The sequence below is a fragment of the Oncorhynchus nerka genome, linkage group LG15 (assembly GCF_034236695.1).
Source record: "Oncorhynchus nerka isolate Pitt River linkage group LG15, Oner_Uvic_2.0, whole genome shotgun sequence".
Lineage (NCBI taxonomy): Eukaryota > Metazoa > Chordata > Actinopteri > Salmoniformes > Salmonidae > Oncorhynchus > Oncorhynchus nerka.
In genome coordinates, this window is record NC_088410.1 from 103,109,120 (window position 1) to 103,173,724 (window position 64,605).

Sequence of the window (64,605 nt, forward strand, 5' to 3'; positions counted from 1 at the left end):
ACTGATGACTGCAGGAGCAGGACAAGACCCCCTCTATGTGACTGATGACTGCAGGAGCAGGACAAGACCCCTCTATGTGACTGATGACTGGGATGAATGCTGGGATGAATGCAGGAACAGGACAAGACCCCCTCTATGTGACTGATGACTGCAGGAACAGGACAAGACCCCCTCTATGTGACTGATGACTGGGATGAATGCAGGAGCAGGACAAGACCCCCTCTATGTGACTGATGACTGGGATGAATGCAGAAACAGGACAAGACCCCCTCTATGTGACTGATGACTGGGATGAATGCAGGAACAGGACAAGACCCCCTCTATGTGACTGATGACTGGGATGAATGCAGGAACAGGACAAGACCCCCTCTATGTGACTGATGACTGCAGGAACAGGACAAGACCCCCTCTATGTGACTGATGACTGCAGGAGCAGGACAAGACCCCCTCTATGTGACTGATGACTGGGATGAATGCAGGAACAGGACAAGACCCCCAAGACCCCTATGTGACTGATGACTGCAGGAACAGGACAAGACCCCCCTCTATGTGACTGATGACTGCAGGAGGACAGGACAAGACCAAGACCCTATGTGACTGATGACTGCAGGAACAGGACAAGACCCCTCTATGTGACTGATGACTGGGATGAATGCTATGTGACTGATGACTGCAGGAACAGGACAAGACCCCCTCTATGTGACTGATGACTGGGAGGAATGCAGGACAAGACCCCCTCTATGTGACTGATGACTGCAGGAGCAGGACCAGACCCCCTCTATGTGACTGATGACTGGGATGAATGCAGGAACAGGACAAGACCCCCTCTATGTGACTGATGACTGGGATGAATGCAGGAGCAGGACAAGACCCCCTCTATGTGACTGATGACTGCAGGAACAGGACAAGACCCCCTCTATGTGACTGATGACTGCAGGAACAGGACAAGACCCCCTCTATGTGACTGATGACTGCAGGAGCAGGACAAGACCCCCTCTATGTGACTGATGACTGCAGGAGCAGGACAAGACCCCCTCTATGTGACTGATGACTGCAGGAGCAGGACAAGACCCCTCTATGTGACTGATGACTGCAGGAGCAGGACAAGACCCCCTCTATGTGACTGATGACTGCAGGAGCAGGACAAGACCCCCTCTATGTGACTGATGACTGACATAAGGTCATGTGAGCTGGGATAGGAACAGGACCCCCTCTGTGACTGATGACTGATGATGGAGGAACAGGACAAGACCCCCTTGATGACATGATAGTGTCATAAACAGGACATAGATACTTCATGATAGGAACAGGAGACCCCTGTATGTGATGACTGGGATGATGATAGTGACTGGGATATAGACATAATACTTCATGATAGTGTTATAGACAAATACTTGTGACTGATGATAGTGTCATAGAACATAAGACCCCCTTCATGATGACTGTGACTGCAGACATAATACTTCATGATAGTGTCTGATAAAGAGACATAATACTTCATGATAGTGTCATAGACATAATACTATGTGACTGATACTGGGATGAATAGAACAGGACAAGACCCCTAGTGTTATAGACATAATACTTCATGATGTGACTAGACAAGACCCCCTCTATGTGACTGATACTGCATGATAGTGACTCAGGACATAATACTTCATGATAGTGTCACTGAGACATAATACTGCAGGAGCATGATAGTGATCACTAAATGAGACATAATACCCCCTCACTGATAGTGGGATGAATGCAGGAACAGGAATACCCCTCACTGATGACTGATAGTGTTATGCAGAACAGGACATACCCCCTTATGTGACTGATGACTAGTGTCATAGACAGGACAAGACCCCCTCATGACTGATGACTGGGATGAATGCATAGACTGACAGGACAAGACATACTGATGACTGATGAATGCAGAACAGGACATACTTCATGATGAGACTGTCAATGCAGACAGGACAAGACCCCATGATGAGTGTGAATGCAGAACAGGACAAGACCCCCTCATGACTGAGTGGGATGAATGCAGGAACAGGACAAGACCCCTCTATGTGACTGATGACTGGGATATAGACAGGACAAGACCCCTCTATAGTGATGATAGACATAGGAACAGGACAAGACCCCCTAGTGACTGATGACTGGGATGATGCAGAACAGGAAAGACCTTCATGATAGATGACTGGGATGAATGCAGACATAATACTGATGACTAGGATGAATAGAACATAATAAGACCCCCTCATGATAGACTGTTGACTGCAGGAGCATAATAAGACCCCCTCATGATATGACTGGGATGAATGCAGGACATAATACTTCTGATGACTGGGTGAATAAAGAGGACAAGACCCTTCTATGATGAGACTGGGATGAATGCAGGAACAGGACAAGACCCCCTCATGATAGTGATGACTGCAGAACAGGACAAGACATAATACTTCATGATAGTGTTATAGAACATAATACTTCATGATAGTGTCAATGCAGGACATAAAGACCCCCTCATGATAGTGTGATAGACATGAATACTTCATGATAGTGTCATAAAGAGACATAATACTTCATGATAGTGTTATAGACAGGACAAGACCCCTATGTGACTGATAGTGTTATAGACATAATACTTCTATGATAGTGTCATAAAGAGGACAAGAATACTTCATGATAGTGTCATAATGCAGAGACATAATACTTCTATGACTGAGTGTCATAAAGAGACATAATACCCCTCATGACTAGTGGGATCATGCAGGAGCAGGACAAGACCCCCTCTATACTGATGATAGTGATAGAAACAGGAAAGACCCCTCATGACTGATGACTTAATGCAGGAACAGGACAAGATCCCCTCTATGTGACTGATGACTGGGATGAATGCAGGAACAGGACAAGACCCCCTCATGTAGTGATGACTGGGATGAATGCAGGAACAGGACAAGACCCCCTCTATGTGACTGATGAATGCAGGAGCAGGACAAGACCCCCTGTGACTGATGACTGAGGAGCAGGACAAGACCCCCTCTATGTGATAGTGTGATGGGATGAATGCAGGAACATAATACTTCTATGATAGTGACTGCAGGAACAAAGAGACATAATGACTGCAGGATAGGACAAGACCCCTCATACTGATGACTGAGGAGCAGGACAAGACTTCATGATGACTGTGAATGCATAACAGGACAAGATACCCCTCTATGTGACTGATGACTGCAGGAACAGGACAAGACTCCTCTATACTGATGACTGGATGGACAAGACCCCCTCTTACTGAGACTGCAGGAGCAGGACCAGACCCCCTCATGTGACTGAGACTGGGATGATGCAGACAGGACAAGACTTCATGATAGTGTTAGACAGGAAAGACCCCTCTATGTGACTGTGACTGCATAGGAAAGACCCCCTAATACTTCATGATAGGACAAGACCCTCTGTGTGACTGATGAAAGAGAGCAGGACAAGACCCTCTATGTGACTGTGACTATAGACATACTGATGACTGACATGAGGTCATGTGCTGATAGACATAATGATGATGGACTACTTCATGATAGTGTCATAAAGATACATAATACTTCATGATAGTGTCATAGACATAATACTTCATGATAGTGTTATAGACATAATACTTCATGATAGTGTTATAGACATAATACTTCATGATAGTGTCATAGACATAATACTTCATGATAGTGTCATAAAGAGACATAATACTTCATGATAGTGTTATAGACATAATACTTCATGATAGTGTTATAGACATAATACTTCATGATAGTGTTATAGACATAATACTTCATGATAGTGTCATAGACATAATACTTCATGATAGTGTCATAAAGAGACATAATACTTCATGATAGTGTTATAGACATAATACTTCATGATAGTGTCATAGACATAATACTTCATGATAGTGTTATAGACATAATACTTCATGATAGTGTCATAGACATAATACTTCATGATAGTGTCATAGACATAATACTTCATGATAGTGTCATAGACATAATACTTCATGATAGTGTCATAGACATAATACTTCATGATAGTGTCATAGACATAATACTTCATGATAGTGTCATAGACATAATACTTCATGATAGTGTTATAGACATAATACTTCATGATAGTGTTATAGACATAATACTTCATGATAGTGTTAGACATAATACTTCATGATAGTGTTATAGACATAATACTTCATGATAGTGTCATAGACATAATACTTCATGATAGTGTCATAGACATAATACTTCATGATAGTGTCATAAAGAGACATAATACTTCATGATAGTGTTATAGACATAATACTTCATGATAGTGTTATAGACATAATACTTCATGATAGTGTCATAAAGAGACATAATACTTCATGATAGTGTCATAAAGAGACATAATACTTCATGATAGTGTCATAGACATAATACTTCATGATAGTGTCATAAAGAGACATAATACTTCATGATAGTGTTATAGACATAATACTTCATGATAGTGTTATAGACATAATACTTCATGATAGTGTCATAAAGAGACATAATACTTCATGATAGTGTCATAAAGAGACATAATACTTCATGATAGTGTCATAGACATAATACTTCATGATAGTGTCATAAAGAGACATAATACTTCATGATAGTGTTATAGACATAATACTTCATGATAGTGTTATAGACATAATACTTCATGATAGTGTCATAGACATAATACTTCATGATAGTGTCATAGACATAATACTTCATGATAGTGTCATAAAGAGACATAATACTTCATGATAGTGTCATAAAGAGACATAATACTTCATGATAGTGTTATAGACATAATACTTCATGATAGTGTTAGACATAATACTTCATGATAGTGTTATAGACATAATACTTCATGATAGTGTTATAGACATAATACTTCATGATAGTGTTAGACATAATACTTCATGATAGTGTCATAAAGAGACATAATACTTCATGATAGTGTCATAAAGAGACATAATACTTCATGAGTGTTATAGACATAATACTTCATGATAGTGTCATAGACATAATACTTCATGATAGTGTTATAGACATAATACTTCATGATAGTGTCATAAAGAGACATAATACTTCATGATAGTGTTATAGACATAATACTTCATGATAGTGTCATAAAGAGACATAATACTTCATGATAGTGTTATAGACATAATACTTCATGATAGTGTTATAGACATAATACTTCATGATAGTGTCATAGACATAATACTTCATGATAGTGTTATAGACATAATACTTCGTGATAGTGTTATAGACATAATACTTCATGATAGTGTCATAAAGAGACATAATACTTCATGATAGTGTCATAAAGAGACATAATACTTCATGATAGTGTCATAGACATAATACTTCATGATAGTGTCATAGACATAATACTTCATGATAGTGTCATAGACATAATACTTCATGATAGTGTCATAGACATAATACTTCATGATAGTGTCATAGACATAATACTTCATGATAGTGTCATAGACATAATACTTCATGATAGTGTCATAGACATAATACTTCATGATAGTGTTATAGACATAATACTTCATGATAGTGTTAGACATAATACTTCATGATAGTGTTATAGACATAATACTTCATGATAGTGTTAGACATAATACTTCATGATAGTGTTATAGACATAATACTTCATGATAGTGTTATAAAGAGACATAATACTTAATGATAGTGTTAGACATAATACTTCATGATAGTGTTATAGACATAATACTTCATGATAGTGTTATAGACATAATACTTCATGATAGTGTTATAGACATAATACTTCATGATAGTGTTATAGACATAATACTTCATGATAGTGTCATAAAGAGACATAATACTTCATGATAGTGTTAGACATAATACTTCATGATAGTGTTATAGACATAATACTTCATGATAGTGTTATAAAGATACATAATACTTCATGATAGTGTCATAAAGAGACATAATACTTCATGATAGTGTTATAGACATAATACTTCATGATAGTGTCATAGACATAATACTTCATGATAGTGTTAGACATAATACTTCATGATAGTGTTATAGACATAATACTTCATGATAGTGTTATAGACATAATACTTCATGATAGTGTTATAGACATAATACTTCATGATAGTGTCATAAAGAGACATAATACTTCATGATAGTGTCATAAAGAGACATAATACTTCATGATAGTGTTATAGACATAATACTTCATGATAGTGTCATAGACATAATACTTCATGATAGTGTCATAAAGAGACATAATACTTCATGATAGTGTCATAAAGAGACATAATACTTCATGATAGTGTCATAAAGAGACATAATACTTCATGATAGTGTCATAGACATAATACTTCATGATAGTGTTATAGACATAATACTTCATGATAGTGTCATAGACATAATACTTCATGATAGTGTCATAAAGATACATAATACTTCATGATAGTGTCATAAAGAGACATAATACTTCATGATAGTGTTATAGACATAATACTTCATGATAGTGTCATAAAGAGACATAATACTTCATGATAGTGTTATAGACATAATACTTCATGACAGTGTTATAAAGTATATTTTCTACAAGTTATTTAACATAAAAATAAATGACTAAAAAGACTTCATTAAAACAAAGGACTTAAGAAACAAAACGTCGAAACGAAAGGAAACTTCTCGGCAGGGTAAACACGTTTTAATAAATGTTGGTTTGGACACTTCTGGCAGGTGTCATAACCAGCCATAAACTAACCAAAATGTCACATGTGTAAATATACATTTGAGAGTTGTGACAACAGATACGACAGTGTCATAACATGCTATGACGCTGGGTGTCGAGTGTTACCGAAATATCTGTTAATGCCACATGTGCGCACCTATATATGCATGTCAATATAGCATTAGTACGATATCTAAAAAAATATATAATTTAAATAGAAAATGCTTAACAGCAATGTCCTATCTATTTTAAAATAGTTCTCTTTCTTTGTATTTATACTGTACACACACACACAACACAACTGTTATATCTTAGGGTTCAAAGCATCAGAAATGGCACCCTATTCCCTAGATAAAGGCACTACAGCGTCAAAAAGCAGAGCACTATATAGGGAATAGGGTTCCATTTCAGAGCCACATGTTGGCGAATCCAGTCATTCTGACAAAGTTACTAATCAGATCAGTGGTTTGCTTCTCCATCCGCCTGTTCCAATGTTCCTGGATCTGTCCTGAAACGGTCCGTCTAGTGCTCTACGGGCCCTGGCCACTAGTGTCCTGTAGTGAATAGGGGGCCATTGAAGTAGTGCCTTGTAGTGAATAGTGGGCCATTGAAGTAGTGCCTTGTAGTGAATAGGGGCCATTGAAGTAGTGCCTTGTAGTGAATAGTGGGCCATTGAAGTAGTGCCTTGTAGTGAATAGTGGGCCATTGAAGTAGTGCCTTGTAGTGAATAGGGGGCCATTGAAGTAGTGCCTTGTAGTGAATAGGGGGCCATTGAAGTAGTGCCTTGTAGTGAATAGGGGGCCATTGAAGTAGTGCCTTGTAGTGAATAGGGGGCCATTGAAGTAGTGCCTTGTAGTGAATAGGGGGCCATTGAAGTAGTGCCCTGTAGTGAATAGGGGGCCATTGAAGTAGTGTCCTGTAGTGAATAGGGGGCCATTGAAGTAGTGCCTTGTAGTGAATAGGGGGCCATTGAAGTAGTGCCTTGTAGTGAATAGGGGCCATTGAAGTAGTGCCTTGTAGTGAATAGGGGGCCATTGAAGTAGTGCCTTGTAGTGAATAGTGGGCCATTGAAGTAGTGCCTTGTAGTGAATAGGGGGCCATTGAAGTAGTGCCTTGTAGTGAATAGGGGCCATTGAAGTAGTGTCCTGTAGTGAATAGGGGGCCATTGAAGTAGTGCCTTGTAGTGAATAGGGGGCCATTGAAGTAGTGCCTTGTAGTGAATAGGGGGCCATTGAAGTAGTGCCTTGTAGTGAATAGGGGGCCATTGAAGTAGTGCCTTGTAGTGAATAGGGGGCCATTAAAGTAGTGTCCTGTAGTGAATAGTGGGCCATTGAAGTAGTGCCTTGTAGTGAATAGGGGGCCATTAAAGTAGTGCCCTGTAGTGAATAGGGGGCCATTGAAGTAGTGCCTTGTAGTGAATAGGGGGCCATTGAAGTAGTGCCTTGTAGTGAATAGGGGGCCATTGAAGTAGTGCCTTGTAGTGAATAGGGGGCCATTGAAGTAGTGCCTTGTAGTGAATAGGGGGCCATTGAAGTAGTGCCTTGTAGTGAATAGGGGCCATTGAAGTAGTGCCTTGTAGTGAATAGGGGCCATTGAAGTAGTGCCTTGTAGTGAATAGGGGGCCATTGAAGTAGTGCCTTGTAGTGAATAGTGAATAGGCCATTGAAGTAGTGCCTTGTAGTGAATAGTGGGCCATTGAAGTAGTGCCTTGTAGTGAATAGGGGGCCATTGAAGTAGTGCCTTGTAGTGAATAGGGGGCCATTGAAGTAGTGCCTTGTAGTGAATAGTGGGCCATTGAAGTAGTGCCTTGTAGTGAATAGGGGGCCATTGAAGTAGTGCCTTGTAGTGAATAGGGGCCATTGAAGTAGTGCCTTGTAGTGAATAGGGGGCCATTGAAGTAGTGCCTTGTAGTGAATAGTGGGCCATTGAAGTAGTGCCTTGTAGTGAATAGGGGCCATTGAAGTAGTGCCTTGTAGTGAATAGGGGGCCATTGAAGTAGTGCCTTGTAGTGAATAGTGGGCCATTGAAGTAGTGCCTTGTAGTGAATAGGGGGCCATTGAAGTAGTGCCTTGTAGTGAATAGTGGGCCATTGAAGTAGTGCCTTGTAGTGAATAGGGGGCCATTGAAGTAGTGCCTTGTAGTGAATAGGGGGCCATTGAAGTAGTGCCTTGTAGTGAATAGGGGGCCATTGAAGTAGTGCCTTGTAGTGAATAGTGGGCCATTGAAGTAGTGCCTTGTAGTGAATAGGGGGCCATTGAAGTAGTGCCTTGTAGTGAATAGGGGGCCATTGAAGTAGTGCCTTGTAGTGAATAGGGGGCCATTGAAGTAGTGCCTTGTAGTGAATAATGGGCCATTGAAGACAGTTCTGCTCTTACAGCCCCCGCAAACCCAGAGACCCCCTCCATCCAGGCAAGCCCATGACCCAGAGACCCCCACCTCCATCCAGGCAAGCCCATGACCCAGAGACCCCCACCTCCATCCAGGCAAGCCCATGAATGGGCAAACCATGACCCAGAGACCCCCACCTCCATCCAGGCAAGCCCATGATAGGGCAAACCCATGACCCAGAGACCCCCACCTCCATCCAGGCAAGCCCATGATATGGGCAAACCCATGACCCAGGGACCCCCTCCATCCAGGCAAGCCCATGATATGGGCAAACCCATGACCCAGGGACCCCCCTCCATCCAGGCAAACCCATGATATGGGCAAACCCATGACCCAGAGACCCCACCTCCATCCAGGCAAGCCCATGATATGGGCAAACCCATGACCCAGAGACCCCACCTCCATCCAGGCAAGCCCATGATATGGGCAAACCCATGACCCAGGGACCCCCCTCCATCCAGGCAAGCCCATGATATGGGCAAACCCATGACCCAGGGACCCCCTCCATCCAGGCAAGCCCATGATATGGGCAAACCCATGACCCAGAGACCCCGCCCGGGCAAACCCATGACCCAGAGACCCCGCCCTCCATCCAGGCAAGCCCATGATATGGGCAAACCCATGACCCAGAGATCCCCGACCCAGGGACCCCCACCTGGGCAAACCCATGACCCAGGGACCCCCGCCCGGGCAAACCCATGACCCAGGGACCCCGCCCGGGCAAACCCATGACCCAGGGACCCCCGCCCGGGCAAACCCATGACCCAGAGACCCCCTCCATCCAGGCAAGCCCATGATATGGGCAAACCCATGACCCAGAGACCCCCACCTCCATCCAGGCAAGCCCATGATATGGGCAAACCCATGACCCAGGGACCCCCTCCATCCAGGCAAGCCCATGATATGGGCAAACCCATGACCCAGAGACCCCCTCCATCCAGGCAAGCCCATGATATGGGCAAACCCATGACCCAGGGACCCCCCTCCATCCAGGCAAACCCATGATATGGGCAAACCCAGACCCAGGGACCCCCATCCAGGCAAGCCCATGATATGGGCAAACCCATGACCCAGAGACCCCGCCCGGGCAAACCCATGACCCAGAGACCCCGCCCCATCCAGGCAAGCCCATGATATGGGCAAACCCATGACCCAGAGATCCCCGCCCGGGCAAACCCATGACCCAGGGACCCCCACCTGGGCAAACCCATGACCCAGGGACCCCGCCCGGGCAAACCCATGACCCAGGGACCCCCGCCCGGGCAAACCCATGACCCAGGGACCCCCGCCCGGGCAAACCCATGACCCAGGGACCCCGCCCGGGCAAACCCATGACCCAGGGACCCCGCCCGCAAACCCATGACCCAGGGACCCCGCCCGGGCAAACCCATGACCCAGAGATCCCCGCTCAGGCAAACCCATGACCCAGGGACCCCCGCCCGGGCAAACCCATGACCCAGGGACCCCCGCCCGGGCAAACCCATGACCCAGGGACCCCGCCCGGGCAAACCCAGAGACCCCCTCCATCCAGGCAAGCCCATGACCCAGAGACCCCCGCCCGGGCAAACCCATGACCCAGGGACCCCGCCCGGGCAAACCCATGACCCAGGGACCCCGCCCGGGCAAACCCATGACCCAGGGACCCCCGCCCGGGCAAACCCATGACCCAGGGACCCCGCCCGGGCAAACCCATGACCCAGGGACCCCGCCCGGGCAAACCCATGACCCAGGGACCCCGCCCGGGCAAACCCATGACCCAGAGATCCCCGCTCGGGCAAACCCATGACCCAGGGACCCCGCCCGGGCAAACCCATGACCCAGGGACCCCGCCCGGGCAAACCCATGACCCAGGGACCCCCGCCCGGGCAAACCCATGACCCAGGGACCCCCGCCCAGGCAAACCCATGACCCAGGGACCCCCCACCCAGGCAAACCCATGACCCAGAGATCCCCGCCCAGGCAAACCCATGACCCAGGGACCCCGCCCAGGCAAACCCATGACCTAGGGACCCCCGCCCAGGCAAACCCATGACCCAGGGACCCCGCCCAGGCAAACCCATGACCCAGAGATCCCCGCTCAGGCAAACCCATGACCCAGGGACCACTACCCAGGCAAACCCATGACCTAGGGACCCCGCCCAGGCAAACCCATGACCTAAGGACCCCGCCCAGGCAAACCCATGACCCAGGGACCCCCGCCCAGGCAAACCCATGACCCAGAGATCCCCGCTCAGGCAAACCCATGACCTAGGGACCCCCACCCAGGCAAACCGGCAACAAAAAGGGACCCCCATCATATGTTAGCAAAAACATTGAAAAGTCACGTCTTGTAAATAATAAATAGCAAGCAGAAGTAAAAATCAACATTTTAAAATTAATAGATTTGGTTCAAAATAATGAAACTATCTACGTTTAATTGCAAGAGGACGTGTAAACTAACAATCTATTGACTTTAGTCGTCAGATTAACAGGAACAGCTAGCATACCAGCTGTTCCTGTCACGCTAGTTAGCATTGACTTGTGAAACGACCTCTGACCTCCATACTGGCAGCAGAGACAAACATGGTATTCTGTTGCAGCTAGTGGTAGTCATAAAATCATTTTTTACCAGGTCTAGAAAACCAAAAACATATGCCATACTATGTTTCGTTTTTTAAAGAGAAAACACAAATCTAAAATAAGGATAAGTTTCTCAGTTCATTCAAATCATTATTTCAGTTCCACAGCAGCGGTTGGTCTGGGAGTACGAGGTGGGGGTTAGGGTCCGGGTACAGAGGAGGGGGTAACAGCCAGACGGCACAAGGCCAGGCAGCGGAGGGAGTTGCTATACAGGATGGAACACCAGAGTACAATCCTCTCCGTCTCTGTCCCGGCCCAGGAACAGGCTCTGATTGGCCAGTTCCTCCAGGTTGTCTAGTTCCTGGTTGTTGGGCTGTGTCCTCCTCAGGTAGTGGTTGACTATCTTTGAGTCCAGTCTGCTCTGGTGAGAGATGCTCTCGTAGGGTTTAGGGTCCAGGTCTAGGATGGACACGGAGCATGTGAAACGAGGCTTCGTAGTCTGGATCTCCAGGCTCTGGTCCAACCTACACGGACGAAACATACCGGAAAAGCTTGAATTTGTAAAGTATCATTTTAACTTTTAAAAAGTAGACAGACACTAGCAACAAGCATAAGATCAGCTAGAGAGCATTTATACACTTTAGAAAGCATGGTTGGACAATACTAGGTACAGTGCCTTGCGAAAGTATTCGGCCCCCTTGAACTTTGCGACCTTTTGCCACATTTCAGGCTTCAAACATAAAGATATAAAATTGTATTTTTTTGTGAAGAATCAACAACAAGTGGGACACAATCATGAAGTGGAACGACATTTATTGGATATTTCAAACTTTTTTAACAAATCAAAAACTGAAAAATTGGGCGTGCAAAATTATTCAGCCCCCTTAAGTTAATACTTTGTAGCGCCACCTTTTGCTGCGATTACAGCTGTAAGTCGCTTGGGGTATATGTCTCTATCAGTTTTGCACATCGAGAGACTGAATTTTTTCCCCATTCCTCCTTGCAAAACAGCTCGAGCTCAGTGAGGTTGGATGGAGAGCATTTGTGAACAGCAGTTTTCAGTTCTTTCCACAGATTCTCGATTGGATTCAGGTCTGGACTTTGACTTGGCCATTCTAACACCTGGATATGTTTATTTTTGAACCATTCCATTGTAGATTTTGCTTTATGTTTTGGATCATTGTCTTGTTGGAAGACAAATCTCCGTCCCAGTCTCAGGTCTTTTGCAGACTCCATCAGGTTTTCTTCCAGAATGGTCCTGTATTTGGCTCCATCCATCTTCCCATCAATTTTAACCATCTTCCCTGTCCCTGCTGAAGAAAAGCAGGCCCAAACCATGATGCTGCCACCACGTTTGACAGTGGGGATGGTGTGTTCAGGGTGATGAGCTGTGTTGCTTTTACGCCAAACATAAGGTTTTGCATTGTTGCCAAAAAGTTCCATTTTGGTTTCATCTGACCAGAGCACCTTCTTCCACATGTTTAGTGTGTCTCCCAGGTGGCTTGTGGCAAACTTTAAACGACACTTTTTATGGATATCTTTAAGAAATGGCTTTCTTCTTGTCACTCTTCCATAAAGGCCAGATTTGTGCAATATACGACTGATTGTTGTCCTATGGACAGAGTCTCCCACCTCAGCTGTAGATCTCTGCAGTTCATCCAGAGTGATCATGGGCCTCTTGGCTGCATCTCTGATCAGTCTTCTCCTTGTATGAGCTGAAATTTAGAGGGACGGCCAGGTCTTGGTAGATTTGCAGTGGTCTGATACTCCTTCCATTTCAATATTATCGCTTGCACAGTGCTCCTTGGGATGTTTAAAGCTTGGGAAGTCTTTTTGTATCCAAATCCGGCTTTAAACTTCTTCACAACAGTATCTCGGACCTGGCTGGTGTGTTCCTTGTTCTTCATGATGCTCTCTGCGCTTTTAACGGACCTCTGAGACTATCACAGTGCAGGTGCATTCATACCATTGATCATTGATTACACACAGGTGGATTGTATTTATCATCATTAGTCATTTAGGTCAACATTGGATCATTCAGAGATCCTCACTGAACTTCTGGAGAGAGTTTGCTGCACTGAAAGTAAAGGGGCTGAATAATTTTGCACGCCCAATTTTTCAGTTTTTGATTTGTTAAAAAAGTTTGAAATATCGCAAGGCACTGTATATATATATCTATATCTATCTATATATATATATAAAAGGTGTCTGGGTGTGCGTGCAGGGTGTTGTTCCAGCCCAGCAGTAAGAGTTCTCTCACCCGTCGTCTTCCCCGCAGGTTGCTATGGCGACCATGATGGAGCAGTCCTTGGCTGTCATGGCAACTCTGTACTGGTGGACCTGATGGGAAGCAGCCATATTATACAATGTGATATTACATTAAACTGCATGTATCATATGGTTGGAAGGTTGCAAGTTCAAACCCCCGAGCTGATTGAACATTAACCCACTCAGGCCGTCAGAAAATAAGAAAACTGACTTGCCTAGTTAAATAAAGGTAAAATAAAAAATAAAATAAAATATACAACGTGATATTACATTAAACTGCATGTATCATATTGTACACATTGACATTTCATAGGAAAAATGTATTAAAATATAATTGCATCTAAATGGAAAACACTAAATCACAAAAGGGCCCTCATCAATTCGACTGATATTTAAACAGTCTTCTGTAAAGAACCTGTTTGTTTCAATACTGTCGGTTTACATCGGTACGTCACATTGGACAGGAAGAAGAGATTCTCACCTTCCCGACAGCGTACTCCAGGGAGCCGTCGTCTTCAACGGGACAGTTCTGGACCTTCTCCAGGAAGCTGGCATTGTACGGCCCGTCCATCTGTAGCCTGCATCTGGAGGAGAGAGGGTCAGTCACCATCTGTAAAGGTCCACTCTGTGATATTCAGAGAGCCACCGTCTGTAAAGGTCCACTCTGTGATATTCAGAGTCACCGTCTGTAAAGGTCCACTCTGTGATATTCAGAGAGCCACCGTCTGTAAAGGTCCACTCTGTGATATTCAGAGAGCCACCGTCTGTAAAGGTCCACTCTGTGATATTCGGAGAGCCACCGTCTGTCCAATATTCAGGAGCCCACTCTGTGATATTCAGAGAGCCACCGTCTGTAAAGGCCCACTCTGTGATATTCAGAGAGCCACCGTCTGTAAAGGTCCACTCTGTGATATTCAGAGAGCCACCGTCTGTAAAGGTCCACTCTGTGATATTCAGAGAGCCACCGTCTGTAAAGGTCCACTCTGTGATATTCAGAGAGCCACCGTCTGTACAGGTCCACTCTGTGATATTCAGAGAGCCACCGTCTGTAAAGGTCCACTCTGTGATATTGTGATATTCAGAGAGCCACCGTCTGTAAAGGTCCACTCTGTGATATTCAGAGAGCCACCGTCTGTAAAGGTCCACTCTGTGATATTCAGAGAGCCACCGTCTGTAAAGGTCCACTCTGTGATATTCAGAGAGCCACCGTCTGTAAAGGTCCACTCTGTGATATTCAGAGAGCCACCGTCTGTAAAGGTCCACTCTGTGATATTCAGAGAGCCACCGTCTGTAAAGGTCCACTCTGTGATATTCAGAGAGCCACCGTCTGTAAAGGTCCACTCTGTGATATTCAGAGAGCCACCGTCTGTAAAGGTCCACTCTGTGATATTCAGAGAGCCACCGTCTGTAAAGGTCCACTCTGTGATATTCAGAATATGTTCCACTCTGTGATATTCAGAGAGCCACCGTGTCCACTCTGTCAGAGAGCCACCGCCATCCACTCTGTGATATTCAGAGAGCTGGAAGAAGTCATGATTCCAGTATTGATATTCAGAGAGCCAGAACCACCAATCAGGATATGAATATGTTGGACATGATTCTGGAAGAAGTCATGATTCCAGTATAGACGACCAGTAGCACCAATCAGATCATGATTCCAGTATAGACGACCAGTAGCACCAATCAGATCATGATTCCAGTATAGACGACCAGAAACACCAATCAGATCATGATTCCAGTATTGACGACCAGTAGCACCAATCAGATCATGATTCCAGTATAGACGACCAGTAGCACCAATCAGATCATGATTCCAGTATAGACGACCAGAACCACCAATCAGATCATGATTCCAGTATAGACGACTAGAAACACCAATCAGATCATGATTCCAGTATAGACGACCAGAAACACCAATCAGATCATGATTCCAGTACAATAACCATCCAACGCTATAGTTATGGTACACTCAATATGGCCGCCGGTCCATGATGGAACAGTGAGTTGAATGGGAGGGTCCCATTCAAGTCATTCATCTGGTTCAGGTTCTCACCTTTCTTTGGGGAACATTTGTAGATGCTGTTCCACTCGTTTAAGAAGGGGGCTCAAACCCTCAATATCTAAATTATCCAACATCTGAGTCCCCAGGATTTTGTCCAAGACACAATCTTTGGGTAGGCAGTGGTTACCTGGGGGGAAAAAATGGATTAGACTCAAAACAATACTCAGTGAACAGTTAATTTATTATTATCTAGTACTGAGTCAGACCCCTTTATGCTTCCACAACAGCCTGAATTCTTCTGCGCATGGAAACATTGCTCAATTGGTATCAAGGGACCTAACTTGCCAGGAAAACATTCCCTGCGCCATTACACCACCAGCCTGTACCGTTGACACCAGGCGGGACGGGGCCATGGACGGACGCCGTTTACGCCAAATCCTGACTCTGCAATCAAGAATGACGTAACAGGAAGCGAGATTCGTTGGACCAGGCAATGTTTTTCCACTGCTCATTTGTCCAGTGTTGGTGATCGTGTGCCCACTGGATCACACATAACTCTAGGCTTAGGGGCTCTATTTTCACATCCGGATGAAAAGTGTGCCCAGAGTAAATTGCCTGCTACTCAGGCCCAGAAGCTAGGATATGTATATAATTAGTAGACTTGGATAGAAAACACTCTAAAGTTTCTAAAACTGTTTGAATGATGTCTGTGAGTATAACAGAACTGATTTGGCAGGCGAAACCCCAAGCACAAGCCATCCATGGAATTTTTTTTTTTTAGGTCCATCTGTTTTCCATTGGTTTCTATGGTAAGCCCGTTTTAAAAGAAATATGCTTGCAGTTCCTATAGCTTCCACTAGATGTCAACAGTCTTCAGAAATTGGTTGATGTTTTTCTTTAGAGAAATGAAGAAGTATGGCTGTCCAGAACCAGGGTCCTGCTTAGGGCTCTCTAATGTTTTGATGAGCACAACCTGGAACGCGCTTTCTTTGTTTTCCTCCGAACACAGTTTATCCCGTCATAAATTGTATCGATAATTTACGTTAAAAAAAATACCTAAAGTTGTATTAGGAAAGTTGTTTGAAATGTTTGGCTCAAGATTACAGGTAACTTATTAGATATTTTGTAGTCATGTTGCGCGAGTTGGAACCAGTGTAAAAAAAAAAAAAAAAAATCAAATGCCCCAAATAAAGTGACATTTTGGAGATATGACGACGGAATTAATCGAACAAAAAGGACCGTTTGTGACGTTTATGGGACATATTGAAGAACTCCAAAGGTAAGGCATGAAATATATCTTTATTTCTGAGTTTTGTGTCGCGCCTGGCGGGTTGAATTATGATTGTCATGTGTTTGTATGACGGGGTGCTGTCCTCAGATAACAGCATGGTTTGCTTTCACCGTAAAGCCTTTTTGAAATCTGACACCGTGGCTGGAAGTTGAGCTTCAATTTGGTGTGGTTTGGTGTGGGGGTGTGGTTTGGTGTGGGGGTGTGGTTTGGTGTGGGGGTGTGGTTTGCACTTGTGAATGTATGAAAGTCAAATATTTGTTACATTTCTTTTTGAACTTGGCGCTCTGCCATTTCCCGGATGTTGTCAAATCGATCAACGGGATTTGAGCCACTTAAGAGTTAAAACGGGCCATTCACGCCCTGATGAAGGCATAACAGACGAACCACATCTGGGACGTCATTAGAAACACTGCAGTGAAGCAGGTCCTGTGCCCCAGAGCAGCCTAGAGCCAAGTCTCCCTGTCAAGTCTCACCGTTGTGTAGCAGGTCCTGTGCTCCAGAGCAGCCTAGAGCCAAGTCTCCCTGCCAAGTCTCACCGTTGCGTAGCAGGTCCTGTGCCCCAGAGCAGCCTAGAGCCAAGTCTCACCGTTGCGTAGCAGGTCCTGTGCCCCAGAGCAGCCTAGAGCCAAGTCTCACTGTTGCGTAGCAGGTCATGTGCCCCAGAGCAGCCTAGAGCCAAGTCTCACCGTTGTGTAGCAGGTCCTGTGCCCCAGAGCAGCCTAGAGCCAAGTCTCACCGTTGTGTAGCAGGTCCTGTGCCCCAGAGCAGCCTAGAGCCAAGTCTCCCTGCCAAGTCTCACCGTTGCGTAGCAGGTCCTGTGCCCCAGAGCAGCCTAGAGCCAAGTCTCCCTGCCAAGTCTCACCGTTGTGTAAACCTGGTCCTGTGCCCCAGAGCAGCCTAGAGCCAAGTCTCCCTGCCAAGTCTCACCGTTGCGTAGCAGGTCCTGTGCCCCAGAGCAGCCTAGAGCCAAGTCTCCCTGTCAAGTCTCACCGTTGTGTAAACTTGGTCCTGTGCCCCAGAGCAGCCTAGAGCCAAGTCTCCCTGTCAAGTCTCACCGTTGCGTAGCAGGTCCCGTGCCCCAGAGCAGCCTTGAGCCAAGTCTCCCTGTCAAGTCTCACCGTTGTGTAAACCTGGTCCCGTGCCCCAGAGCAGCCTAGAGCCAAGTCTCCCTGTCAAGTCTCACCGTTGCGTAGCAGGTCCCGTGCCCCAGAGCAGCCTAGAGCCAAGTCTCCCTGTCAAGTCTCACCGTTGCATAGCAGGTCCTGTGCCCCAGAGCAGCCTAGAGCCAAGTCTCCCTGCCAAGTCTCACCGTTGCGTAGCAGGTCCCGGTGCAGCAGGCTGGCCTCACACGTCACTCTGCCCTCAGACAGGTGTGTCTTCCTGAGCTGCCCGGAGCGAGGACAGTCCCAGGAGCTCAACAGGGCGCTCACAATCACCTGAATCAACTCATGCAGAACCACCTGGGGTAGAAACAAACGTTACAGGTTAAGAGGACATAGACATATTACTCAAATACCGTGTATTGTGTTGACAGAGTAAATATAAATATACAGTATAACCAGAAACCCACAAACAACCAACATTAAAAAGGAAAGTGAAACACTAATATGCGGATGTCTAGTTTGGATACCAACTTTACTAGACTGCTGCCTGTTGAGAAGGCTGCCACTAGGGAGGAAATATGGTCGTAGATGCTGAGCCAATTCATCCAGGTCCTGCAACACGTCGGCATCATCATTACAGCTGTAGATACACTCTCCACCCTGGATAGACAGAGTAAGGAAAGATGTAAGAAATAAATGAAAAAGGCGCTGTAACCGATTTGTCAAGCCAAAAGGGCTGGGAATCGACCAGGGACCAAAATATATCTAATAATATATCTAATTTATATATAATATAAAGATATCACAAGATGCAGATTCTATATGTATTGGGATTTTGTGGATTCGATTTTCCAAACATATTGCTCACCATGTGTCTGCTGCAGAGTGATAAGCGAGAGCCATGAGAAAACACATTTTGATCAGTCATGGAAATGGAAATAAGTGCTGAAAACATGTTGGCTCACTACTTAAAAAAGACAGAGAACAAGCTATGATGGAAAAATACTGGAGTTTTGGTAGAACAAACTACGGCAAAAATATTATAAGTGTGATATATCGTCAACAATAATATCCCGATATGCAACTATCGATTTCTCCACCCTCACTACAAGCCAATCAGTGCCCCCCCCTCACTACAAGCCAATCAGTGCCCCCCCCCTCACTACAAGCCAATCAGTGCCCCCTCCTACAAGCCAATCAGTGCCCCCTCACTACAAGCCAATCAGTGCCCCCTCTACAAGCCAACCAGTGCCCCCCTCACTACAAGCCAATCAGTGCCCCCTCCTACAAGCCAACCAGTGCCCCCCTCACTACAAGCCAACCAGTGCCCCCCCCCCTCACTACAAGCCAATCAGTGCCCCCTACCTCACTACAAGCCAATCAGTGTCCCCCTCACTACAAGCCAATCAGTGCCCCCTCCTACAAGCCAATCAGTGTCCCCCCCTCACTACAAGCCAATCAGTGCCCCCTCCTACAAGCCAACCAGTGCCCCCCTCACTACAAGCCAATCAGTGCCCCCTCCTACAAGCCAACCAGTGCCCCCCCTCACTACAAGCCAATCAGTGCCCCCTCCTACAAGCCAATCAGTGTCCCCCTCACTACAAGCCAATCAGTGCCCCTCCTACAAGCCAACCAGTGCCCCCTCACTACAAGCCAATCAGTGCCCCCCTCCTACAAGCCAACCAGTGCCCCCCTCACTACAAGCCAATCAGTGCCCCTCCTACAAGCCAACCAGTTCCCCCCTCACTACAAGCCAATCAGTGCCCCCTCCTACAAGCCAACCAGTGCCCCCCACTCACTACAAGCCAATCAGTGCCCCCTCCTACAAGCCAATCAGTGTCCCCCTCACTACAAGCCAATCAGTGCCCCCTCCTACAAGCCAACCAGTGCCCCCTCACTACAAGCCAATCAGTGCCCCCTCCTACAAGCCAATCAGTGTCCCCCCTCACTACAAGCCAATCAGTGCCCCCTCCTACAAGCCAATCAGTGTCCCCCCTCACTACAAGCCAATCAGTGCCCCCTCCCCCCCCCTCACTACAAGCCAATCAGTGCCCCCTCTACAAGCCAATCACTGCCCCCCTACAGGTCTGCAGGGTCTATACTATATAACAGAAATGAAACATCATGGTTACCGGGGCACCGGATAAATCACATTTCACTGGTCACGGTTAGCAGATAATATTGCGAAATGCTTGTTGCCATTCGGATAACAGCAGACCTGGTGAAAAGCTCTGCCATACCTTGAAAATGTTGAAGTTATTCTGTGGTTCCTCTATCAAGTTCTTGATGGCGAGGGACATTCTCTGTTTGTTCCTGGGCAGAGAGATTCAGGGTGAGTATTCATGTATCTTTATTGCTGTGGAATCAAAACACCAACCCGGATGGATTGATGAGGACCAGGCTCTACTCTGAACAGGGCTTGATATTGGTCGACATAAACGAGGCAAGTCAAAAAGAACAAAGGTCAGACAACCAGAATATAGAATACAGTTGTCCGATTGGACATGTACAAAACCATTATTATTTCTTTACATAATCAAACCGTTATATTTACACAAAGCAAGAGAACAATGTAGACAAGAGCCAACAGTCTCAGTAAAGCGGTGAAAAATATCAGAAAATATAGTTTCTCGAATGTCTGGGTCAATAGCTGAAAGGTATTTTCTATTTTCACTCCAGGATCTGTCTGATTGTTGTATCAAACCCCTCAGTGGATATGACCTGGTCTATTAAACCCCTCAGTGAATATGACCTGGTCTATTAAACCACTCAGTGAATATGACCTGGTCTATTAAACCCCTCAGTGAATATGACCTGGTCTATTAAACCCCTCAGTGAATATGAATATGACCTGGTCTATTAAACCACTCAGTGGATATGACCTGGTCTATTAAACCCCTCAGTGAATATGACCTGGTCTATTAAACCACTCAGTGAATATGACCTGGTCTATTAAACCCCTCAGTGAATATGACCTGGTCTATTAAACCCCTCAGTGGATATGACCTGGTCTATTAAACCACTCAGTGAATATGACCTGGTCTATTAAACCCCCTCAGTGGATATGACCTGGTCTATTAAACCCCTCAGTGAATATGACCTGGTCTATTAAACCCCTCAGTGAATATGACCTGGTCTATTAAACCCCTCAGTGAATATGACCTGGTCTATTAAACCCCTCAGTGGATATGACCTGGTCTATTAAACCCCTCAGTGAATATGACCTGGTCTATTAAACCACTCAGTGGATATGACCTGGTCTATTAAACCCCTCAGTGAATATGACCTGGTCTATTAAACCCCTCAGTGAATATGAATATGACCTGGTCTATTAAACCCCTCAGTGAATATGACCTGGTCTATTAAACCACTCAGTGAATATGACCTGGTCTATTAAACCACTCAGTGAATATGACCTGGTCTATTAAACCCCTCAGTGGATATGAATATAACCTGGTCTATTAAACCCCTCAGTGGATATGACCTGGTCTATTAAACCCCTCAGTGAATATGAATATGACCTGGTCTATTAAACCCCTCAGTGAATATGACCTGGTCTATTAAACCACTCAGTGGATATGACCTGGTCTATTAAACCCCTCAGTGGATATGACCTGGTCTATTAAACCCCTCAGTGGATATGACCTGGTCTATTAAACCCCTCAGTGGATATGACCTGGTCTATTAAACCCCTCAGTGGATATGACCTGGTCTATTAAACCCCTCAGTGAATATGACCTGGTCTATTAAACCCCTCAGTGGATATGACCTGGTCTATTAAACCCCTCAGTGAATATGACCTGGTCTATTAAACCCCTCAGTGGATATGACCTGGTCTATTAAACCCCTCAGTGAATATGACCTGGTCTATTAAACCCCTCAGTGAATATGACCTGGTCTATTAAACCCCTCAGTGAATATGAATATGACCTGGTCTATTAAACCCCTCAGTGAATATGACCTGGTCTATTAAACCCCTCAGTGAATATGACCTGGTCTATTAAACCCCTCAGTGAATATGACCTGGTCTATTAAACCCCTCAGTGAATATGACCTGGTCTATTAAACCCCTCAGTGAATATGACCTGGTCTATTAAACCTCTCAGTGAATATGACCTGGTCTATTAAACCCCTCAGTGAATATGAATATGACCTGGTCTATTAAACCCCTCAGTGGATATGACCTGGTCTATTAAACCCCTCAGTGAATATGACCTGGTCTATTAAACCCCTCAGTGAATATGAATATGACCTGGTCTATTAAACCCCTCAGTGAATATGACCTGGTCTATTAAACCCCTCAGTGAATATGAATATGACCTGGTCTATTAAACCCCTCAGTGAATATGACCTGGTCTATTAAACCCCTCAGTGGATATGACCTGGTCTATTAAACCCCTCAGTGAATATGACCTGGTCTATTAAACCACTCAGTGGATATGACCTGGTCTATTAAACCCCTCAGTGAATATGACCTGGTCTATTAAACCCCTCAGTGAATATGACCTGGTCTATTAAACCACTCAGTGAATATGACCTGGTCTATTAAACCCCTCAGTGAATATGAATATGACCTGGTCTATTAAACCCCTCAGTGGATATGAATATAACCTGGTCTATTAAACCCCTCAGTGGATATGACCTGGTCTATTAAACCCCTCAGTGAATATGACCTGGTCTATTAAACCCCTCAGTGAATATGAATATGACCTGGTCTATTAAACCCCTCAGTGGATATGACCTGGTCTATTAAACCCCTCAGTGAATATGACCTGGTCTATTAAACCCCTCAGTGAATATGACCTGGTCTATTAAACCCCTCAGTGAATATGACCTGGTCTATTAAACCCCTCAGTGAATATGACCTGGTCTATTAAACCCCTCAGTGAATATGACCTGGTCTATTAAACCCCTCAGTGAATATGACCTGGTCTATTAAACCCCTCAGTGAATATGAATATGACCTGGTCTATTAAACCCCTCAGTGAATATGACCAGTGAATATACATCTGTGATACTATAGAGGTGTGTAGTAGTCTAGGTCTATCTGTGATACTATAGAGGTGTGTAGTAGTCTAGGTCTATCTGTGATACTATAGAGGTGTGTAGTTGTCTAGGTCTATCTGGTACTATAGAGATGTGTAGTAGTCTAGGTCTATCTGGTACTATAGAGATGTGTAGTAGTCTAGGTCTATCTGGTACTATAGAGGTGTGTAGTAGTCTAGGTCTATCTGTGATACTATAGAGGTGTGTAGTAGTCTAGGTATATCTGTGATACTATAGAGGTGTGTAGTAGTCTAGGTCTCTCTATAGTACCACAGCACCACCAGAGAGGAATACCCTACTAGAAAACATTTGGCTCCACTAAATATATTTTGTCAATGACTCGATAGTCTGTGGACAGTCTGTGGACAGTCTGTGGACAGTCTGTGGACAGTCTGTGGACAGTCTGTGGACAGTCTGTGGAAAGGCGTAGACTGTTACTTTCATACTTCACTCATTTCAGTCTAATTTTTCACCGACGGGGTTACAGACCCTTTTGTTGTTGTCGGGACAAGTGAAAAAATCTGTCCTGTTATCTGAAGGACAAGTGGCTAAAAAGTTAAACATCAAGCCTTCCAAGTGTGCCATAAGGGACAGTGATAATTTGGGGGGTGACTGTTACCTACCCTGAGAACACAGGTCTAAGGGACAGTGATAACGGGGGAACCTGTTACCTACCCTGAGAACAGGTCCAAGGGACATGATAACTGGGGGGGTGAAGGGTACCTGTTACCTACCCTGAGAACAGGTCCAAGGGACAGTGATAATGGGGAGGGGGGTGAAGGGTACCTGTTACCTACCCTGAGAACAGGTCAAGGGACAGTGATAACTGGGGGTGGGGGTGAAGGGTACCTGTTACCTACCCTGAGAACAGGTCAAGGGTCAGTGATAACTGGGGGGTGAAGGGTACCTGTTACCTACCCTGAGAACAGGTCAAGGGACAGTGATAACTGGGGGGGTGAAGGGTACCTGTTACCTTACCCTGAGAACAGGTCCAAGGGTCAGTGATAACTGGGGGGGGTGAAGGGTACCTGTTACTTACCCTGAGAACAGGTCCAAGGGACAGTGATAACTGGGGGGTGAAGGGTACCTGTTACCTACCCTGAGAACAGGTCCAAGGGTCAGTGATAACTGGGGGGGGGGGTGAAGGGTACCTGTTACTTACCCTGAGAACAGGTCCAAGGGACAGTGATAACTGGGGGTGAAGGGTACCTGTTACTTACCCTGAGAACAGGTCCAAGGGACAGTGATAACTGGGGGTGAAGGGTACCTGTTACTTACCCTGAGAACAGGTCCAAGGGACAGTGATAACTGGGGGGGGGTGAAGGGTACATCTGAGAACAGGTCAAGGGACAGTGATAACTGGGGGGGTGAAGGGTACCTGTTACTTACCCTGAGAACAGGTCCAAGGGTCAGTGATAACTGGGGGGGGTGAAGGGTACCTGTTACTTACCCTGAGAATAGGTCCAAGGGTCAGTGATAACTGCGGGGGTGAAGGGTACCTGTTACTTACCCTGAGAACAGGTCAAGGGTCAGTGATAACTGGGGGGTGAAGGGTACCTGTTACTTACCCTGAGAACAGGTCCAAGGGTCAGTGATAACTGGGGGGGTGAAGGGTACCTGTTACTTACCCTGAGAACAGGTCCAAGGGACAGTGATAACTGGGGGGTGAAGGGTACCTGTTACTTACCCTGAGAACAGGTCAAGGGACAGTGATAACTGGGGGGTGAAGGGTACCTGTTACTTACCCTGAGAACAGGACCAAGGGACAGTGATAACTGGGGGGTGAAGGGTACCTGTTACTTACCCTGAGAACAGGTCCAAGGGACAGTGATAACTGGGGGTGAAGGGTACCTGTTACTTACCCTGAGAACAGGTCCAAGGGACAGTGATAACTGGGGGGGGCGTGAAGGGTACCTGTTACTTACCCTGAGAACAGGTCAAGGGACAGTGATAACTGGGGGTGAAGGGTACCTGTTACTTACCCTGAGAACAGGTCCAAGGGACAGTGATAACTGGGGGGTGGGGGTTACTTACCCTGAAGGTCAAGGGACAGTGATAACTGGGGGTGAAGGGTACCTGTTACTTACCCTGAGAACAGGTCCAAGGGACAGTGATAACTGGGGGTGAAGGGTACCTGTTACTTACCCTGAGAACAGGTCCAAGGGACAGTGATAACTGGGGGGGGGGTGAAGGGTACCTGTTACCTACCCTGAGAACAGGTCCAAGGGTCAGTGATAACTGGGGGGGGGGTGAAGGGTACCTGTTACTTACCCTGAGAACAGGTCCAAGGGACAGTGATAACTGGGGGGGGGTGAAGGGTACCTGTTACCTACCCTGAGAACAGGTCCAAGGGTCAGTGATAACTGGGGGTGAAGGGTACCTGTTACTTACCCTGAGAACAGGTCCAAGGGACAGTGATAACTGGGGGGTGAAGGGTACCTGTTACTTACCCTGAGAACAGGTCCAAGGGACAGTGATAACTGGGGGGTGAAGGGTACCTGTTACTTACCCTGAGAACAGGTCCAAGGGACAGTGATAACTGGGGGGGTGAAGGGTACTGTTACTTACCCTGAGAACAGGTCCAAGGGACAGTGATAACTGGGGGGTGAAGGGTACCTGTTACTTACCCTGAGAACAGGTCCAAGGGTCAGTGATAACTGGGGGGTGAAGGGTACCTGTTACTTACCCTGAGAACAGGTCCAAGGGTCAGTGATAACTGGGGGGGTGAAGGGTACCTGTTACTTACCCTGAGAACAGGTCCAAGGGACAGTGATAACTGGGGGGGGTGAAGGGTACCTGTTACTTACCCTGAGAACAGGTCCAAGGGACAGTGATAACTGGGGGTGAAGGGTACCTGTTACTTACCCTGAGAACAGGACCAAGGGACAGTGATAACTGGGGGTGAAGGGTACCTGTTACTTACCCTGAGAACAGGTCCAAGGGACAGTGATAACTGGGGGTGAAGGGTACCTGTTACTTACCCTGAGAACAGGTCCAAGGGACAGTGATAACTGGGGGGGTGAAGGGTACCTGTTACTTACCCTGAGAACAGGTCCAAGGGACAGTGATAACTGGGGGTGAAGGGTACCTGTTACTTACCCTGAGAACAGGTCCAAGGGACAGTGATAACTGGGGGTGAAGGGTACCTGTTACTTACCCTGAGAACAGGTCCAAGGGACAGTGATAACTGGGGGGTGAAGGGTACCTGTTACTTACCCTGAGAACAGGTCCAAGGGACAGTGATAACTGGGGGTGAAGGGTACCTGTTACTTACCCTGAGAACAGGTCCAAGGGACAGTGATAACTGGGGGTGAAGGGTACCTGTTACTTACCCTGAGAACAGGTCCAAGGGACAGTGATAACTGGGGGTGAAGGGTACCTGTTACCTTACCCTGAGAACAGGTCCAAGGGACAGTGATAACTGGGGGGGGTGAAGGGTACCTGTTACTTACCCTGAGAACAGGTCCAAGGGACAGTGATAACTGGGGGGGGTGAAGGGTACCTGTTACTTACCCTGAGAACAGGTCCAAGGGACAGTACCGACTCAGCCGTTTCCACTTTCCATTGGCTAACTGTTTATTTAGAGAGAAGACCACAACAGTCAGTCTCCATCAGGTGCATCTACAATCCCACCACCAGGGGGGCAGATACCTATTACACCAGAACAGTCAACTTTCACAACAAATGCCTACTAGAATATTTCAAACCCATTTCTATTGTTTGGTGTCGTCAAAACAAGTGGTAACATTAATACATTTTATTTGTTACAGACATGTTTAGCAGATGTTATTGTGGGTGTAGAGAAATGCTTGTGTTCCTAGCTCCAACAGTGCAGTAGTATCTAACTAAATGCTTGTGTTCCTAGCTCCAACAGTGCAGTAATATCTAACTAAATGCTTGTGTTCCTAGCTCCAACAGTGCAGTAATATCTAACTAAATGCTTGTGTTCCTAGCTCCAACAGTGCAGTAGTATCTAACTAAATGCTTGTGTTCCTAGCTCCAAGTAATATCTAACTAAATGCTTGTGTTCCTAGCTCCAACAGTGCAGTAATATCTAACTAAATGCTTGTGTTCCTAGCTCCAACAGTGCAGTAGTATCTAACAAATGCTTGTGTTCCTAGTCCAACAGCAGTAATATCTAACTAAATGCTTGTGTTCCTAGCTCCAACAGTGCAGTAATATCTAACTAAATGCTTGTGTTTCTAGCTCCAACAGTGCAGTAGTATCTAACTAAATGCTTGTGTTTCTAGCTCCAACAGTGCAGTAATATCTAACTAAATGCTTGTGTTCCTAGCTCCAACAGTGCAGTAATATCTAACTAAATGCTTGTGTTCCTAGCTCCAACAGTGCAGTAATATCTAACTAAATGCTTGTGTTCCTAGCTCCAACAGTGCAGTAATATCTAACTAAATGCTTGTGTTCCTAGCTCCAACAGTGCAGTAATATCTAACTAAATGCTTGTGTTCCTAGCTCCAACAGTGCAGTAAACTAAATGCTTGTGTTCCTAGCTCCAACAGTGCAAATATGCTTGTGTTCCTAGCTCCAACAGTGCAGTAGTATCTAACTAAATGCTTGTGTTCCTAGCTCCAACAGTGCAGTAGTATCTAACTAAATGCTTGTGTTCCTAGCTCCAACAGCTTGCAGCTCCAACAGTAGTCTAACTAAATGCTTGTGTTCCTAGCTCCAACAGTGCAGTAATATCTAACTAAATGCTTGTGTTCCTAGCTCCAACAGTGCAGTAATATCTAACTAAATGCTTGTGTTCCTAGCTCCAACAGTGCAGTAGTATCTAACTAAATGCTTGTGTTCCTAGCTCCAACAGTGCAGTAGTATCTAACTAAATGCTTGTGTTCCTAGCTCCAACAGTGCAGTAGTATCTAACTAAATGTAGCTCTAACTAAATGCTTGTGTTCCTAGCTCCAACAGTGCAGTAATATCTAACTAAATGCTTGTGTTCCTAGCTCCAACAGTGCAGTAATATCTAACTAAATGCTTGTGTTCCTAGCTCCAACAGTGCAGTAGTATCTAACTAAATGCTTGTGTTCCTAACAGTGCAAATGCTTGTGTTCCTAGCTCCAACAGTGCAGTAGTATCTAAATAAATGCTTGTGTTCCTAAACAGTGCAAATGCTTGTGTTCCTAGCTCCAACAGTACAGTAGTATCTAACTAAATGCTTGTGTTCCTAGCTCCAACAGTGCAGTAGTATCTAACTAAATGCTTGTGTTCAGTAACAGTACAGTAACTAACTAAATGCTTGTGTTCCTAGTAATATCTAACTAAATGCTTGTGTTTCTAGCTCCAACAGTAGTAATATCTAACTAAATGCTTGTGTTCCTAGCTCCAACAGTACAGTAATATCTAACTAAATGCTTGTCTTCCTAGCTCCAACAGTGCAGTAATATCTAACTAAATGCTTGTGTTCCTAGCTCCAACAGTGCAGTAATATCTAACTAAATGCTTGTGTTCCTAGCTCCAACAGTACAGTAGTATCTAACTAAATGCTTGTGTTCCTAGCTCCAACAGTATAATATCTAACTAAATGCTTGTGTTCCTAGCTCCAACAGTGCAGTAATATCTAACTAAATGCTTGTGTTTCTAGCTCCAACAGTGCAGTAATATCTAACAATACACAACATATACACACACACCTAAATGTATAAATATTAGGATGAGCTATGTCTGAGTGGCATTGACTAGAATACAGTAGAATATAATATATATACACATGAGATGAGTAAAGCAGTATGTAAACACTATTAAAGGGACTAGTAAGTAAATACAGTAGAATAGAATACAGTATATACATATGAGATGAGTAAAGCAGTATGTAAACACTAAAGTGACTAGTTAGTAAATACAGTAGAATGTAGTATATACACAGATGAAATTAGTAAAGCAGTATGTAAACACTAAAGTGACCAGTGATTCAATGTCGTTCTATATAGATTCTCTTGTTCTATTCATTATTTAAATGTACATGTCATTTCTACTGATGAAGATCCCCCAACCAGTAGTACAACAGGTTTTTCCAGTGTCATTTCCAAAACAATATCAACTCACCTTGAAATGTTGATGCATACAAAACCGGCACACCTTCCTCTTGATGTCTTTCGTAATGTGTCTAGAGGCTGGTAGAAATCCACATTTGGGCTGTAAAACACAAGACAAGAATGAATAAACAAAAGTGAGTCGACGGTGGCTGGTGGATGAGTCGATTTGATTAATCGTTATCCAAACCAAAACGTCTCTTTTCAAGCTCAACACAATCATCCATTTCTTATAATGACTTCCAAAACCCTACGCTCCCAGACTCACTCTTCCCTTATAGCCTGTTCTCAGTAACCTAGGGCCTTACCTATTCATTATACTAGGAGTATCATCAGGTATTTGTCTTTGAAATACTCTGTCAAGTTCGTTTATCCAGGAAATGTCAATTGATTTGAGAACCAGTTCTGTGTTTTGACTCGCTGATCAGTAAAATCCTACTTTTAAAATGACTGTTGTTAATGACATTTTCCGTCGGCCATTGTGTGGCTATCAGGTGAGGACAGCTGGTCATTCATAACAGAAACAAAATAGAGATGTTCCTCTGATCATTCTCATGTTAACAAACCACCTCATCTATAGACCTTATTATCCCTATACAGAGGAGAGACACCTCACCTATAGACATTAATCTATCAGAGGACAGACACCTCACCTATAGACATTAATATATCAGAGGACAGACACCTCACCTATAGACATTAATATATCAGAGGACAGACACCTCACCTGTAGACCTTATTATCCCTATACAGAGAGGAGAGACACCTCACCTATAGACATTAATCTATCAGAGGACAGACACCTCACCTATAGACATTAATCTATCAGAGGACAGACACCTCATCTATAGACCTTATTATCCCTATACAGAGGAGAGACACCTCACCTATAGACATTAATCTATCAGAGGACAGACACCTCACCTGTAGACATTAATCTATCAGAGGACAGACACCTCACCTGTAGACATTAATCTATCAGAGGACAGACACCTCACCTGTAGACATTAATCTATCAGAGGACAGACACCTCACCTGTAGACATTAATCTATCAGAGGACAGACACCTCACCTGTAGACATTAATCTATCAGAGGACAGACACCTCACCTGTAGACATTAATCTATCAGAGGACAGACACCTCACCTGTAGACATTAATCTATCAGAGGACAGACACCTCACCTGTAGACATTAATCTATCAGAGGACAGACACCTCACCTATAGACATTAATATATCAGAGGACAGACACCTCACCCAAAAGACAATATACCGTGCCTTATACCTTAAAGTAAATCAGACCGCTTGACGTTTCACATTTTGTTAAGTTACATAGGGTCGTTGTCCTGTTGGAAGGTGAACCTTCACCCCAGTCGGAGGTCCTGAGTGCTCTGGAGCAGGTTTTCATCAAGGATCTCTGTACTTGGCTCCGTTCTTTCCCTCGATCCTGACTAGTCGCTGAACAACATCCACACAGCGTGATGCTGCCAACACCGTAAGGATGGTGCCAGGTTTCCTCCAGACGTGATGCTGCCAACACCGTAAGGATGGTGCCAGGTTTCCTCCAGACGTGATGCTGCCAACACCGTAAGGATGGTGCCAGGTTTCCTCCAGACGTGATGCTGCCAACACCGTGAGGATGGTGCCAGGTTTCCTCCAGACGTGATGCTGCCAACACCGTGAGGATGGTGCCAGGTTTCCTCCAGACGTGATGCTGCCAACACCGTGAGGATGGTGCCAGGTTTCCTCCAGACGTGATGCTGCCAACACCGTAAGGATGGTGCCAGGTTTCCTCCAGACGTGATGCTGCCAACACCGTAAGGATGGTGCCAGGTTTCCTCCAGACGTGATGCTGCCAACACCGTAAGGATGGTGCCAGGTTTCCTCCAGACGTGATGCTGCCAACACCGTAAGGATGGTGCCAGGTTTCCTCCAGACGTGATGCTGCCAACACCGTAAGGATGGTGCCAGGTTTCCTCCAGACGTGATGCTGCCAACACCGTAAGGATGGTGCCAGGTTTCCTCCAGACGTGATGCTGCCAACACCGTAAGGATGGTGCCAGGTTTCCTCCAGACGTGATGCTGCCAACACCGTAAGGATGGTGCCAGGTTTCCTCCAGACGTGATGCTGCCAACACCGTAAGGATGGTGCCAGGTTTCCTCCAGACGTGATGCTGCCAACACCGTGAGGATGGTGCCAGGTTTCCTCCAGACGTGATGCTGCCAACACCGTGAGGATGGTGCCAGGTTTCCTCCAGACGTGATGCTGCCAACACCGTAAGGATGGTGCCAGGTTTCCTCCAGACGTGATGCTGCCAACACCGTAAGGATGGTGCCAGGTTTCTCCAGACGTGATGCTGCCAACACCGTAAGGATGGTGCCAGGTTTCCTCCAGACGTGATGCTGCCAACACCGTAAGGATGGTGCCAGGTTTCCTCCAGATGTGACGCTTGGCATTCAGGAAAAAGAGTTCAATCTTTGGCCTTCACATGCCATATGGCAAACTCCAAGCGGGCGTTCATGCGCATTTTACTTAAGAGTTGCTTGTGTCTGGCCACTCTAGCAAAAATGCCAAATTGCTCATTAAAATGAATAATTGTCTTGCCTACTAAAAAGGTTCAATTGTAATGTTAAAACGTTGGTGGTGTTGCAGAGATGGTTGTCCTTCTGGAAGGTTCTCCCATCTCCACAGAGGAACTCTGGAGCTCTGTCAGAGTGACCATAAAGGCCTGATTGGTGGAGTGTTGCAGAGATGGTTGTCCTTCTGAAGAACTCTGGTCTGTCAGAGTCCATAAAGGCATTGGTGGAGATGGTTGTCCTCTGGAAGGTTCTCCCATCTCCAGAGGAACTCTGGAGCTCTGTCAGAGTGACCATAAAGGCCTGATTGGTGGAGTGCTGCAGAGATGGTTGTGCCTGGAAGGTTCTCCCATCTCCACAGAGGAACTCTGGTTGTCTCCCCTGATTGGTGGAGATGGTTGTCCTCTGGAAGGTTCTCCCATCTCCACAGAGGAACTCTGGAGCTCTGTCAGAGTGACCATAAAGTGATTGGTGGAGTGCAGAGATGGTTGTGCTTCTGGAAGGTTCTCCCATCTCCACAGAGGAACTCACCTCTGTCAGAGTGACCATGATTGGTGGAGATGGTTGTCAAGATCTCCACAGAGGAACTTGGAGCTCTGTCAGAGTGAACATCGATTCTTGGTCACCTCATCAAGACTTTGGCCAGTTTGGGTGGCCAGCTCTAGGAAGAGTCTTGGTGGTTTTAAACTTCTTCCATTGAAGAATGATGGAGATCACTATGTTCTTGGGGACCTTCAATGCTGTAGAAATGTTTTGTACCCTTCCCCAGATCTGTGCCTCGACACAATCCTGTCTGAGCACTACGGACAATTCCTTCGACCTCGTGGCTTGTTTTTTTGCTCTGACATGCACTGTCAACTGTGGGGCCTTATATAGACATGGGTTTTCCTTTCCAAATCATATCCAATCAATTGAATTTACCACAAGTGGACTCCAATCAAGTTGTGTAAACATCTCAAGGATGATCAATAGGAACAGGATGCACCTGAGCTCAATTTCAAGTCTCATAGCAAAGGGTCTGAATACTTATGTAAATAAGGTAATTCTGTTTTTAATCAATTTGCAAAAATGTCCCAATGTCATTATTATTTTTACATTTTATTTAACCAGGTAAGTCAGTTAAGAACAAATTCTTATTTTCAATGATGGCCTAGGAACAGTGGGTTGCCTGTTCAAGGGCAGAACGACAGATTTGTACCTTGTCAGCTCGGGGGTTTGAACTTGCAACATTCCGGTTACTAGTCCAACGCTCTAACCACTAGGCTACCCTGCCGCCCCATTGTGTTAAGGGGCACTAAATAAGCCAGAGGACAAACAAAAGAAATGGAGGGACTTATTCAAAAAAAAGGTTAAAATAAAGTGAACTGGATGGAAGATGTGAAAAAAAAATGCACCAAATTATTTTTCAATCGTCAACAGAAAGTCTACTAAAGAAAAAGTGTATTGAAACTTGTTACAAATGGAGTCACGCATGATTCACCCAACGATAGTTTGAACGAGGGAGTACTGTAAGCATTTGTTTTCATTTCAGTCGCCAACTCCACTAACAGAAGCAAATTGTATGGATTTCATTTTGTCAGAACAAGAATAGACTGACGAGTTACAGAAGAAAGTGCTTTGTTTCTGGCCATTTTGAGTCTGTAATCGAACCCACAAATGCTGATGCTCCAGATACTCAACTAGTCTAAAGAAGGCCCGTTTTATTGCTTCTTTAATCAGAACAACAGTTTTCAGATGTGCTAACATAATTGCAAAAGGGTTTTCTAATGATCAATTAGCCTTTTAAAATGATAAACTTGGATTAGCTAACACATCGTGCCATTGGAACACAGGAGTGATGGTTGCTGGCCTCTGGGTCTCTGTACACCTATGTAGATATTCCATTGGAACACAGGAGTGATTGTTGCTGATAATGCCTCTGTACGCGTCTATGTAGATATTCCATTGGAACACAGGAGTGATGGTTGCTGATAATGGGCCTCTGTACTCCTATGTAGATATTCCATTGGAACACAGGAGTGATTGTTACTGATAATGGGTCTCTGTACGCCTATGTAGATATTCCATTGGAACACAGGAGTGATGGTTGCTGATAATGGGTCTCTGTACTCCTATGTAGATATTCCATTGGAACACAGGAGTGATGGTTACTGATAATGGGCCTCTGTACGTCTATGTAGATATTCCATTGGAACACAGGAGTGATGGTTGCTGATAATGGGTCTCTGTACTCCTATGTAGATATTCCATTGGAACACAGGAGTGATGGTTACTGATAATGGGCCTCTGTACGCCTATGTAGATATTCCATTGGAACACAGGAGTGATTGTTGCTGGCCTCTGTACGCCTATGTAGATATTCCATTGGAACACAGGAGTGATGGTTGCTGATAATGGGCCTCTGTACGTCTATGTAGATATTCCATTGGAACACAGGAGTGATGGTTACTGATAATGGGTCTCTGTACTCCTATGTAGATATTCCATTGGAACACAGGAGTGATTGTTACTGATAATGGGTCTCTGTACTCCTATGTAGATATTCCATTGGAACACAGGAGTGATGGTTGCTGATAATGGGCCTCTGTACTCCTATGTAGATATTCCATTGGAACACAGGAGTGATGGTTGCTGATAATGGGTCTCTGTACTCCTATGTAGATATTCCATTGGAACACAGGAGTGATGGTTGCTGATAATGGGCCTCTGTACTCCTATGTAGATATTCCATTGGAACACAGGAGTGATGGTTGCTGATAATGGGTCTCTGTACTCCTATGTAGATATTCCATTGGAACACAGGAGTGATGGTTACTGATAATGGGCCTCTGTACGCCTATGTAGATATTCCATTGGAACACAGGAGTGATGGTTACTGATAATGGGCCTCTGTACGCCTATGTAGATATTCCATTGGAACACAGGAGTGATTGTTGCTGGCCTCTGTACGCCTATGTAGATATTCCATTGGAACACAGGAGTGATGGTTGCTGATAATGGGCCTCTGTACGTCTATGTAGATATTCCATTGGAACACAGGAGTGATGGTTACTGATAATGGGTCTCTGTACTCCTATGTAGATATTCCATTGGAACACAGGAGTGATGGTTACTGATAATGGGCCTCTGTACTCCTATGTAGATATTCCATTGGAACACAGGAGTGATGGTTGCTGATAATGGGTCTCTGTACTCCTATGTAGATATTCCATTGTAACACAGGAGTGATGGTTACTGATAATGGGTCTCTGTACTCCTATGTAGATATTCCATTGTAACACAGGAGTGATGGTTACTGATAATGGGCCTCTGTACTCCTATGTAGATATTCCATTGGAACACAGGAGTGATGGTTACTGATAATGGGTCTCTGTACTCCTATGTAGATATTCCATTGGAACACAGGAGTGATGGTTGCTGATAATGGGCCTCTGTACTCCTATGTAGATATTCCATTGGAACACAGGAGTGATGGTTGCTGATAATGGGTCTCTGTACGCCTATGTAGATATTCCATTGGAACACAGGAGTGATGGTTACTGATAATGGGCCTCTGTACTCCTATGTAGATATTCCATTGGAACACAGGAGTGATGGTTACTGATAATGGGCCTCTGTACGCCTATGTAGATATTCCATTGGAACACAGGAGTGATGGTTACTGATAATGGGCCTCTGTACGCCTATGTAGATATTCCATTGGAACACAGGAGTGATGGTTACTGATAATGGGCCTCTGTACGTCTATGTAGATATTCCATTGGAACACAGGAGTGATGGTTACTGATAATGGGCCTCTGTACTCCTATGTAGATATTCCATTGGAACACAGGAGTGATGGTTACTGATAATGGGCCTCTGTACTCCTATGTAGATATTCCATTGGAACACAGGAGTGATGGTTGCTGATAATGGGTCTCTGTACTCCTATGTAGATATTCCATTGGAACACAGGAGTGATGGTTACTGATAATGGGCCTCTGTACTCCTATGTAGATATTCCATTGGAACACAGGAGTGATGGTTACTGATAATGGGTCTCTGTACTCCTATGTAGATATTCCATTGGAACACAGGAGTGATGGTTGCTGATAATGGGCCTCTGTACTCCTATGTAGATATTCCATTGGAACACAGGAGTGATGGTTGCTGATAATGGGCCTCTGTACTCCTATGTAGATATTCCATTGGAACACAGGAGTGATGGTTACTGATAATGGGCCTCTGTACACCTATGTAGATATTCCATTGGAACACAGGAGTGATGGTTACTGATAATGGGCCTCTGTACTCCTATGTAGATATTCCATTGGAACACAGGAGTGATGGTTGCTGATAATGGGCCTCTGTACGTCTATGTAGATATTCCATTGGAACACAGGAGTGATGGTTGCTGATAATGGGTCTCTGTACTCCTATGTAGATATTCCATTGGAACACAGGAGTGATGGTTACTGATAATGGGCCTCTGTACTCCTATGTAGATATTCCATTGGAACACAGGAGTGATGGTTACTGATAATGGGCCTCTGTACTCCTATGTAGATATTCCATTGGAACACAGGAGTGATTGTTGCTGATAATGCCTCTGTACTCCTATGTAGATATTCCATTGGAACACAGGAGTGATGGTTACTGATAATGGGCCTCTGTACTCCTATGTAGATATTCCATTGGAACACAGGAGTGATGGTTACTGATAATGGGCCTCTGTACGCCTATGTAGATATTCCATTGGAACACAGGAGTGATGGTTACTGATAATGGCCTCTGTACTCCTATGTAGATATTCCATTGGAACACAGGAGTGATGGTTACTGATAATGGGTCTCTGTACTCCTATGTAGATATTCCATTGGAACACAGGAGTGATGGTTGCTGATAATGGGCCTCTGTACTCCTATGTAGATATTCCATTGGAACACAGGAGTGATGGTTGCTGATAATGGGTCTCTGTACTCCAATGTCATATTCCATTTAACAATTAATGTGATGGTTACTGAAATGGGTCAAATAAATGTAGATATTTATTGGAACAAGGACATTTACTGATACCCCCAAACCTTGAACGCCTGGTAGATATTCCATTGGAACACAGGAGTGATTGTTGCAAAAAAATGCCTCTGTACGCCTATGTAGAATTCCATTGGAACACAGGAGTGAAGAGACTGATAATGGGCCTCTGTATTCCATGTAGATATTCCATTGGAACACAGGAGTGATGGTTGCTGATAATGGGTCTCTGTACACCTACTATAGATATTCCATTGGAACACAATATGGTTATATAAATGGGCCTCTGTCCCAGCTCTGTAGATATTCCATTGGAACACAGGAGTGATGGTTGCTGATAATGGGCTGTCCATTTGTAGATATTCCATTGGAACACAGGTCCAGGATGGTTACTGATAATGGGCCTCTGTACCCTGGAATATTCCATTGGAACACAGGAGTATTGCTACTGATATTAGGGTCTCTATAGTCAATGTAGATATTCCATTATAAAAAAATCTATTTTAGCAAAAATAGTATTTAATTTATAATTAATGTTATTTTAAATGGACAAATAAAGTGATTATTTATTGAAACAAGGACATTTAAAATATATGGCCCCAAACCTTTGAACGGTGGTGTACCAATTTCATCTAAGGACCAACAAAAAAATGACAGGGACTGTGCCATATAAAATGACAAAGTAGTTGGGAAGAGACTGATGGACCGATTCCATGGGTTTATGGTGCCACGCAAAACCACAGATTCAAAACGTTTTATTTAAATGGAGCTATAAAAATTCTTGACTGGTATGTTGATATAAATGGTGGACACAATGGAGCTCTGCAGATTTTGCTGTTGAAGAGACAGTCATTAGATCATTTATTATGGTGCTGTCCATTTGAGCTGGTTTATGGTCACAGATCCAGGAATGGCTGAAGAATTGCAACATTTACCTGGAACTAACGGAAGATAGTATTGCTATGTGATTAGAAAAGTTATAGAATGGGATAATATAAAAATTATTTTAGCAAAAAACTATTATTTAATTTATAATCTGGAGAAGTTGAGAATGAAAGGTTCTGGTACATTTTGAGAAGCATCAGATGGGAGGGTTAAAATGGATGGCCAATAGAAATCCAAAATGGTGTTAAGAGATAGATGGGAGGGGTTGAATGGAGCTGAAGGGCCTGGATGGTGTTAAGAGATAGATGGGAGGGGTTGAATGGAGCTGAAGGGACTGGATGGTGTTGAGAGATAGATGGGAGGGGCTGAATGGAGCTGAAGGGACTGGATGGTGTTGAGAGATAGATGGGAGGGGTTGAATGGAGCTGAAGGGCCTGGATGGTGTTGAGAGATAGATGGGAGGGGCTGAATGGAGCTGAAGGGACTGGATGGTGTTGAGAGATAGATGGGAGGGGTTGAATGGAGCTGAAGGGACTGGATGGTGTTGAGAGACAGATGGGAGGGGTTGAATGGAGCTGAAGGGTGTTGAGAGACAGATGAGAGGGGCTGAATGGAGCTGAAGGGCTGGAAGGGACTGGATGGTGTTGAGATAGATGGGAGGGGTTGAGGGGAGCTGAAGGGACTGGATGGTGTTGAGAGACAGATGGGAGGGGTTGAATGGAGCTGAAGGGCCTGGATGGTGTTGAGACAGATGAGAGGGGAATGGAGCTGAATGGAGCTGAAGGGACTGGATGGTGTTGAGAGATAGATGGAAGGGGTTGAGGGAGCTGAAGGGCCTGGATGGTGTTCAGAGATAGATGGGAGGGGTTGAATGGAGCTGAAGGGACTGGATGGTGTTGAGAGATAGATGGGAGGGGTTGAATGGAGCTGAAGGGACTGGATGGTGTTGAGAGACAGATGAGAGGGGCTGAATGGAGCTGAAGGGCCTGGATGGTGTTGAGAGATAGATGGGAGGGGTTGAATGGAGCTGAAGGGAGCTGGATGGTGTTAAGAGATAGATGGGAGGGGTTGAATGGAGCTGAAGGGAGCTGGATGGTGTTAAGAGATAGATGGGAGGGACAAATAAGAAATGTAAAACATACAGATCTGTAAAATGTATATAGTTTCAGCAATTGTGAAATAGCACAGTTAAAAATAGAAATCAACTGTATCGACATCAGAAATAGAGGAATGACTAAAAACAAAATATAACTACTGTAAAATAGATTGTGTCTGTAAAATGTGTATAAGATGTATAAACTGAAGGTAGAAGCCTAAGTGTTACCGTGTATTAGTTTACTCCAATTGGGGGAAGGGTGGTAGGGTTTTTTGGGGAATAATAAAAGGTATATTCTTTTTTAAATTTTATATTCACACACCAAAACTATATCGGGGATTGGAAATGATGCAGACGATTACATTGATAGAAGCTACATTCGAGCCACAATATTAAAGCTGATCACCCCCTGAAAGGGGTAGGAATACTCTGCGAAGGTTGTGTTTGATAGAGATAGTTACAACACTGTGTAATATATATATATATATATAACACAGTGTTGTAACTATATATATATATATACACACACACTCATAATGACATTTGAAATGTCTTTCTTCTTTAGGAAACTTCTGTGAGTGTACTGTTCAGTTTATTTCCCTTTTGAGTATTATCAACTTCACCTTGTTTTGGCAACGCTATCATACGTTTCCCATGCCAATACAGCCACCTGGGTTTGATAGACATACACAGTTTACACCGACTCATTCCAGGGTTTTTCTTTATTTGTACTATTTTCTAAATTGTAGAATAAATAGTGAAGACATGAGAACTATGTAAGTGTTAAACAAATCAAAATATATTTGCGATTTTTCAAAAGAGCCAACCTTTGCCTTTATTTGAGAGCTTTGCACACTCTGGGCATTCTCTCAACCAGCTTCACCTGGAATGCTTTTCCAAGAGTCTTGAAGTGAGAATGCTTAACACTTCCAAGAGTCTTGAGAGATGAGAAGACTGGACCTGTACCTATTCTCTAACAGAGATGAGAAGACTCTGTACCTTATTCTCTATACAGAGATGAGAAGACTGATACGGTACCTTAATCTCTATACAGAGATGAGAAGACTGCGACTGTACCTTAATCTCTATACAGAGATGAGAAGACTGCGACTGTACCTTATTCTCTATACAGAGATGAGAAGACTGCGACTGTACCTTAATCTCTATACAGAGATGAGAAGACTGCGACTGTACCTTATTCTCTGCAGAGAGAGAAGACAGGAGGTACCTTAATCTCTATACAGAGATGAGAAGACTGCGGCACATCCACTCTATACGAGATGAGAAGACTCCATCACTTTGTCTCTATACAGAGATGAGAAGACTGCCATGACATGGAACACACAGACAGATGGGTTGTTATAACACATTCATAACACACGGGCTTTGGAGACAACATTCTATAAACACAAATGTACAGTCGGAGACATTAGGGGCAGGGCAGACATTACCAGACTCCATCATTTGTCAGCCTGGCTGACATGGAACAAAGACAGATTTATAACACATTCCTAACACACCGTGTTGGAGACATGTCATTTCTATAAACACAAATGTTGTCGGAACATGTCATTTCCTCCTCCATTTAGCCTGTGTTGACAAAAAATTAAACTCAATGGAGAATGTCATTTCCTCCTCCACCGTGTTGCGGAACATGTCATTTCCTCCTCCACCGTGTTGCGGAATATGTCATTTCCTCCTCCACCGTGTTGCGGAACATGTCATTTCCTCCTCCACCGTGTTGCGGAACATGTCATTTCCTCCTCCACCGTGTTGCGGAACATGTCATTTCCTCCTCCACCGTGTTGCGGAACATGTCATTTCCTCCTCCACCGTGTTGCGGAACATGTCATTTCCTCCTCCACCGTGTTTCCTCCTCCCACCGTGTTGCGGAACATGTCATTTCCTCCTCCACCGTGTTGCGGAACATGTCATTTCCTCCTCCACCGTGTTGCGGAACATGTCATTTCCTCCTCCACCGTGTTGCGGAACATGTCATTTCCTCCTCCACCGTGTTGCGGAACATGTCATTTCCTCCTCCACCGTGTTGCGGAACATGTGTTGCGGAACATGTCATTTCCTCCTCCACCGTGTTGTGTTGGAACATGTCATTTCCTCCTCCACCGTGTTGCGGAACATGTCATTTCCTCCTCCACCGTGTTGCGGAACATGTCATTTCCTCCTCCACCGTGTTGCAGAATATGTCATTTCCTCCTCCACTGTGTTGCGGAATATGTCATTTCCTCCTCCACTGTGTTGTGGAATATGTCATTTCCTCCTCCACCGTGTTGCGGAATATGTCATTTCCTCCTCCACCGTGTTGCGGAATATGTCATTTCCTCCTCCACTGTGTTGTGGAAACTGTGTCCCAAAACATAACCTTATTTCCTTCATCGTACACTGCTTTTGATTGAATGAGCCAGAGGAAAGGACTGCCTCCTTGCGACTGCAGAACAAAGAGCTGAAACCTCCACATTATAGACATACGCATAGTCATCAACTGAAAAACATTCTACAGTCGCAAAGGAGGCAGTCCTTTCTTCTGGCTCAATCAATCAAAAGCAGTGTACGATGAAGGAAATAAGGTTCTGTTCTGGGACGCAGGTTGTTTCCACAACACAGTGGAGGAGGAAATTACATTTCATGATAAAACCCGAAATATGTCAAACCCTGATAATAAAGTAAAGAAAACAAGTACCTGGCCTTTCCTGCTGGACCTTCAATGACAGCTGGCGGACAAAGTCTAATGGGAGCTTCACAGCCTCCTGCAACAAGATCGAATAACTGATTAATTCATCTATATCATGAACCTATCATGAACCTATCATGAACCTATCAGGGAAAATAAGAACTGACGATAACCTCAAGTTTAACCTCTTCCTTCTACCCTCTACTTTTTTGAACATTCTGTTAAAAATCGCGCAACATTTCAGCGCCCTGCTACTCATGCCAGGAATATAGTATATGCATTTGCTTAGTCTGTGTGGATAGAAAACACTCAGACGTTTATAAAACTGGTTAAATCACTGCTGTGGCTTTACCAGAACGGCATTTACATCGAAAAGCACAGGAAAAACTGATCACTGAAAATGGGAAAATATATCCATGCGCTACTTGAACCCATTGATAAAGGTGAACCACAATTAATTGACTGAGGTTGCAGTACCTACAGCTTCCACACGGTGTCTAGAGTCTTGTCATTTCCCTTCGAGTTTTTTTCTTGGTCAAACACATGCAGGGCACCGTATCTCCTCAGGTCTAGGACCGGATATTTTCGTTGAGTTTCTAGCCGGACATTTTTCCAGACGGACAGCTAATGATCTTTACATCGCCTCCTGATGAATTTTATCGCTTATTAACGTTTACTAATACCTAAAGTTGCATTACAAACGTATTTCGAAGTGTTTTGTGAAAGTTTATCGTCGACTTTTTGAATTTTAAAAAATGACGTTACGTTTTGAAACAATGTTTTTTTCGTTTATCACACAGTCTCCATATAACGATATCTAGGCTTTATATGGACCGATTTAATCGAAATAAAGACCCAAATAGTGTTTATGGGACATCTAGGAGTGCCAACAAAGAAGATGGTGAAAGGTAATGAATGTTTTCTATTTTATTGTGCGGTTTGTGTAACGCCGAAATGCTAATTATTTTGTTTACGTCCCCTGTGGGTCTTTTTGGGTGTTACATGCTATCAGATAATAGCTTCTCATGCTTTCGCCGAAAAGCATTTTAAAAATCTGACTTGTTGCCTGGATTCACAACGAGTGTAGCTTTAATTCGATACCCTGCATGTGTATTTTAATGAACTTTTGAGTTTTAACTAATACTATTAGCATTTAGCGTAGCGCATTTGCATTTCCAGAGCTCTAGTTGGGACGCAAGCGTCCCGAGTAGAAGCAACAGGTTAAACTATTTGACTGCCAAATGAAACTAATAAAGTACTTCCATTTCAACAAACTACCGCTACCACGCTAAGGGCGTGACGCGACACCGCTACCACGCTAACGGCGTGACGCGACACCGCTACCACGCTAACGGCGTGACGCGACACCGCTACCACGCTAATGGTAGGGTAGCCTAGTGGTTAGTGTTGGACTTGTAACCGAAAGGTTGCAGTTTTGAATCCCTGAGCTGACAAGGTACAAATCTGTCCTTCTGCCCCTGAACAGGCAGTTAACCCACTGTTCCTAGGCCGTCATAGAAAATAATGCTAATGGCATTACATGACATGACACCGCTACCATGCTAATGGCATGACACCGCTACCATGCTAATGGCATGACACCGCTACCATGCTAATGGCATGACACCGCTACCATGCTAATGGCATGACACCGCTACCATGCTAATGGAATTACATGACACCGCTACCATGCTAATGGAATTACATGACACCGCTACCATGCTAATGGCATGACACCGCTACCATGCTAATGGAATGACACCGCTACCATGCTAATGGAATTACATGACACCGCTACCATGCTAATGGCATGACACCGCTACCATGCTAATGAAATTACATGACACCGCTACATGCTAATGGAATTACATGACACCGCTACCATGCTAATGGAATTACATGACACCGCTACCATGCTAATGGAATTACATGACACCGCTACCATGCTAATGGAATTACATGACACCGCTACCATGCTAATGGAATTACATGACACCGCTACCATGCTAATGGAATTACATGACACCGCTACCATGCTAATGGAATTACATGACACCGCTACCATGCTAATGGAATTTCATGACACCGCTACCATGCTAATGGAATTACATGACACCGCTACCATGCTAATGAAATTACATGACATGACACCGCTACCATGCTAATGGAATTACATGACATGACACCGCTACCATGCTAATGGAATTACATGACATGACACCGCTACCATGCTAATGGAATTACATGACATGACACCGCTACCATGCTAATGGAATTACATGACACCGCTACCATGCTAATGGCATGACATGACACCGCTAACATGCTAATGGCATTACATGACATCGTTAACATGCTAATGGAATTACATGACACCGCTAACATGCTAATGGCATTACATGACATGACACCGCTAACATGCTAATGGCATTACATGACATGACACCGCTAACATGCTAATGGCATTACATGACATCGTTAACATGCTAATGGTATTATATGACATCGTTAACATGCTAATGGTATTATATGACATCGTTAACATGCTAATGGTATTATATGACATCGTTAACATGCTAATGGCATTACAGGAGTCGGTTAACAAATGGGGGAAAAGGCAACATGCTGTTTGCAACAATATGGTTCTCTTACTCCATTGTGGACGAATTTCTCCCCCAGCAGTGGCTTCATGACATTTTGACTATAGTCAACTATGTTCTGTATGTGGAGGAAAGCTTGATCTGTTGTCTGGAAGAGAAGAAAAGAAATTAGGTTGATGTGACATCCCGAGTGTGTTCATGTTTCTATGGATGATGCATACTTGTGTTTGCGGCTTCGCTTGCTTGGTTGATACAAGCAGTCAATGAAAGCCTTTAACTCCAAGTTGGACCTTCGGGCCTTGTTAAGATAAATATCTTGGATCAGCTTCCCTTTCCCCATTAGAGGATGAAATGTAAAACTGACCCAGGATCAGCATCTAGGGCCAACTTCACCCTAGCCTGGCTCCCACCAGTGCTGATTTCCAAAACCCAAATGTATATCAAATTCCTTTGAAATTATCACAAGGAGTTTATTCATTTATTTATCCAACCTTTAACTAGGAAAATCAGTTATGAACCAATTATTTTCACCCTGGCCAAACCCGGACAACACTGGGCCAATTGTACGCAGCCCTACGGGACTCCCATCCACGGCCAGATGTGATACAGCCTGGATTCGAACCAGGGACTACAGTGTCTTAGACCACTGCGCCACTCGGTAGCCCAATTGAGTTGTTGATTAACCATAAACACCATAACCATAAACACACTAAACGTTTCCCAGAATAAACCAGTCCAAGACATATGGTAGTACATTTGTTACTATGCAAGTTACGGTTGGAATGTCTATGAACTAACAAGTCTACATACTAATGGGACAACTTTTACTCACCTTAGGTGAGTTTTCAGCATCTTCTGTAGAATACTTCAGTAGCCGAAGGACTCTGGCGTGCTAGATAGGAAAGAGAGAGTTGTTAGATACAACAACATTGTGAATCTTATTTATAAATACGGTGGAGTAAAAATGTATTTGCTGAAACCCACTTGATAACAGCAAGGTTAGATAGATAACTAGCTCGTTTGACTTCCAAGGGTAGCTTGTCAGCTAAGTTAGCAACTGGTGTGGAAAAGTACAAGAATTAGATGACTTCTAGGGAAACTATCTTGTAGCAAATAAAGCAAACAATATTTAACTTTCCACTGTTAGACATGGGCGGCGTCAGACAACTTGGCCAGCTAGCTATTAGCTATAAGCTTACTAATGTTAGCTAGTTAGCTGCATATGCTACTGTTGCTAAATAGCTCACCTGAACATGAGAAACCACTAGGCTTTTGTTGCCCTCGCCGTGGTATTTCCAGTCGTTCTCGTCCATTTTATCCAGTTCCATAACACAACTGTGCGATGTACTAAAATGTATCGCTGTATAAACTCCAACAACTTTCCAAGGCCAACACACCACAAGTTCCGATGCTGTAACAATTACTTCAGCTACTGACACCAAGACAGTGACACCACAGATGGTTAATTACTTTACAAAAAAAAAAAAAAAGATTTGCCGCAACGACGGCTTTCTGGAGGAAGTCCCGCCCACAGATTTCTTCTTCTTCTTCGGTGAGGTTTAACGACGGTTCATTACCGCCCCCAAATGAGGTATAGTACATTACATTTAGTGATACAACATGGTATAGGAGAGCCGGATTTTTTTTTTTTTTTACACGAATACAATAAAAATATACATTTATTTTTAATTACCCTTCCAACTAACCCTATACTCATTAAATCTCATCACCTTATTCTACTACTTTAACCCAATCTGATCATACCCCAGGCCAATGACCTGAGAGGACGGGACACCCCTCAACACACCCTGTAAATCATCTGAAGTTAAATTTCATACTCCCAAGTACTTCTCTGCAGCTGCCACCACATCATCCATTTTCTGTGACTTACGCTCAACCTCTGCGGTACAGTTGATAACCATTGCTATGAACACCATACAGTAAGCCAACCTTACTGAGGCCCTCAGTTCTGGAACAGATTTTATATTCACAGGGATCCTCTCAGAATACCTCACCGTTGATCCATCCTCCTCTACTTTCTTCAATGCCTCAGCATACAGTACAACACCTTCTGTACTACTCTGACCATGGCCACCTCAACCTGCCTCTCTCGCACAGGACACCTCCGATCCTCTGCAACAAACTGAAATGGTCTGAAATCCATTCGGGCTGTATCACCGCCTGGTACGGCAACCGCTCCGCCCACAACCATAAGGCTCTCCAGAGGGTAGTGTGGTCTGCACAACGCATCACCGGGGGCAAACTACCTGGCCTCCAGGACACCTACACCACCCGATGTCACAGGAAGGCCAAAAAGATCATCAAGGACAACAACCACCCGAGCCACTGCCTGTTCAACCCGCTATCATCCAGAAGGCGAGGTCAGTACATGTGCATCAAAGCTGGGACCGAGAGACTGAAAAACAGCTTCTATCTCAAGACCATCAGACTGTTAAACAGCCACCACTAACATTGAGTGGCTGCTGCCAACATACTGACTCAAATCTCTAGCCACTATGTTAACCAAGGGGTTTGCACATGTAACATCAGTAGGGTAGAGAGAGGAAAAAGGGGGGGAAGAGGTATTTATGACTGTCATAAACCTACCCCCCCAGGCCAACGTCATGACAGCACCTAGAACACCGCAGTGGATTGGGCACAAAACTCTAACAGCATAACTCATATATCCTAACATTACTTTATAGCAGTGAATGTCATCTATTAATTTACTCATAGTCACCTTTCCAATTTTGCTTTACCTCACTAAACTAGACATTAGTTGGCATCCTGAAAGAATATGGGACTGGCCTGAACAAAAAGAGATGAAATAACAGCACTTACAGTTGACCGGGCAGCTCTTGCAGGGCAGAAATTTGACAAACTAATTTGTCAAATTTCTGCCCTGCAAGAGCTGCCCCGGTCAACTGTAAGTGCTGTTATTTCATCTCTTTTTGTTCAGGCCAGTCCCATATTCTTTCAGGATGCCAACTAATGTCTAGTTTAGTGAGGTAAAGCAAAATTTAATCAGCGTATGCACAGAGATACCGTGATGAGATCGAGGCCCATTGTTGTGCCATTCATCCGCCGCCATCACCTCATGTTTCAGCATGATAACGCACAGCCCCATGTCACAAGGATCTGTACACAATTCCTGAAAGCTGAAAATGTCCCAGTTCTTCCATGGCCTGCATACTCACCAAACATGTCACCCATTGAGCATGTTCGGGATGCTCTGGATCGACGTGTATGACAGCGTGTTCCAGTTCCCGCCAGTATCCAGCAACTTCGCACAGCCATTGAAGAGAAGTGGGGAAACATTCCACAGGCCACAATCACCAGCCTGATCAACTCTATGTGAAGGAGATGCGTCGTGCTGCATGAGGTACATGGTGGTCACACCAGATACTGACTGGTTTTCTGATCCACGCCCTTACCTTCTTTTTCTTTTTTAAGGTATCCATGACAAACAGATGCATATCTGTATTCCCATTCATGTGAAATCCATAGATTAGGTACTATTGAAATTGTTGCATGTTGCATTTATATTTTTGTTCAGTGTACAATATTTCAGTGATACTTCTTTGCTGATAAACCTATTCTATGCCATGTTATTGCCCTATTCGGACGGGTATTACTGGAGACGCACGTGCGTTATTCCACAGGACTATTCACACAGGATTAGTTAGTCTCTCCAAACTGCCCCCTGTAATTCTTAATATTTTCAAATTGAATTGACACTTATGACGGAAGCTTGGAGGTTTTTCCCATGTAGGCGTGAAGATATTTCCATGTCTAGGACTATTCAGATGGGGTGGCACAGGATTACTAGTTTGTTCAAACCCCTGAGCTGACCAAACTGCCCCAGTTAACCCACTGTAATTCTTGAAAATAAGAATTTGTTCTTAACTGACTTGCCTGGTTAAATAAAGGTATAAAAATTTTTTTCAAATTGAAAGTGTGATCTAATCATTATTTCAGCGATCCATCCATTCCTTCCTGATAACAATACCACTCATCCAGACACAGAACCATATTTACACTGGACTGTGTTTATGGATGAGAAAGAGAACCATTTCCAATAAGTTTAGCAGGGATTGTGCTGACAGGAACCTTGGAGGTTTTTTTTCCCACCCTGTTCGTGGAGGCGTCCTGTAAGATATTTACCATCCTGTAGTTTTCATGTCTAGACCATCCTGCACTGATAACTGGTGTTTGGCTGCCAGATGGTGTCCCCACAATATTTAAATTGATGAAGTGTGATCCTAATCATTATTTCAGCGATCCATCCATGGTACACGTCCTTCCTGCCAAATTAAACTGATGCAATTGTCAATATTCAACTTCTATTCACTGGCACAATGAAGAAAAGCTTAGCCATACTCATTGATCGCCTAATAAATACTTTATTATACTTTTGGTGAATTTACGAGGCATTGCTAGTCAAGACATTGCTCGATACATATGACCAACTTATAGCCTATGCGCACGGTTCTGACTGTCTGCCCCGATCCGCTCTCTTCCTCGCCTGCTCCTCTGTCCCTTGGCCAGCAACATACCACCCTGCATCACACTACTGGTTTGCCTCTGAAGCTAAGCAGGGTTGGTCCTTGCCAGACTCTGGATGGGAGACCAGATGCTGCTGGAAGTTGTGTTGGAGGGCCAGTAGGGAGGCATTCTCCCCTCTGGTCTAAAATAAAAAATCCCCAGGCACATTGCTCTGTGTAGGGTGCTGTCTTCAGATAAATCACTAAAGATTCTATGGCACTTATTGTAAGAGTAGGGGTGTTAACCCTGGTGTTCTGGCTCAATTCCCAATCGGATCCTTGTTACAGGGAATATTTTACCTGTTAGTGGGACAACATCCCCACCTATTGGCCTTCATGTGTACCGCACCTTGTGTATGTACTATGGTTGCATTGTGGGGCATTCCATGTTAACGTGACTGTAGTATACACGTGACATTACTAAAACACAAATAGTTCTCATACTAGTAGAAAGAGGAGGGAAGGGAAGCGCTACTAAGGGACACAATAGTACATTCTGGTAGACAGAAGGGGCTCTTTGGTAAAAGGGGTGAATTGGTCATCAAAAAGAAGAGGACCAAGGCACTCTTCATATAATTAATTAAAATGCATTTATTAGTAATAATAAAGTAGCAGTAATAAAGGCCTAAGTCCTCCTACTAGCTTCCAATTTGCTCGTTCAACTCCACTGTAACTGTGGTCCAGTTCGTTGCTGTAAATGAGAATGTGTTCTCAGTCAACTTATCTGGTTAAAAAAAAAAAAATTTCTGCAGAAGTCAGGAAATGCATACTTCTTGCGGTTCGCAGAGCAGCGCAGAGGTGTTGTGAAGGAAGTTGTCAAGGAAGTGAGCTTGTGTTTGTTTACACAAGACGTCCTGCTCACCCACCGTTAACCAATCATGTCGATAAGGAGCCCTCCGCACTGTTACAACATTTGAGAGGCGCACGTGTTGCGTTTATATTTTGTTCAGTAGAAGCAGACCTCAATAAGAAAACAATAAGAAATGTAGACCAATGAAGAGAAACAATGCTATAAATCCTATGTGCAACAATAACACACGGATGAGATTTAGTTGACATGATGAGCGACGGTGTGCAGAACGGTGTGCTAGTGATACAATACGATGGCGACATTGCATACGTACAAAATAAAAAGCTGGTATTACAATACGATGATGACATTTGCATACATACAAAACAAATGGCATACGTGTTAATAGGGAGGAACAATTTTATCTGTCACGTTCGTTATAAGGATCGGACCAAGGCGCAGCGTGGTATTATTTATTTAAAGAACGAAACACTGAACAAACTAACGAAGCGAAACGTGAAGCTATACAAACGAGTGTTGACAGGCAACTACACCTAGACAACATCCCACAAAACACCAAAGGGAAATGACAACCTAAATATGATCCCCAATCAGAGACAACGATAAACAGCTGCCTCTGATTGGGAACCATATCAGGTCACCATATACCTACATATTACCTAGACCTACAAAAACACTAGACAATACAAAAACTACCTAGTCACACCCTGACCTAACCAAAATATAAAGAAAACAGAGATGTCTAAGGTCAGGACGTGACATTATCTTTCAAGATGATTCAATACTTATCTAGATACATGGACTTCCATGTAATACAGAAACGACATGTCTTCGGTTGAACCTAACTAACCACACTGAGGATGAGTGCCGGATGTGACACAGCCTGAAACACAATGTCCATCTGACAAGGCAGAGAATGTTGGCTAGCGCAGATATGACCCGTTTAACCCCTTAGACTCTGCCTCTCAACTGAACATGCAGATGCAACCAAAGAGTGAAATAGAATAAAGTTCTGTGTGTGAGGATAACATTTACATTTACATTTAAGTCATTTAGCAGACGCTCTTATCCAGAGCGACTTACAAATTGGTGCATTCACCTTATGACATCCAGTGGAACAGCCACTTTACAATAGTGCATCTAAATCTTTTAAGGGGGGGGTGAGAAGGATTACTTTATCCTATCCTAGGTATTCCTTAAAGAGGTGGGGTTTCAGGTGTCTCCGGAAGGTGGTGATTGACTCCGCTGTCCTGGCGTCGTGAGGGAGTTTGTTCCACCATTGGGGGGCCAGAGCAGCGAACAGTTTTGACTGGGCTGAGCGGGAACTGTACTTCCTCAGTGGTAGGGAGGCGAGCAGGCCAGAGGTGGATGAACGCAGTGCCCTTGTTTGGGTGTAGGGCCTGATCAGAGCCTGGAGGTACTGAGGTGCCGTTCCCCTCACAGCTCCGTAGGCAAGCACCATGGTCTTGTAGCGGATGCGAGCTTCAACTGGAAGCCAGTGGAGAGAGCGGAGGAGCGGGGTGACGTGAGAGAACTTGGGAAGGTTGAACACCAGACGGGCTGCGGCGTTCTGGATGAGTTGTAGGGGTTTAATGGCACAGGCAGGGAGCCCAGCCAACAGCGAGTTGCAGTAATCCAGACGGGAGATGACAAGTGCCTGGATTAGGACCTGCGCCGCTTCCTGTGTGAGGCAGGGTCGTACTCTGCGGATGTTGTAGAGCATGAACCTACAGGAACGGGCCACCGCCTTGATGTTAGTTGAGAACGACAGGGTGTTGTCCAGGATCACGCCAAGGTTCTTAGCGCTCTGGGAGGAGGACACAATGGAGTTGTCAACCGTGATGGCGAGATCATGGAACGGGCAGTCCTTCCCGGGAGGAAGAGCAGCTCCGTCTTGCCGAGGTTCAGCTTGAGGTGGTGATCCGTCATCCACACTGATATGTCTGCCAGACATGCAGAGATGCGATTCGCCACCTGGTCATCAGAAGGGGGAAAGGAGAAGATTAATTGTGTGTCGTCTGCATAGCAATGATAGGAGAGACCATGTGAGGTTATGACAGAGCCAAGTGACTTGGTGTATAGCGAGAATAGGAGAGGGCCTAGAACAGAGCCCTGGGGACACCAGTGGTGAGAGCACGTGGTGAGGAGACAGATTCTCGCCACGCCACCTGGTAGGAGCGACCTGTCAGTTAGGACGCAATCCAAGCGTGGGCCGCGCCGGAGATGCCCAACTCGGAGAGGGTGGAGAGGAGGATCTGATGGTTCACAGTATCGAAGGCAGCCGATAGGTCTAGAAGGATGAGAGCAGAGGAGAGAGAGTTAGCTTTAGCAGTGCGGAGCGCCTCTGTGATACAGAGAAGAGCAGTCTCAGTTGAATGACTAGTCTTGAAACCTGACTGATTTGGATCAAGAAGGTCATTCTGAGAGAGATAGCGGGAGAGCTGGCCAAGGACGGCACGTTCAAGAGTTTTGGAGAGAAAATAAAGAAGGGATACTGGTCTGTAGTTGTTGACATCGGAGGGATCGAGTGTAGGTTTTTTCAGAAGGGTGCAACTCTCGCTCTCTTGAAGACGGAAGGGACGTAGCCAGCGGTCAGGGATGAGTTGATGAGCGAGGTGAGGTAAGGGAGAAGGTCTCCGGAAATGGTCTGGAGAAGAGGGATAGGGTCAAGCGGGCAGGTTGTTGGGCGGCCGGCCGTCACAAGACGCAAGATTTCATCTGGAGAGAGAGGGGAGAAAGAGGTCAGAGCACAGGGTAGGGCAGTGTGAGCAGAACCAGCGGTGTCGTTTGACTTAGCAAACGAGGATCGGATGTCGTTGACCTTCTTTTCAAAATGGTTGACGAAGTCATCTGCAGAGAGGGGAGGAGGGGGGGAGGATTCAGGAGGGAGGAGAAGGTGGCAAAGAGCTTCCTAGGGTTAGAGGCAGATGCTTGGAATTTAGAGTGGTAGAAAGTGGCTTTAGCAGCAGAGACAGAAGAGGAAAATGTAGAGAGGAGGGAGTGAAAGGATGCCAGGTCCGCAGGGAGGCGAGTTTTCCTCCATTTCCGCTCGGCTGCCCGGAGCCCTGTTCTGAGAGCTCGCAATGAGTCGTCGAGCCACGGAGCGGGAGGGGAGGACCGAGCCGGCCTGGAGGATAGGGGACATAGAGAGTCAAAGGATGCAGAAAGGGAGGAGAGGAGGGTTGAGGAGGCAGAATCAGGAGATAGGTTGGAGAAGGTTTGAGCAGAGGGAAGAGATGATAGGATGGAAGAGGAGAGAGTAGCGGGGGAGAGAGAGCGAAGGTTGGGACGGCGCGATACCATCTGAGTAGGGGCAGTGTGGGAAGTGTTGGATGAGAGCGAGAGGGAAAAGGATACAAGGTAGTGGTCGGAGACTTGGAGGGGAGTTGCAATGAGGTTAGTGGAAGAACAGCATCTAGTAAAGATGAGGTCGAGCGTATTGCCTGCCTTGTGAGTAGGGGGGGGAAGGTGAGAGGGTGAGGTCAAAAGAGGAGAGGAGTGGAAAGAAGGAGGCAGAGAGGAATGAGTCAAAGGTAGACGTGGGGAGGTTAAAGTCGCCCAGAACTGTGAGAGGTGAGCCGTCCTCAGGAAAGGAGCTGATCAAGGCATCAAGCTCATTGATGAACTCTCCGAGGGAACCTGGAGGGCGATAAATGATAAGGATGTTAAGCTTGAAAGGGCTGGTAACTGTGACAGCATGGAATTCAAAGGAGGCGATAGACAGATGGGTAAGGGGAGAAAGAGAGAATGACCACTTGGGAGAGATGAGGATCCCGGTGCCACCACCCCGCTGACCAGAAGCTCTCGGGGTGTGCGAGAACACGTGGGCAGACGAAGAGAGAGCAGTAGGAGTAGCAGTGTTATCTGTGGTGATCCATGTTTCCGTCAGTGCCAAGAAGTCGAGGGACTGGAGGGAGGCATAGGCTGAGATGAACTCTGCCTTGTTGGCCGCAGATCGGCAGTTCCAGAGGCTACCGGAGACCTGGAACTCCACGTGGGTCGTGCGCGCTGGGACCACCAGATTAGGGTGGCCACGGCCACGCGGTGTGGAGCGTTTGTATGGTCTGTGCAGAGAGGAGAGAACAGGGATAGACAGACACATAGTTGACAGGCTACAGAAGAGGCTACGCTAATGCAAAGGAGATTGGAATGACAAGTGGACTACACGTCTCGAATGTTCAGAAAGTTAAGCTTACGTAGCAAGAATCTTTATTGACTAAAATTATTAAAATGATACAGTACTGCTGAAGTAGGCTAGCTGGCAGTGGCTGCGTTGTTGACTTTGTAGGCTAGCTGGCAGTGGCTGCGTTGTTGACACTACACTAATCAAGTCGTTCCGTTGAGTGTAATAGTTTCTACAGTGCTGCTATTCGGGGGCTAGCTGGCTAACCAAAGTACAGCTTGGCCCAACGGACCCCCTCGTGCGTCTGAACAATCCACACTAACCTGGATGATGGTGTGTTGACTGATAAATGTATACTCTTATAAAACGCACAAAAAACATTCAATACACCAGTTCATTACTTCACAGAACACCACCGCTGCGATAAAGTGGAAGTTGGCTGCAGGAGGAGCAAACTGAAGCCTTCTGGACTCACCCTGGACGTTCCTGAAGGATCCAGCCACTTGGCTCATCCGGTCGTTTGTGACTGTGCCGTCGAAAAGCTCTCGGTATGCAATTGAATAGTTAAGTGGAAGGTTATTATTAGTCATGTGAATTGTAAGCTAATTGAAGTAGAGAGACTCGTCAAGACAATCAATTTCTTTAGACAAGAAAATGACCTCAATGCCTTTGTCAGTGAGGGCATCAACAACCAGGTGGCAGTAGAGAGCAAATGTTCTGTGACATTGAAAAAAAAAATGGAAAAAAAAGTTCATTTTTTATAATCAAACGTATTCCAATTGCACCAACTATGAGGTGGACTCCAATTACATACCGGTCACGTCATCTTCGTCACCACATACCCTGCCAGAAACGCGGCATGGTATCGACGAAGATGCCACAATGCTGTTCCTGTGTCTCCACCACAAGGCTGTGAACCTCCAGTTCTGCCATCTCTAATACATCAGCAACAATATGATGGAGTTGAGCATCTCTAATACATCAGCAACAATATGATGGAGTTGAACATCTCTAATACATCAGCAACAATATGATGGAGTTGAACATCTCTAATACATCAGCAACAATATGATGGAGTTGAACATCTCTAATACATCCGCAACAATATGATGGAGTTGAACATCTCTAATACATCTGCAACAATATGATGGAGTTGAACATCTCTAATATATCCGCAACAATATGATGGAGTTGAGCATCTCTAATACATCAGCAACAATATGATGGAGTTGAGCATCTCTAATACATCAGCAACAATATGATGGAGTTGAACATCTCTAATACATCAGCAACAATATGATGGAGTTGAACATCTTAGTTTAGAACCTGCAACACACAGAACTTGTTCCCTGTAAGCTGCATCCAGAAGACTTTTTAGCGCAGAGAAGCACGAGATTCAACTTCACTCAACTTTCTGGAGTTTCCTCTAATAATAATGGTAGGGGAATGATAATGCATTGTCAGTAGGTCTTAGCATCATGTGTCTGATTCTCTGTAATAATGCATTGTCAGTAGGTCTTAGCATCATGTCTGATTCTCTGTAATAATGCATTGTCAGTAGGTCTTAGCATCATGTCTGATTGTCTGTAATAATGCATTGTCAGTAGGTCTTAGCATCATGTCTGATTCTCTGTAATAATGCATTGTCAGTAGGTCTTAGCATCATGTCTGATTCTCTGTAATAATGCATTGTCAGTAGGTCTTAGCATCATGTCTGATTCTCTGTAATAATGCATTGTCAGTAGGTCTTAGCATCATGTCTGATTCTCTGTAATATTGTAGGTCTTAGTGGTCTTAGCATCATGTCTGATTCTCTGTAATAATGGTAATGCATTGTCAGTAGGTCTTAGCATCATGTCTGATTCTCTGTAATAATGGTATGGGAATAATAATGCATTGTCAGTAGGTCTTAGCATCATGTCTGATTCTCTGTAATAATGGTATGGGAATAATAATGCATTGTCAGTAGGTCTTAGCATCATGTCTGATTCTCTGTAATAATGCATTGTCAGTAGGTCTTAGCATCATGTCTGATTCTCTGTAATAATGGTATGGGAATAATAATGCATTGTCAGTAGGTCTTAGCATCATGTCTGATTCTCTGTAATAATGCATTGTCAGTAGGTCTTAGCATCATGTGTCTGATTCTCTGTAATAATGGTATAGGTCTTAGATCATAATCTCTGTAATGCATTGTCAGTAGGTCTTAGCATCATGTGTCTGATTCTCTGTAATAATGCATTGTCAGTAGGTCTTAGCATCATGTCTGATTCTCTGTAATAATGGTATGGGAATAATAATGCATTGTCAGTAGGTCTTAGCATCATGTCTGATTCTCTGTAATAATGGTCTTATCATGTCTGAATAATAATGGTATGGGAATAATAATGCATTGTCAGTAGGTCATAGCATCATGTCTGATTCTCTGTAATAATGGTATGGAATAATAATGCATTGTCAGTAGGTCTTAGCATCATGTCTGATTCTCTGTAATAATGGTATGGGAATAATAATGCATTGTCAGTAGGTCTTAGCATCATGTCTGATTCTCTGTAATAATGCATTGTCAGTAGGTCTTAGCATCATGTCTGATTCTCTGTAATAATGGTATGGGAATAATAATGCATTGTCAGTAGGTCTTAGCATCATTGTCTGATTCTCTGTAATAATGCATTGTCAGTAGGTCTTAGCATCATGTCTGATTCTCTGTAATAATGGTAAGGGAATAATAATGCATTGTCAGTAGGTCTTAGCATCATGTCTGATTCTCTGTAATAATGGTATGGGAATAATAATGCATTGTCAGTAGGTCTTAGCATCATGTCTGATTCTCTGTAATAATGCATTGTCAGTAGGTCTTAATCATGTCTGATTCTCTGTAATGGTATGCATTGTCAGTAGGTCTTAGCATCATGTCTGATTCTCTGTAATAATGGTATGGGAATAATAATGCATTGTCAGTAGGTCTTAGCATCATGTCTGATTCTCTGTAATAATGCATTGTCAGTAGGTCTTAGCATCATGTCTGATTCTCTGTAATAATGGTATGGGAATAATAATGCATTGTCAGTAGGTCTTAGCATCATGTCTGATTCTCTGTAATAATGCATTGTCAGTAGGTCTTAGCATCATGTCTGATTCTCTGTAATAATGCATTGTCAGTAGGTCTTAGCATCATGTCTGATTCTCTGTAATAATGGTATGGGAATAATAATGCATTGTCAGTAGGTCTTAGCATCATGTCTGATTCTCTGTAATAATGCATTGTCAGTAGGTCTTAGCATCATGTCTGATTCTCTGTAATAATGGTATGGGAATAATAATGCATTGTCAGTAGGTCTTAGCATCATGTCTGATTCTCTGTAATGGTAAGGGAATAATAATGCATTGTCAGTAGGTCTTAGCATCATGTTCTGATTCTCTGTAATAATGCATTGTCAGTAGGTCTTAGCATCATGTCTGATTCTCTGTAATAATGGTATGGGAATAATAATGCATTGTCAGTAGGTCTTAGCATCATGTCTGATTCTCTGTAATAATGGTATGGGAATAATAATGCATTGTCAGTAGGTCTTAGCATCATGTCTGATTCTCTGTAATAATGGTATGGGAATAATAATGCATTGTCAGTAGGTCTTAGCATCATGTCTGATTCTCTGTAATAATTCATGTCTGCATTGGGAATCAGTAATGCATTGTCAGTAGGTCTTAGCATCATGTCTGATTCTCTGTAATAATGCATTGTCAGTAGGTCTTAGCATCATGTCTGATTCTCTGTAATAATGCATTGTCAGTAGGTCTTAGCATCATGTCTGATTCTCTGTAATAATGGTATGGGAATAATAATGCATTGTCAGTAGGTCTTAGCATCATGTCTGATTCTCTGTAATAATGCAATAGGTCTTAGCATCATGTCTGATTCTCTGTAATAATGCATTGTCAGTAGGTCTTAGCATCATGTCTGATTCTCTGTAATAATGGTATGGGAATAATAATGCATTGTCAGTAGGTCTTAGCATCATGTCTGATTCTCTGTAATAATGCATTGTCAGTAGGTCTTAGCATCATGTCTGATTCTCTGTAATAATGCATTGTCAGTAGGTCTTAGCATCATGTCTGATTCTCTGTAATAATGGTATGGGAATAATAATGCATTGTCAGTAGGTCTTAGCATCATGTCTGATTCTCTGTAATAATGCATTGTCAGTAGGTCTTAGCATCATGTCTGATTCTCTGTAATAATGCATTGTCAGTAGGTCTTAGCATCATGTCTGATTCTCTGTAATAATGGTATGGGAATAATAATGCATTGTCAGTAGGTCTTAGCATCATGTCTGATTCTCTGTAATAATGCATTGTCAGTAGGTCTTAGCATCATGTCTGATTCTCTGTAATAATGGTATGGGAATAATAATGCATTGTCAGTAGGTCTTAGCATCATGTCTGATTCTCTGTAATAATGCATTGTAAGTAGGCATCATGTCTGATTCTCTGTAATAATGCATTGTCAGTAGGTCTTAGCATCATGTCTGATTCTCTGTAATAATGGTAAGCAATTAATGCATTGTCAGTAGGTCTTAGCATCATGTCTGATTCTCTGTAATAATGGTATGGGAATAATAATGCATTGTCAGTAGGTCTTAGCATCATTCTCTGATTCTCTTAGCATAATGGTATGGGAATAATAATGCATTGTCAGTAGGTCAGTTAGCATCATGTCTGATTCTCTGTAATAATGGTGCCATTGGAATAATAATGCATTGTCAGTAGGTCTTAGCATCATGTCTGATTCTCTGTAATAAACATGCATTGTCATAGGTCTTAGCATCATGTCTGATTCTCTGTAATAATGGTATGGGAATAATAATGCATTGTCAGTAGGTCTTAGCATCATGTCTGATTCTCTGTAATAATGGTATGGGAATAATAATGCATTGTCAGTAGGTCTTAGCATCATGTCTGATTCTGTAATAATGGTATGTAATAATGCATTGTCAGTAGGTCTTAGCATCATGTCTGATTCTCTGTAATAATGGTATGGGAATAATAATGCATTGTCAGTAGGGAATCATAATCAGTAGGTGGGCTGTCTGATTCTCTGTAATAATGCATTGTCATGATGACAGTCAGGTCTTAGCATCATGTCTGATTCTCTGTAATAATGGTATGGGAATAATAATGCATTGTCAGTAGGTCTTAGCATCATGTCTGATTCTCTGTAATAATGCATTGTCAGTGTTGTCAGTAGGTCTTAGCATCATGTCTGATTCTCTGTAATAATGGTATGGGAATAATAATGCATTGTCAGTAGGTCTTAGCATCATGTCTGATTCTCTGTAATAATGGTCAGTAGGTCTTAGATCATGTCTGATTCTCTGTAATAATGCATTGTCAGTAGGTCTTAGCATCATGTCTGATTCTCTGTAATAATGGTGGGAATAATAATGTCTGTAATAATGCATTGTCAGTAGGTCTTAGCATCATGTCTGATTCTCTGTAATAATGCATTGTCAGTAGGTCTTAGCATCATGTCTGATTCTCTGTAATAATGCATTGTCAGTAGGTCTTAGCATCATGTCTGATTCTCTGTAATAATGGTATGGTCTTAGAATCATGTCTGATTCTCATTTGTCAGTAGGTCTTAGCATCATGTCTGATTCTCTGTAATAATGGTATGGGAATAATAATGCATTGTCAGTAGGTCTTAGCATCATGTCTGATTCTCTGTAATAATGGGAATAATAATGCATTGTCAGTAGGTCTTAGCATCATGTCTGATTCTCTTGTAATAATGGTATGGGAATAATAATGCATTGTCAGTAGCATCATGTCTTTCTCTGTAATAATGCATTCTCTGTATAATGCATTGTCAGTAGGTCTGCATCATGTCTGATTCTCTGTAATAATGCATTGTCAGTAGGTCTTAGCATCATGTCTGATTCTCTGTAATAATGGTAAGGGAATAATAATGCATTGTCAGTAGGTCTTAGCATCATGTCTGATTCTCTGTAATAAATAATAATGCATTGTCAGTAGGTCTTAGCATCATGTCTGATTCTCTGTAATATATGGTATGGGAATAATAATGCATTGTCAGTAGGTCTTAGCATCATGTCTGATTCTCTGTAATAATGGTATGGAATAATAATGCATTGTCAGTAGGTCTTAGCATCATGTCTGATTCTCTGTAATAATGGTAAATTAATAATGCATTGTCAGTAGGTCTTAGCATCATGTCTGATTCTCTGTAATAATGGTATGGGAATAATAATGCATTGTCAGTAGGTCTTAGCATCATGTCTGATTCTCTGTAATAATGGTATGGGAATAATAATGCATTGTCAGTAGGTCTTAGCATCATGTCTGATTCTCTGTAATAATGCATTAATAATGCATTGTCAGTAGGTCTTAGCATCATGTCTGATTCTCTGTAATAATGGTATGGGAATAATAATGCATTGTCAGTAGGTCTTAGCATCATGTCTGATTCTCTGTAATAATGGTATGGGAATAATAATGCATTGTCAGTAGGTCTTAGCATCATGTCTGATCTGAGAAATGGGGAATGCTTGTCTAGGTCTTAATAATAATGGTATGGGAATAATGCATTGTCAGTAGGTCTTAGCATCATGTCTGATTCTCTGTAGCTGTAATAATGGTATGGGAATAATAATGCATTGTCAGTAGGTCTTAGCATCATGTCTGATTCTCTGTAATAATGCATTTCAGTATTCTCTGTAGCATGGGAATAATAATGGATTAGCATCTGTAATAATGCATTGTCAGTAGGTCTTAGCATCATGTCTGATTCTCTGTAATAATGGTATGGGAATAATAATGCATTGTCAGTAGGTCTTAGCATCATGTCTGATTCTCTGTAATAATGCATTGTCAGTAGGTCTTAGCATCATGTCTGATTCTCTGTAATAATGCAATTGCATTGTCAGTAGGTCTTAGCATCATGTCTGATTCTCTGTAATAAATGGTAGTGGTCTGATTCTCTGTAATAATGCATTGTCAGTGTCAGTAGGTCTTAGCATCATGTCTGATTCTCTGTAATATTGTTAGGTCTTAGCATCATGTCTGATTCTCTGTAATAATGCATTGTCAGTAGGTCTTAGCATCATGTCTGATTCTCTGTAATAATGGTATGGGAATAATAATGCATTGTCAGTCTTAGCATCAGTCTGATTCTCTGTAATAATGCATTGTCAGTAGGTCTTAGCATCATGTCTGATTCTCTGTAATAATGGTATGGGAATAATAATGCATTGTCAGTAGGTCTTAGCATCATGGTTCTCTGTAATAATGCAGCAGCATCATGTCTGATTCTCTGTAATAATGGTATGGGAATAATAATGCATTGTCAGTAGGTCTTAGCATCATGTCTGATTCTCTGTAATAATGCATTGTAGTAGGTCTTAGCATCATGTCTGATTCTCTGTAATAGCATTGAGGTCTTAGCATCATGTCTGATTCTCTGTAATAATGGGGTAGGTCTTAGCATCATGTCTGATTCTCTGTAATAATGCATTGTCAGTAGGTCTTAGCATCATGTCTGATTCTCTGTAATAATGGTATGGGAATAATAATGCATTGTCAGTAGGTCTTAGCATCATGTCTGATTCTCTGTAATAATGGTTTTTAGATAATATGAATTAATGCATTGTCAGTAGGTCTTAGCATCATGTCTGATTCTCTGTAATAATGGTATGGGAATAATAATGCATTGTCAGTAGGTCTTAGCATCATGTCTGATTCTCTGTAATAATGCATTGTCAGTAGGTCTTAGCATCATGTCTGATTCTCTGTAATAATGGTAAGCCAGGATTCAATAATAGCATTTGTCAGTAGGTCTTAGCATCATGTCTGATTCTCTGTAATAATGCATTGTCAGTAGGTCTTAGCATCATGTCTGATTCTCTGTAATAATGGTATGGGAATAATAATGCATTGTCAGTAGGTCTTAGCATCATGTCTGATTCTCTGTAATAATAATAGGTAGGAGAATAATAATGCATTAATAATGCATCAGTAGGTCTTAGCATCATGTCTGAGGTTTCTGTAATAATGGTAGCATTGTCAAGGTCTTAATAATTCTCTGTAATGCATTGTCAGTAGGTCTTAGCATCATGTCTGATTCTCTGTAATAATGGTATGGGAATAATAATGCATTGTCAGTAGGTCTTAGCATCATGTCTGATTCTCTGTAATAATGGTATGGGAATAATAATGCATTGTCAGTAGGTCTTAGCATCATGTCTGATTCTCTGTAATAATGCATTGTCAGTAGGTCTTAGCATCATGTCTGAATCTCTGTAATAATGGTATGGGAATAATAATGCATTGTCAGTAGGTCTTAGCATCATGTCTGATTCTCTGTAATAATGGTATGGGAATAATAATGCATTGTCAGTAGGTCTTAGCATCATGTCTGATTCTCTGTAATAATGCATTGTCAGTAGGTCTTAGCATCATGTCTGATTCTCTGTAATAATGGTATGGGAATAATAATGCATTGTCAGTAGGTCTTAGCATCATGTCTGATTCTCTGTAATAATGGTATGGGAATAATAATGCATTGTCAGTAGGTCTTAGCATCATGTCTGATTCTCTGTAATAATGCATTGTCAGTAGGTCTTAGCATCATGTCTGATTCTCTGTAATAATGGTATGGGAATAATAATGCATTGTCAGTAGGTCTTAGCATCATGTCTGATTCTCTGTAATAATGCATTGTCAGTAGGTCTTAGCATCATGTCTGATTCTCTGTAATAATGGTATGGGAATAATAATGCATTGTCAGTAGGTCTTAGCATCATGTCTGATTCTCTGTAATAATGCATTGTCAGTAGGTCTTAGCATCATGTCTGATTCTCTGTAATAATGGTATGGGAATAATAATGCATTGTCAGTAGGTCTTAGCATCATGTCTGATTCTCTGTAATAATGCATTGTCAGTAGGTCTTAGCATCATGTCTGATTCTCTGTAATAATGGTATGGGAATAATAATGCATTGTCAGTAGGTCTTAGCATCATGTCTGATTCTCTGTAATAATGGTATGGGAATAATAATGCATTGTCAGTAGGTCTTAGCATCATGTCTGATTCTCTGTAATAATGGTATGGGAATAATAATGCATTGTCAGTAGGTCTTAGCATCATGTCTGATTCTCTGTAATAATGGTATTGTAATAATGCATTGCATCATGTCTGATTCTCTGTAATAATGCATTGTCAGTAGGTCTTAGCATCATGTCCTCTGTAATTTTGTTTGTAATAATCATTGGTAATGTTGGAATACTTGCATTGTCATGTCATCTTCTGCACATAATGTATAAATAATGCATTATTTCGCAGTATTTAGCATCATGTCTGATTCTTTGTAATAATGCATTGTCAGTAGGTCTTAGCATCATGTTGATTCTCTGTAATAATGCATTGTCAGTAGGTCTTAGCATCATGTCTGATTCTCTGTAATAATGGTAAGGGAATAATAATGCATTATCAGTAGGTCTTAGCATCATGTCTGATTCTCTGTAAAACTGGGAATAATAATGCATTGTCAGTAGGTCTTAGCATCATGTCTGATTCTCTGTAATAATGCATTGTCAGTAGGTCTTAGCATCATGTCTGATTCTCTGTAATAATGGTATGGGAATAATAATGCATTGTCAGTAGGTCTTAGCATCATGTCTGATTCTCTGTAATAATGGTCAATATAATGTCTGATTCTCTGTATAATGCATTGTCAGTAGGTCTTAGCATCATGTATGGGGATGAGTAGATAATGGTATTTAATAATAATGCATTGTCAGTAGGTCTTAGCATCATGTCTGATTCTCTGTAATAATGGTATGGGAATAATAATGCATTGTCAGTAGGTCTTAGCATCATGTCTGATTCTCTGTAATAATGGTATGGGAATGATAATGCATTGTCAGTAGGTCTTAGCATCATGTCTGAATCTCTGTAATAATGGTATGGGAATAATAATGCATTGTCAGTAGGTCTTAGCATCATGTCTGATTCTCTGTAATAATGGTACAAATAATAATGCATTGTCAGTAGGTCTTAGCATCATGTCTGAAAATCTCTGTAATAATGGTAAGGGAATAACTGTAATGCATTGTCAGTAGGTCTTAGCATCATGTCTGATTCTCTGTAATAATGACACAGGAATAATGAACTGTCAGTAGGTCTGAACATCCTGTTTGGGTTGATAATAATGCATTGTCAGTAGGTCTTAGCATCATGTCTGATTCTCTGTAATAATGGTATGGGAATAATAATGCATTGTCAGTAGGTCTTAGCATCATGTCTGATTCTCTGTAATAATGGTATGGGAATAATAATGCATTGTCTGTAGGTCTTAGCATCATGTCTGATTCTCTGTAATAATGGTATGGGAATAATAATGCATTATCTGTAGGTCTTAGCATCATGTCTGATTCTCTGTAATAATGGTATGGGAATAATAATGCATTGTCAGTAGGTCTTAGCATCATGTCTGATTCTCTGTAATAATGGCATTGTCAGTAGGTCCAACTTAGCATCATGTCTGATTCTCTGTAATAATGGTAAGGAATAATAATGCATTGTCAGTAGGTCTTAGCATCATGTCTGATTCTCTGTAATAATGGGTATGGGAATGTCCGCTGTTGGTCCTTGTGCAACTGGGTAACCATAATGACATTGTCAGTTGGTCTTAGCATCATGTCTGATTCTCTGTAATAATGGTAACCAGGAATAATAATGCATTGTCAGTAGGTCTTAGCATCATGTGTCTGCTTCTCTGTA

General features: G+C 43.4%; 1 protein-coding gene across 1 annotated transcript; it reads right to left on the reverse strand.

Annotated features, from left to right (window-relative positions):
• Nucleotides 1-11,504: 11,504 nt before the first annotated feature.
• Nucleotides 11,505-45,809, reverse strand: LOC115127830 (inositol-pentakisphosphate 2-kinase-like). Its single transcript, XM_065000753.1, has 14 exons — nucleotides 45,574-45,809; nucleotides 45,159-45,218; nucleotides 44,379-44,474; nucleotides 41,736-41,802; nucleotides 40,232-40,239; nucleotides 29,480-29,716; nucleotides 26,933-26,991; nucleotides 20,614-20,686; nucleotides 18,905-19,033; nucleotides 18,580-18,730; nucleotides 16,031-16,166; nucleotides 14,459-14,561; nucleotides 13,970-14,049; nucleotides 11,505-12,233 (listed from the first exon to the last, which is right to left on the reverse strand). The coding sequence occupies exons 1-14, from the start codon at nucleotides 45,652-45,654 to the stop codon at nucleotides 11,975-11,977; spliced, it is 1,539 nt and encodes a 512-aa protein (XP_064856825.1). The 5' UTR covers nucleotides 45,655-45,809; the 3' UTR covers nucleotides 11,505-11,974.
• Nucleotides 45,810-64,605: the final 18,796 nt, after the last annotated feature.

Coding starts and splice junctions, on each gene's coding strand:
- LOC115127830 (XM_065000753.1), bottom strand. CDS start 45,654: ATGGAACTGGATAAAATGGACGAGAACGACTGGAAATACCACGGCGAG. Junction 44,475..45,158: donor ATGCTGAAAACTCACCTAAG/GTGAGTAAAAGT, acceptor CTTCTCTTCCAG/ACAACAGATCAAGCTTTCCT. Junction 12,234..13,969: donor ACCTGCGGGGAAGACGACGG/GTGAGAGAACTC, acceptor TCGTCCGTGTAG/GTTGGACCAGAGCCTGGAGA.